This window comes from Mangifera indica, chromosome 12, assembly GCF_011075055.1.
Source record: "Mangifera indica cultivar Alphonso chromosome 12, CATAS_Mindica_2.1, whole genome shotgun sequence".
NCBI classification, from domain to species: domain Eukaryota; kingdom Viridiplantae; phylum Streptophyta; class Magnoliopsida; order Sapindales; family Anacardiaceae; genus Mangifera; species Mangifera indica.
Window position 1 is genome coordinate 979,808 of NC_058148.1, and position 72,089 is coordinate 1,051,896.

At 31.1% G+C, this 72,089-nt stretch overlaps 1 protein-coding gene across 11 annotated transcripts; it reads right to left on the minus strand.

Annotated features, from left to right (window-relative positions):
- Positions 1-1,013: 1,013 nt before the first annotated feature.
- Positions 1,014-55,043, minus strand: LOC123192193. 11 transcript variants are annotated; one of them, XM_044604657.1, is made up of 6 exons: positions 54,869-55,043; positions 54,764-54,805; positions 54,431-54,562; positions 52,791-52,927; positions 52,615-52,702; positions 1,014-1,291 (listed from the first exon to the last, which is right to left on the minus strand). In XM_044604657.1, the coding sequence occupies exons 1-5, from the start codon at positions 54,931-54,933 to the stop codon at positions 52,650-52,652; spliced, it is 429 nt and encodes a 142-aa protein (XP_044460592.1). In that variant the 5' UTR covers positions 54,934-55,043; the 3' UTR covers positions 1,014-1,291; positions 52,615-52,649. The 11 variants fall into 11 exon arrangements, 6 of the variants coding, with proteins under 6 accessions (XP_044460592.1, XP_044460594.1, XP_044460591.1 ...); XR_006496833.1 differs by lacking the exon at positions 1,014-1,291 and adding an exon at positions 53,040-53,109 and having other exon boundaries at positions 52,346-52,702; XR_006496837.1 differs by lacking the exon at positions 1,014-1,291 and adding an exon at positions 53,040-53,109 and having other exon boundaries at positions 52,394-52,702; positions 54,383-54,562; positions 54,747-54,805; positions 54,869-55,037.
- Between the last annotated feature and the right edge of the window lie 17,046 nt (positions 55,044-72,089).

Here is a 72,089-nt window from a genome sequence, read left to right on the forward strand (position 1 = left end):
GACATAAACCCTAATCAAAGTGGTTCCTAATAAAAAATATCAATGATGCACCAAGAGATTCTTACCATTGAGCTGTGTGCAGTGTGTATTATACCAAGCTTAGTGTAGTACAGATTTGTCACCAAACTATATACAATGTGACTTGCCATCAAGTTGTGTGTAGCATGATGTAACCATCAAGTTGAGTACGATGTGATAGTGAAAGCAACATGGTTAGTCTGTGTAACCTCAACCCTAAGCCCTGTTGATATGTGTACAGGGTACATCGTATAGTTGACATTACGTATGTCACATGCTTTTACCAGATGTTGGAAACGTCATTTTACATCATTGGACATGAGTAATCGGGGATTACGTTCATAATGAAAACTGACACAAGGTGTCAAGGCAGTCGGATTGGCATTTGGGATGTTGGGAAAACATATATAACATCACATCATTGATAATTATAAGACACTTGGGATATGTTTTATTGTATTATGTTATGTGCTTAACTACTTACTGAGTGTGTTTCATTTATCTTGTTCTATTGTGATGTCAGAGGCATATTTATGGAGCACTAAGGTGACAACAGAGGCAGTGGTTTAGCTCAAGACATTGCATAATGATAGGGGCATTTTTGTCATTCTTTATGATTGGATTTTACAAATGTATTAGGATTTATTTATGCTAATTTGCTTGACGATTTAACTTATCTATTCGATTTATTGAATAATAATTACACTTTTGAGATTGTGGTTATTTATGTTGAGTACCATGCATTTATTTGTTATTTATTGTAATTATTATTAAAAGTTAAAATTAACACATTACTTCAAGTACATATTCTAGGTAAGAATATGTAACTAGAGAGGGGCATTACATTACCTTTATAGTTACCCTAGTTACAATTACATGTTGAATAATGTCAAACCATACTAATAATTGTACAAGACGTTTGGTGACCTCAAGTTTAAAGAAAACATGTACCCGTGAGTTAGAGGACTTATTCTATAGACACTAAACCAATCATCCATTTGGAAATCATCTTGTCAGGTCTGTCCAATATATTAACACGTTTATAACGTACACCCATATGTTGTACTAAGCTGTTAGCTAACAACTTTGAAATGTGAGAATTGTCGCCACCTATTGATGAGGTCACTCAACACTATAATAATTCTAACATTATTATTTGTACCATTGGTTATGATAATATTGAGATTAAGAACACTATTAAAATGACTATCTAATGTATGCATAGGATTTCCATAAATCTTATCATACAAAATGATGTGGCATAAAGATTGACTTCATTGTTTATCACTAGGGCTGGATTCGAGCCGAGCCGAGCTCGGCTCGCAGCCAGCTCGGGCTCGGCTCGGCTTTTTAAGGGCCGGCTCGAGTTCGGCTCGGCTTTTTAAGGGCCGGCTCGAGTTCGGCTCGAGCTCGACTCGAGCCGAATTCGGCTCGGCTTTTTAAGGGCCGGCTCGAGTTCGGCTCGAGCTCGACTCGAGCCGAATTCGGCTCGGCTCGAGTTCGGCTCGGTAACGGCTCGGCTCGGCTCGTTTATTATATCGAAACGACACCGTTTTGTATATATATATGGATCAAAACGACGTCGTTTTGTATAAAAAATTTTTTTAAAAAATATACCGAGTCAACCCGAGCCAGCTCGAGCTCGGCTCGAGCTCGATCGAGCTGAGCTGAGCCCGGCTCGTTTCGGGCTCGAACCGAGCCGAGCCGAGCTCGAGCTCGAGCTGGCTCGGCTCGAATCCAGCCCTATTTATCACCATCCGAATGAAAATATTGTTTAAGCCATGCACAAATGCTACAAAAATTTAAGCCAAATGCTGAAAAGGAAAACTACAGAACAGAATAAATTAATAAATATATGAAAACCAATAGCATCTAAAAGTAATTAGTTTTCCGTAAATTGAAAAACAGCACAAACCTGCAACATCTACAAATACTTAGGTGGACCTTAACTCTACATGTAATTCGATAGTATATTGACATGGATAATGGACCTTAACCGATTTTCCGAAATCGAACATCAAACTATAACTAAAAACATAAAATTTAAGTTACAATAATCATTAAAAATACAGTACCAAAACGTCAGCATCATCTAGACCAGATTTTATCTCCGGAACCTTTTCCTTCTTCTGATCTGTAAAACTGAAGTATCAAGTAACTGATAATTGAGTTAGATATGACGAGTGTTTGAGTATGACAATACCTGTATCGGAAAGGAGAGAAGTTGAGTTGCATATTCTGGAAAGATTTGCAGAGAGCTTGCAGTATTGGCGCTCGTATCCTTCAAACACCTCACTTATGGCTCTGAAAACTCGAAACACAACCCTAGATCTTGTGAAAAAACAAATCCTAAATACGAGACTGTTTCCTTGTGGAAATTGTCTGAGCTAATTTGTTAAAAAAATAAAAATAAATATAAATGCGGTAAGTAAATATCAATTAGGTGGGTATACCTTGGTTAAATAGATTTAAAGTTGAATTTAAACCGAGTCAGGTCAGTCATGAAATCCAACTTAGTTGATTCAGATTGATTCAAATTTATCACAACTAAATCCAAATTGAATCACAAATTAAGTTTGAATTAAATCAAGTCATCCCCTGACTCGTGAGTTAAATTGAATCAAATTTTTTTTTAGTTTAAGTTCGAGTTCGATTCTATTTAAAAAATGAGTTAACCCTCTCTATTTGAACTCAGTTCGAATTTAAGCCGATAGTTCAACCTTATCAATAACAATGGACTTGTCAGTTTTTTAGTAAGAAATTTAAAAATTTTCTCGCTAAAAATATAAATTTATTTAGTTTAAATGAGAATATAACTAATTTGTCACAAAAACCATGAAAATAATATCTATAATGACAAGATATTTATTTTCTCATTATTTTTTCTTTACTAAAGACTATTTTTTTTTTTTGTATAATCCAAACTTGTCGGTGAGCATTTTCCGGGTTTGTTCATTTTATTTAGCTTTTATTTATTAGTATGTGCAATCAAAATAGTTGAGATTTCTTTTGCTAAAATGTCTCTTATTTTGTAGTATAAACCTAATGTTGCATTTTGAGTAGTGTGGAATAAAAATCAATAGCCACAGTTCAAGTCCTATTTTACTTATTATTCTGTCAATATTTGGTATCAGAGCAAGTTAATAGGGTGAGTTGTCAAGTCACCAAGAGAGCAAAAGTTTTGGGAGTCCACAAAGTGAAAATGCAGGAGAAATAAATTGAAAACACGAGAGGTAAAAAGAGTTAGATAAAGAGAAGGATGAAACTCACCAACAACAGTGTTGCTCAATAGGTTCCAATTTGAATGATACCAATTATTAGTTTTAGGTCATAAAAATGAGGACCTTATTTAGATCTCAAGATCTGTGGGATTCAGTTGAGATGGGTTTTGAAGAACTTGTTGATCCTAAATAACTTCCAAGATTAACAATAATGTAGAGGAATGAATTAAAGGAAAAGCGAAAGAAAGATGCCAAGGCTTTTTTTTTTTTCATTCAACAAGCTATGGATGATGCTTTATTTCCAAGAGTGATGGGAGCAAACACTTTAAAGAAAAAATGGGATTTGCTTTAGGAACAGTATCAATGTTCAAGTAAAGTCATAATAGTGAAATTATAGACGTTATGGCAAGAATTTGAGAATTTATTGATGAAATCCTCTAACTCCATGCAAGGTTTTTGGGTCAAAATTTCAACCATTGTGAATTAGATTAAGGCATTGGATAAGGAGTTACGTGAACAGAATGTTATAGAGAAGATTTTGAGAAGCCTTATACCTAAATTTAGTTGTGGTTACAACTATTGAACAGTCAAAGGACTTGTTCGAGTACTCATTAGTTAAATTAATGGGTTCTCTAGAATCTCATAAAGAACGGGGGAAGAGATCAACTGGGACATTGGCAGAGCAAGCCTTGTAAACAAAGGTTGAGATGCAAAAGAAATTGGAGATTTTAGAAGATGTGGTTTTGGTGGTAGGAGAGCTCGAGGATGTGGATATGCTAGTCATGGAAGAGGTCGCGATAGAGTAAATGGCCAAGAGAAAAAGGAAAGTCAAGGTACTAATAATTCTTTTCTTGTTTGTCCTCATTGTGGTAAAACTAATCACATGGAGAAGGAATGTTGGTTTAAACTAGAACATGATAAAAAATCGTTTCAATGTTACTACTATAAGAAATTTGGCTATATTGCAAAAAATTGCCCAATAAAGGAGCAAGCTAATTTCTATGAAGGAAAGGATGAATGTTTAGATAATTTATTAGTTGCATGTTTGGTTACTAATGTTGACTTGTCTTTGGAAGTGTGGTACTTAGATAATGGTTGCAACAACCATATGACTAGGAACAAGGACTATTTCGTACAGATTGATGAACATGTTAATTCAGAGGTAATAATGGGTACTAACATTATAACACCCCTTCTAGAAGTACTGCCATTTAGAGGAAGATGTCATCGACTTGGCTATTTAGAACATGCACTTAATTCAAAATGCATAATAAACTTTATAAAAGTCTTTGAATAAAACTCATATATTAACTTGCAAAAATTACTAAAATACCCTTGTCAAAAACAAATTAAAGTGTGTAAAAAATGTCCAATCATCAAAATAAAACTGAAAACCATAAATATGTATAGTCAAATACATAAATAAATCATAATAAAATAAAAGTTGGAGAAATGACATGATGTAAATGCCTCACAACTTTATGCCCGCAGACCGTTGCTCATCTTGTAGCCATCACAATGACCTATAACTATACATATGCAAGTAAGGGAATGAGTGACAAAAAAAATTAGGTTAAGATTTAGTTTTGTAGACACGAAATTTAATTTGGGTTAACTTGATAAGAGTTGAAATTAAATTGAGTAGTGTTAGGGTTTACACAAAAGTAATCTGATACAATCTGAATCGATTTGAATGTTTTAAAAAAATATTGCGTTAATAAAATTTGTTAAGAATAAATTATAGAAACGATGAAAGATAATATCAACAACAGTTGACATATATACATATTAAATATAGTTACTTATTTATAGGGATATTAATTAAAATAGGCAGCCGCATTCCCGCCTAAACCTTTTTCGGCAACAATTTTTACATTTTACCTTTTTCAGCAAATCGTTGTTTTCATTCCAAAAATACCCTTCTTCTAATTTCTCACTTTACCGTAGAATTTCCTCGATTAATTGTTTTCCTTTCACGAAAAACATTAAAATTAAATTACCGTAATATTTATAAATTAAAAAATAGATTAATATTTTATAAAATAATTTATTCTTATATATAAAAAATATTACGTTTTTCTCTAAATTATCTGTAATGAATAAAATTTATAAATTAAAAAATAGATTAATTTTTATAAAATAATTGATTGTTTATATCGAAAATGTTAAGTTTTTTTTTAAATTATCTGTAATGAATAAAATTTATAAATTAAAAAATAGAAAATGTTAAGTTTTTTCTGAAAGGGTGTGGCAATTGCAGAAAGGGTGCGACAACTTCTAAAAGCGTGCGATATTTTTTGAAAGGGTGCGAAAAGAGTGCGACAACTTCTAAAAAGGTGCAGCTATTGCGGAAAGGGTGTAGTAGTTTCTGAAAGGGTGCAAAAAGGGTGCGACAGCTTTTGTAAGGATGCAGCAGCTTCTGAAAGGGTGTAACAATTGCGAAAAAGGTGTGACAGCTTCTGAAAGGGTGCAACAATTACGAAAAGGGTGCGACAATTGTGAAAAGGGTGCGGTAGTTTCTGAAAAGGTGTGACAGTTTCTGAAAGGGTGTAAAAAGGGTGCGATAACTTCTGTAAGGGTTCGAAAAGGGTGTGACAATTATGGAAAGGGTGCAACAATTATGAAAAGGGTGCGACAGTTTCTGAAAAGGTGCGACAATTATGGAAAAGGTGCAATAGTTTCTGAAAGGGTGTGGCAGTTTCTGAAAGGGTGTGAAAAGGGTGCGACAACTTCTGTAAGGGTGTGAAAAGGGTGCAACAGCTTTTGAAAGAGTGCGACAGGCTCTAAAAAGGTGTGACAATTTCTGAAAGGGTACAGAAATTACTGAAAGGGTACGTCAACCATGAAGGGTGTGTGGAAATTGTGGCAATTGTTGAAAGGGTGCGACAATTACAAAAAGGGTGCAAAAGCTTCTGTAAGGGTGTGGAAAAGGTGCGACAACATCTGAAAGGGTGTGGAAGTTTCTGAAAGGGTACAAGAATTGCTAAAAGGGTTTGACAAGCATGGTGGGTGCATGAAAGGGTATGGCATTTTCTAAAAGGGTGTGGCATTTTCTGAAAGGGTGTGACATTTTTTGAAAGGGTGCGTGAACTGTGTGACAACTCATTGTTGGGCGCATGGCGTGTAACATTCAGTTAGAAACTTAACCCTAACTTTTTCTAATAACTTTCATATTACAAATCAAAACTTCAACCAAACATCGACAGCCAAAAACAAAACTTCAGTTAAAACCAAAATTATTCACCGTCAGAAAATCCTTGTCAGAAAACTACGACAATGTCGTTCGAGTAGTCTCAATCGTCTTAGGTGCGTATTTGTTCTTACCATTGATTCGACATTATCACATTGTATTTTTGTTAACATTGATTCGGCTTTGGCATATTGTATGAGATTTAGGTTTTCGTTTGGTTGGTTAGATGTATGTATATCGATTGGTTGTTCATTGTTTAGGGTTTGTGATTGATTTGTCGGTTTGACTATGTTGGTTCTGGATGTGATTTTGCCAGATTTATTGCATTGCGTTGGTTGATTTCACACTGTTAATACATTCACGCACCTATTCACATTTTCCCACACCCTTTCACGTATCATCGCACCCATAAGCACTTCTACGCACCTTTCACTCATCGACGCACCCCCTTAGTAGCACTTCCACGCACCCTTAGCAGTGCTTCCATGTACCCTTCACTTAGCCACGCAACCGTTAACACTTTGCAACACCCATTGACATTTTCATGCACCCTTTCACAGTTTGCCGCACCCTTTAACACTTTGCCACACCCCTTCACAGTTTGTCGCACCCGTTAACACTTTGTCGTACCCCTTCACAGTTTGTTGCACCCTTTAACATTTTGCCTCACCCCTTTGCACATCCACGCACCTCTTAACATTTTCCTGCACCCCTTTGAACTTCCACGCACCCTTTTAACTCTTGGCCGCACCTATTCACACTTTCCCACACCTCTTTGCACTTCTACACACCCCTTCACATATTTTCTCATCTATTTGCAATTTGTTGGATTATATTAGTTATATTACCTTAACCTTCCAACATTTTCCTTATTTTTTTGAACATGTTGATTGCTTCTTAGGAAAATGGAGTTAATGAACTTCTTAGAGAAAGGAGGTACAACGACAGCCATTATTTTTTTGCGAAGTTAAAAGTTAGAGGTCATGAAGAAATTGTCAAAGAAATCAGAAATGCCCTTACTAATGCCCAGAAAAAATTGTTTAAAAGATGTTGCTTCGGGCGATTTTTTAAGATGGAAACTTTGAAGCATAGCTCTAGTTTATTGCATTTTGTGCTATTTTGACAAATCAACAAAGGAGTGGTGGGAGAGGAATTGTGGTTTCGGCTTAATAGGGTGGACTGTATATTTGGTCATGTTGAATTTGCTCTAATAACAAGATTAAAATTCAGTAGGGAAATGGTTAAGAGGAAAGTTATAGGAAAATCACGATTGAAATCTCATTATTTTTCAGGTAAAAGGGTTGTTACCTATGGTGATTTAGCAGCAGTATTTAAAGAAAGAGTATGGGTAGACAATAATGAGGATGCCATTAAAATATCAGGTCTATATCTACTTCATTTTGCACTGTTAGGATCAGATAATAGAAAAACTATTCCAAAGAACATTTTAAGTATTTTTGATGATCGGGATACTTTTAACTCATATCCCTAGGGTACGCTTGTTTGGAGGATGACAGTTAAATCTTTGGGTGATGCTTTACTTAAACAATACAATGAAGTTTCTAGATTGTATCCATCAAATTCAAATGATATCCCAATATTAACTTACGGTATACGAGGATGTACTTTAGCATTTCAGGTAATATTAACCCCTTTTTAATATTTTATTAGTATATATGTTTGCTCATTTTATTTATTTACAGTATGTGCATTTTTGAATGACAGATTTGGATATATGAGATGCTTAATAATTTGGAAAGTTTTGTGGTTTGTAAATCGGTTAAGACAATCCCTCGAATGTTAAGGTGGAGAAGTTTAGAAGTTTCAAGCTGGGAAGAGATGGATCGTATTTTAAACTCTTCTGAAGTAAGTTCTTATGCATGATACATACTTTATTATTAGTTGACTTTAAACCCCTCTTAATAAACTTGATTTGAATATTTTTAGGATGTTGTCACCTCTCGTATGATTGCATCCAAAGTTGAGAGGCAATCATCGTATTACGAAGATGTTATAGATGACATTGATGATCTAGAAAAATCTGATACTACTTCTCCTGTCGTTGTAACATCCCCTCCAGACATCCTACCTGGTGTAACCTCTCCTTTAGACATCCTATGTAATGTTACATCACCTCCAGATATCCAATTTGCACTTGTAAGTTGGAGTACTCCTATTCGTAGACGACGGAGTTCATTTATAAGTAGTTATGTGCCATCAACTATGCAACAACTTGAGCGTAGTGCTTTTACATCATCGCCTCAACCGACTGAAAAAATATATACTTGTAATATTCCAAGTGCATCTACCCGAATAGATGATGATAAATTTGATAGACTTCAAGAACTTCTACAAGGGTTCATACAAAAAGTTAATGAACGACTTGGAAACATCAATGAGTGGCAAACACTACTTGAAGCACGTCAAGCATCCATAGAAGCCAAGTTGACAGAGCTTCAACATACGCACCATACAAACCCAACAAGCCTAACAGAAGTGGTATATCTTTAAACTATATTCTGACATATTACATTTTTTAATAAGTGAAAATGTTATTTTGAAAATTGATTAGTATTTTGTTTTTTATTTTCAGGATGAGCCAACAGAAGTACTGTTTGAGTATTTTGATCAGTTTGATATAGATATCCAACAAACAGTGGATGTCACAAATAAAACTCAATCAGAGCACCGTTCTATTACTCGAAGGACATTACACAGAATGATAATGAAGAAGGGTATAGCACTCCGGAGCCCATACACTGATCCTTTCGAACATCATCGTGCACGGGCAGTGTATCAGGTAACCTCCAAAGAGGATGCAGAAAATAATATGTGGGAATATTTGCAATGGTATGGAGACCTTCCAAAACTAGGTTTGGGCAACACTTATTTATATGGACCATGCGATAAAATAAAGTGGTAGAAGCTATTATGTGAAGATAACCAATGGCTACTGGATCAGGTATATTAATCTTTAAAAGGCAAAAGTTACATTTTTTTTATATTATATTATTATTTTATAATGTTTGCTCACTTGTTGTAATATTATTTTACTTTTCAGCATATCGATAGTTATCTAGTGATATTACGACATACATTTCCATCTGCTAAATGGACTTGTGTCGAAACTTCTTTTGATGGACGGTTATCGTATATAATAAAAGAACAAGAAAATTATGGGTTAGATAATTATCGATGGCCACGATTATTATTAGATCCGATTGAAGGGATAAATGATCCAGACTTACATAGAGGTTATATTTCATGGGCTAATGTTGATCGGGTTTGTATTATTTAAATTGATATTTATATATTATTTTGGTAAAGTATATTAGACAAATTTTGATTGATGGTAATGAATTTATTTTATTACAGATTTATATTCCAATCAATTATGAATCTCAATACTGGGCATGCAGTGAATTAAACCTAAATGTGTGGACTTTGACGGTGTATGACTCATCGAAAGCATTTTTTGACTCTACAGAGAAGTTCTTAGAGGCTATGAAACGTTATTTTTCTCTTCTGTCTATTATTAATGCGACCAACTAGTGGGAGTCACGGGGTCTTGAGCCAAAGTTAGAACCATAGACCATCACAAGATGCGTAGATGTACCACAACAAGGCCCTGCCTCCGGTGACTGCTGGATATTCTCATTAGATATTTTAGAGTATCTCGCCACTGGCAAGAGATTAACTTTTAGGGCAAAGAATGCTTCTGTCATGCATTGTGTGGTTGCATCAAAAATATGGAAGCATGGCGGGAATTCAATCTTTTTTTGATTTTTTGTATTATATATAAACTTATGAATATTCCTTTTTTTTTTTTGTATAGTATGTCAATTATATATATATATATATATATATATATATATATATATATATATATATATATATATATATATATATATATATATATATATTTTGTATTAATTGGTTAATATGTATTAAGTTTTAGTCGTATGCATGCATGAGTTGATTAATAACATTTCAGGTATTTGATATTGTATATTTTGATTGATATGTTGATGTGGCTGGAGTTTGGGTTGACGGATATATATATATATATATATATTGGAGTACAGTTTCTTTTGGATTTGCTATATACAGGTTAGGAATTGTTGAAAATATAGAAGAGATGCTGCCGAATTTTTTACGTAATACTGTAAATAATTGCCTAAATGATTCTGTTAATTTGTTAAATTTGTATTCCTATTATAAAATAACGATGTAATGAATTATTTCCAGGCTAAAATAACAAAAAATGAAAAAAATAGCAGGCCAAACGGTGCGGTTTATTTTCCGTTAAAGAAATAGAATTATTAATAAAACATATATACATCATATGCGCTACGGCAGTTTAATATACCTACTTTTTTTTATATGCAAAAAACATATCCGCTGAAGAAATAATATATATGAATTTATTTATATTCTTTCCGAGAAACCCATACCTACTGAAGATGTTGTAGCCTTAGTTAAGGGATTTGTACAAACTAAACATGTGTGCCTTTTTTGATGACATCTGCTATATTCAACTTGACAGATTTTTTCTCCTTCTGACGGTTTTCTATTATATTCTGATGGACGACTAGAACATCGCTGTTGCATTTGTGGTGGATTAACTATACAAATATCTTCAAGTTGCACCCATTCGAAAGGATCACCTAAAGGTTTAATAGCCTCTCGGTAAAAAACTTTCCAATATTCAGTTGAGTAATATTTATTTACCCAAGGATAACAATTTGAGAGGTTTTGAAATCTGGCAATTGTCGCAACATATATGCATGCTATCTGTGATAGTTGAAATTTTTTACAACTGCATTCTTTTGTTGTAAGATTGACTATAGCGACAGATCTACTAGAACTATACACTTCATATCTATCAATGGTTATTGGTTTGATAATCATAATAGCTGATTTGCGAATATGATTGGCTAACTTTTCTTCAGCCCATGGAGTCAGAAGATGAGTACAAGTATCTAAAAGATATTATAACATTTGAAAAATTAGAAAATACAGACATTGATGATTTGTACCTATCATATTGCGAAGAGTAACAATTTTAGGAGGTTTGTACCTACCATATTACGACAAGTATAAAACCATTTTTGTAAGGTCGAACGTAGGAATTCAATGAGCATAACCACTGGCAATTTACGTGTATGTCGTGTCAAAGCATTAAACGATTCAGCAATATTTGTGGTCATAATGTTATATCGGAAGCCAAGAAAGTAAGCACAAGCCCACCGTGCATAGTCTATCCCTTCCAAATAAGCAGCTGCAGGGGGGTTTTTAGCTTTAATCATATGCAAAGCCTCCTCAAAATCCTTTGTTCAATAAGCCTTCGCCGCTCTCCAAAATAATCTCTCTATATGTTTTGTTTGCTTATACCGAGCATGCATATTTCCTTTTATATGATGGTTACACCAGCCATGATGTACATTTGGAAACACCTCTCTCACAGAACGAGTGATGGCTTGGGGTCTATTTGAGATGATTGCTAGATTAGTGAGATCGCCAATACATTTGTGCAACGCTCGGAGAAACAAGGTCCAAGTTATCGTTTTCTCCCTTCCGCCAACTCTGAATGCAATTGGATAAATTTGATTGTTTTCGTCCTTGCCCACAGCAATAAAAAGTGTCCCCCAAAAAATGTTCCATCAATACAAATAACAGGACAACAATACTCACGGAATGCTCTAATAGAGCATCCTAAATATATGAAAATAAATTGAAATCGATTATCTAAGTTAGTTTCAATTTGTGTAATAGTACCAAGTTTTTGTTGTTGAAGGTTGTAACAAAATAGTGGTAATAATCTAAATAACTCTTCCGATGAATCTCTAATTTCGTTTAATGCTCAATTCTTTGCACGCCAAGCTTGTGCATAAGATATATCAATTTGAAACCTATCTGCCATATCTGTTATAATTTCTTTCGGCCTATACACACAATCCTTAGCAGTAAATAAGGTCTGTAAGATTTTTCCAAGTGCCCTTTTACCTGCTTGCCCGTGGTGAGGACTTATGATATCGCAAGGACAAGTATGTGCTCCTAATTTATGTAACACAAATATATCGCTATTACTTAACTTGACCCCTCCCGCTTTCCATTTGCATTGTTGATGTAAACACTTTATATCTCATCTCTTCTTATTTGAGCTCGAGACCTTGAATTGATAACCATTTTCTATTGCATCTCTATATAATGTATCTTTTAAAACTTGTTTAGATGCAAATTGGTATGTCACTTTGAATTTGTCGCCTGATGGTGCAACAGTATGAACTATAATTCCTTAATTTTCAACATCTCTGTAGGGTTTTGGAACACCAAAAAATGGATTGCAACCAACTAAACTTTTAGGTGCTATCACTAACGTACCAACCCTTGTATCATCAACAACATAATCACACATTTTCGCACTATTATAATCTCTATCACCCTTGTTATCACAACCACAATATTCATCTTCTTCTTGAAGGTTAATATCATTCCTTGGTAAATCATCTGTTTGATAACAGCCTTCAGGTGTACCCTATATGGGTTCTGGGCCTCTTTCAGCATATGCCAAGTCTTGAGAAAAAGGATTCCAACCAATATCATTCTCAATACTATCTATATTTATCTTGTTACTTCCTAGTACACTTTCTAGAACACTTTCTGGTATACTTTCTGGTACACTTTATGGTTGTGTATATATGTTATCCATGGAATGAACTTCGGTTGATGGATTTTGTTGAATCTCTTAATGAATCTCTTGATGAATCTCTCGATCCGGTTGTGAATATTGTTGGTAATTATCTCGAAATTAATTTTACTGTAAAACCACTTCAAGAAAAAAAAGAGACTTTTTGCGAGACTTACATAACTACATCATCATTCGGATATCATAATCATCTTTCAATAAATAAGGTGAATCGCTAAACTTTGTTAGATTTGGCATATAAATTTTAATTTCATTAAAACTTTGATCGATACCTAAACAATAACATACTCCTTCCTTAAATCCTTCGTAATTGATTCTTTTATTAGCTGAAAATAATTTCTGAAATCCACCAATATATTTGAGGTTATTACCTTCATCGTTGTGCCATTCTCTTCTGAATCCTAGCATAAACATCACTCCTACCATTCTTTCTAATAGATGAATTCAAGAACAAAAATGTGAGATTGAAGTTATAACACAGATTTGGAATATTAAAAATAAGTGAAGAAACAAAGAGATCTTTGTGAAATAACAATAATTTCTTTCTAGAGAAAGTAAATAATCGTAGTTTTATTAATATTACAGTAAATACTTTCATCTGCCGCAAATCTACCCTAACTAAATATTAATGAAGAATTGAATTCTCTTCTTATTAAAAATAATTATTAACTTCTTTTAAATTTTCTTAATAAAGGTTTTCATTAAAAATGATAAGTTGTGCATGCATGCACATGTCTGAACATTAGGGTTTTCACGCACCCGTTAGATTATAATGCAATGCACCCATCCATGCACCGTTGCACTTGTTGTCGCACCCGTTCAACAATTCCTGCACCTTCCAAGTGCCCACAATGCTTGTCACACCCTTTCTGCAATTTCTCGTACCCTTTCGGTAATTGTCGTACCTTTTCAGAAACTGTTGCACCTTTTTAGCAATTCCTGCACCCTTTTGACAATTCTTGCACCCATTCAGAAACTGTCACACCATTTCAGTAATTCCCACACCCTTTTGATAATTCTTGCACCCTTTCAGAAACTACCGCAACCTTTTAGAAATTGCCATACTTATTCAACAATTATTGTACCCTTTTAGCACTTGTGGCACCTTTTCAGAAACTACCGCACCCTTTCAAAAATTGCCATACCATTTCAACAATTCCCGCACCCTTTCGGCAATTTTCGCACCCTTTCAGAAACTACCGCACCCTTTCAAAAATGGTCGTACCCTTTCAACAATTCCCGCATCCTTTCGACATTTGCCACTGCACCTTTTCCACAATTTTCACATCTTCCAGGCACCCGTAATACTTGTCGCACCTTTTCACAAATTCCTGCACCCCTTTCCAAATTATCAACCATTTTAGCACCATTTCTCAAATTTCTGTAAGGTTTCCGCACCTCTTTCCAAATTATCCACCATTTCCATAGCCTTTCTCAAATTTCTGCAAGGTTTTTCGCACTCCGTTCCAAATTGTCAACCATTTTCGCAGCCTTTCTCAAATTTCTGCAAGGTTTCCGCACCCCTTTCCAAATTATCCACCATTTCTACAACCTTTCTCAAATTTCCGCAAGGTTTTCGCACCCCTTTCCAAATTAACGACCATTTCCGCACCTTTTCTCAATTTTCCGTCAGTTTTCAAAGCACCCATTCCCTTCCCGCACCCCTTTCCAAATTCTTGCATCTCTTCACTGCAACCTGTTTGAAAATAAAACGCACAGTTAAGGTATTGTTTTAAATATATCTATTATTTTCTATATATAAAAATTAATTATTGGTGCATGAAGATGAAGATGAAGAAAAAAACTAATAATTTTACTCTAGTTTTAACTTTTCTATTTTTGAAAAGTGACTCTGCCCCTCGTTCATTCTCTAGGGTTTTTTTCTTCACTCTCTGACAACCATTTTTGTCTCCAACGATCTTCTCTTTCCACCCTAACCCATTGTTGGTTGGATCTCTACATTGGTGCATGAAGATGAAGACAAATTTTTCGATGGAGAGACAAAGACGAATTCCTCCTCATCTCTTCGTCGACAAAGAGAGACGATCATCCTTGTCTCTCTTCATCAACAAAGAGATGAAGATGAAGACTTTATCAAGAGATCTTCGTCTGTTCATTGATAAAGACGAAGACGATTCATCTTCATCTTTGTACATCAATAGAGAGAGATGATCAGTGATGGTTTAGGGTGGGAAGTGAACGTTGCCAAAGACGAAGATGGTGGCCAGAGAGTGAAGAAAAAAGTCGCTTTTCAAAACTAAAAATGTTGGGATAAAAGTGAAATTATCAGTTTTTTAAACCTAAGGAGAAAATGAGATAAAATTATATATTTTTCAATGCTGCTAATGAAGTGACATGTTTTACCCCTATGACTAATAGAGAACTTTTCAGAAGTTCGACGATGGGTGAATATTTGAATTTTCAGAAAATTGCATGTATCAATTTGGCAATGAACCAAACCTTAGGTAGTTATAAGTCTTTTGGTCTATATATAAATAATAAAATTATGCATACTCATTTTGAGAGTTTAAATATACAAATGGATATATATTTAATATATATTATTATCTGATTAGGTGATTTTGAATAAAAATAAAATAATACGCAATCACATATAACACACATAAATGTATATTAATTTATGTATTGAAAGTAAATACACATGATATTGTTCATATATAAAAGTTGAAATATGAGAGCATCTTGGTTATTCGTATGCATGTTATATTATTAAATTAATACAAATAAAAAATGATACAATACAATACAAATAAAAAAATACAAACCTTAAATAAATAAAAAATTCGTAAAATATGATAAACATATCATTATGTGCTCATTCGATTGTACTATTAATTTCATAGATACAAATCAATACATTTTAAAAATATTATTTATTTTATAGATGGGGAATAATATTTTTTTTTCATAAGTGAATGACAGAATTGTTACTTAATAAATTTCAAACTTTAAAAATAAAAAAAAATACTCTTATAATACACTAGAAAAATTAGATTTTTAACACGGTGGACGATTGGACTAAGTATGATAACATCACTGATCAACCCAATCAAAAGCAACAGAAAAATCTGACTCTACCGATCCACATTTCGAAGCATAAATATGCGAATTGTACTAAAAAGATACATAAAACTGTTGACAGAATACAAGTCATACCATCACAAAATACTAGACGTCAACTCCATGTCAAAGCACTCATCAATGACAAATTGGGGAATTTCTTGCCCACGGAACAGCCACAACCCCTTGACTTTGAACGGAGGCTCAGAGCCAATCACTAGCATCTTTCCAAATGCAAACTTGCAAGCAAGATCCAGGAATCCACCAACCTTGTTCATAGTGACATTGTACTTGTAATCACATAACCATTTATAGTGAATAACCCTTGGGATCGTACATGTCTCAAAATCCTGATCATGATTTGGTATACAAAACCGAACAAATGCACAATTTGGAAAGCTAAATTGAATACATGGGAAATAATTAATTTCGAAGATTAAAGAACTAACGATTTAACATGTGACAAGTTGGAGACCAATATGAAAAAGTTATGGACTATAACTCATTGCTGGAAGGTATACAGGGTCTAAACTAAAAAATAATGATATTGGCATCAATCTCCAGCGAAGCAAAATCAATCCACTGCTCAACATGAGCCTAATGAACCAAGTAGATGAGAACCATAAGATTCATTCAAGGTTAATGTAAAGATAACAAGGCTTGGACTCACAGCATAAAACAAACAAAAGTTTCTTGCAGTATTTGTAACCTCTCCGAATCAATAGGTGTGTTACAGAAAAATGGCAAGAGTTCCCATATTTTAGAGGGCCCAGGGAATATTTTTCTCTCTTTTTATTATGCCCTGTAACACTCCTAATTAGCAATTTACACAAACCAGTCTTATCAATCGACTGGATTTTCCTAAACTTAATTACAATTAATAAAATAAGTACATAATAATAACCATTATAAAAATAATCACCCACAGAAACTTTATAACCAATTTTCATAACTAGCCATATATATATATATATATATATATATATGCATATATTCACATATACATCAAAACACATATATATATATCAATAGAAATATGGTGCCTTTTCAAATCTATATAGCTCTTTTGTCTGTCCTGAGCTTGCTTCAATCTAGTCTTGATAATCTTTATATCTTCCACCATCCTCTGGGTTAACTTAGGCCCAAGAACTTGACTCAAATCATCTCGCTCTCCTATATCATCTCAATGTAATGGAGATCTACACTTTCTTCCATAAAGAGCCTCATATGGTGCCATTTTAATGGTGGACTGGTAACTATTATTATATGCAAATTCTATCAATGGAACCATTTCATGCCAAGTCATTTTGTAATCTAAGCAACAGGCCCTCAACATATCCTCTAGTATTTGATTCACCCTTTCTGTCTGGCCGTCTGTTTGAGGATGATATGCTGTGCTAAATGCCAGCCTAGTACCCAATGCTCTTTGTAAGCTACCCAAAAAGCTGAAACAAATTTAGGGTCTCTATCTGACACAATAGTTTTGGATACACCATGTAATCTCACAATCTCCTATATATAAATCTGGGCCAGTTGATCTGAAGCAAAACTATCTTTCACTGGAATAAAATGGGTCGATTTAGTCAATCTATCTATAATCACACATAATGCATTATAACCTTTTTGTACTCGAGGTAGGCCAATGATGAAATCCATTGAAATATCTTCCCACTTCCATTCAGGAATACTAAATGGGTGAAGTAAACCCGAAGGTCTCTGATGCTCGGTTTTGACTTGTTGACATACCAAGCACTTAGCTGCATAGTCTCCAATATCTTTCTTCATACCTATCCACCAATAAGTTTTCTTTAAATCCTGGTACATCTTTACTCCCCTAGGGTGGGCAGTGTAAAGTATCATGTGCTTCACTCAAGATTTTCTTTTTTAATTCCAGATCTTGGGGAATACATACCCTGTTTCTGAACTTGAGCATGTCATCAATCATTTAAAACTCAGTTGTTTTCCCCTCACATATTTGTTGACTCATTTTCTGGCACCACAAATCTTCTACTTGCTTCTCTTTTATTTCATTGAGGAGATTAGGTTGAATTTCTAATCTGGCCACTTAACTCCTTATCACCTCAATATGTTCCCTCTGATACTCTTCCTGTAACTCAATTTGAGTAGTGAGATGAGCTATAGCAATCTTTCTACTCAAGGCATCGGCTACCACATTTGCTTTACTCGGCTGATATTTAATATCACATTCATAATCTTTGACTAGCTCTAACCATCTTCTTTGTCTCATATTCAAGTCTTTTTGAGTGAAAAAATATTTGAGACTTTTATGATCGGTGTAGATATTACATTTAACTCCATATAAATAATGCCTCCAAATTTTTAAAGCAAAAACCACTGTTGCTAACTCTAAATCATGGGTAGGGTAGCGTGTTTCATAATCTTTTAACTGTCGAGAGGCATACGCTATCACCTTACCCTTTTGCATCAGCACGGCTCCCAAGCCATTATGCGAGGCATCACAATAAATATCATAATCTACACCTTCCTCTGGTAATACTAAAATAGGAGCTATAGTCAACCGCTTTTTTAGCTTTTGGAAACTCTTTTCATAATCATCAGTCCATAGAAAAAGAGTTCCTTGTCTAGTAAGAGCTATAAGTGGCTTGGCCAACCGAGCAAAACTTTGTACAAATCTCCTGTAATAGCTGGCTAGCCCTAAAAAGCTTCTGATCTTTTTCACAATCTTTGGCCTCACCCATTCAAGTATTGTTTCCACTTTACTGGGGTCTACAACTATACCTTCCTTAGTAACCACGTGTCCCAAAAATACTACTCGATCCAACCAGAATTCACACTTAGAGAATTTGACATACAATTTCTTTTCTCTCAATCTTTGTAGCACAAATCTCAAGTGTTCGGCATGTTCTTCTTTTGATCTGGAGTATATTAAAATATCATCAATAAATACCACCAAAAATTTGTCAAGGCAATCATAAAATACTCGATTCATTAAATCTAAAAAGATTACTGGAGCATTAGTCAATCCAAAGGGCATCACCACAAATTCGTAATGCCTGTAGCGGGTCCGAAAAGTTGTCTTTGGAATATCTTGCTCTGCAATCCTCACCTGGTGATAACCTGACCTCAAGTCAATTTTGGAGAACATAGAAGCTCCTTTCAATTGATCAAATAAATCATTAATTCGAGGCAACAGGTATTTATTCTTCACTGTCAATTTATTCAACTCTCTGTAATCTATGCACATACGGAGTGACCCATCTTTCTTTTTGACAAATAGTATAGGTGCTCCCCAAGGAGAATGGCTGAGTCTAATAAAACCCTTATCTAAAAGCTCTTGCAACTGTTTCTTTAATTCTTGCAATTCAACTGGAGCCATCCGGTAAGGGGCTTTTGAAATTGGGGCTGAACTAGGTTCTAACTCTATACTGAACTTCAACTCTTTCTCTGGAGGTAAACCTGGTAGCTCATTAGAAAAAATATTTGAGAAATCTCGTACTATTGGGACACCCTGAACACCCAATCTTTGAATATCACATTCATATACCACATGAGCTAAATATCTCGTACACCCCTTCTTTAATAATTTTTGTGCTTTTACACTACTGATCATCATACTAGGCTGATGGCCCTCTCCAAAACTAAAGTGACCCCATTATCGAGTTGGAATTAAGCCTTTTTCTTTCTACAGTCAATCTCGACTCCATATCTTTCTAAGAAATTCATGCCCAAGATAACATCAAAATCGGGCATATCAAAGACAATCAAGTCTACCTTTAACTCTCTCCTATGTATCACTACCCTCTGGTCTTTTAAAATCTTATTAGTAATCACACTCCCACCATCTGGCATCTCAACTCTAATGGAATGGATAGATCTAACAGGTATTAAACCTACCCTTTCAATAACCCTTGGTGTAATAAAGAAGTTTGTAGCTCCTAAATCAATCAATGCATATAAAGAAATAGAGTGGAAAAAGAGCTGACTAGTAACTACAGATGGGTTAGCCTCTGCTTGACTATGGGTAGCTGAATAAACTCATGCATTAGTACCTCTCCCTGGTTGCATTGGCAGAATTTGGCTTTGTTGTTGTTGTATCGGGACTGGCACTTCGGTACTCTGGCAATCCTTTGCTATATGCCCTGACTGTCGACATCTATAACAAATCACCTATTTTTGCTGATACCAACATTCCCCATTATGACGTCTCCCACAAATCTGACACTGGGGAATATTTTCTTTCTTAAGTTTCTTGTCACACTTCTAGCCTTTTCTACTTGTTTTTGACTGGAATTTTCTTTTTCCCCTATTGTTTCTGAAACTGGAGTCAATTGAACTACCCCCTGATACTGTAGCAGGTGTTGAAATAGTCAATGAAGCAGGTAAAGCTGACCGACTTGGCATCACTGTCTAGGGTGCTGTCAATGATGGAGGTGTTGATATAAAAAGTGCATTCCTGGGTAGCTTATTAACATATACCTCCAACCTCAATACTCTCTCCAATGTCTCTTCATAAGTTTGAGGAGGTTGTGGTCCAGCTAGCACATGTAAGGCTATCTCTGGTCTAAGGCCTTGGAGAAATCTGTCCAACAGAAGACTAGGTGTACTCACCATACCTGGAGAAAAACTAGATAGGATATCAAAACAGGTAGAATAATCCTTTACTGAACCCTCTCCCTGCTGCAAAGAAATGAACTCTTGAACTTTGACTACTACCACATCAGCTGTTCTATATTGGGCTTCAAATGCCCTTCTAAAGTCTTGCCAGGTCATCAGATCCACATTTCTGGTTTCTTTAACTAGGTCCCACCATACGCGGGCCTCTCCCCTCATCAAGAAACTGGCATACCGAACTTTTTCTCTATCAGTCATAGGAAATAAATCCATAGTACTTTCCACCTACTTGATCCATTCATCAGCCACTAAAGGATCTTTAGTACCTTTAAATTCATGAGAGGTATGCTGATTAGGTAAGGAATAAATGGGTTCAAGTCGCCTTTGAGCTCTAATTTCTCCTCTCCCTTTATTCCTCATTTCATTTCTGATTTCTTTTATGACTTCCTCACGAATCTCACTTCTAATCTCATCTCGAATGACATCTCTTGCTATATTTTCAGGTGTGGGTCTATCTTGACTCTCGGTCAACATCTGACGAACTATATCTCTGATTTTTGCTAGCCTAAATCCTGAACCACCTAACGGGGCAAGGTTAGACGGTTCTCCTGTCTCTTTTTGAATACCCCTTCCACGACCTCGTCCTCGTCCTCGTCTTGTGGTACTCCTCATCTAATAACTGCATAAGTGTAATTACATAATATTCTATTATTTGAATACAGGTAAAGAAAACAGCTTACTGCAGTCGATTCTCGGAAGCTAATCTGTGAGACATGAGGGGCACCTGTGCAATATTATAATGCAAAAGTATAGATATATTGTATTAAATTATATTATATTGTCACACATTCTATTATATCCACCTTTAAGCGCCTAAAATCGCACTCTGATACCAAAAATGTAACCTCTCCGAATCAATAGGTGTGTTACAGAAAAATGGCAAGAGTTTCCCTATTTTAGAGGGCCCGGGGAATATTTTTCTCTCTTTTTATTATGCCCTCCCAATTAGCAATTCACACAAACCAGTCCAACTAATCGACTGGATTTTCCTCAACTAAATTACAATTAATAAAATAAGTACATAATAATAACCATTATAAAAATAATCACCCACATAAACTTTATAACCAATTTTCATAACTAGCCATATATATATATATATATATATATATATATATATATATATATATATATATATATATATATATATATATATATATATATCAATAGAAATATGGTGCTTTCCTCCCTCAGCCTCATGTCTCATTAGTGCTCCCCGGGAACCTTTGCTGCATTTCTTTACTTGTAAAATATTAAATTAAACGGAGTGAGCGACTATAGCTCAGTAAGAAAATTATACTCAACACTTAAAGTATTTCATACCAGTACTAATCTCTTCCATACTTAGCGTGTTTGGGTTATTCATATATAAAATTATTGACACGAAACACGCATTAAACACATCATAATTCACTTCTTTCACCAATTTATTCATTTTCTTACTATACAAATATGATTCATTCGTTATGATTTATGCATGTATGAGTGTCATGACTTTTCTATTTTCTGATCATACATCTTTCTCAATTCTTTATCAGCCACATAGGCTTGCATGTATGGTTCTAATGCAATTTATTTTCATAAAATATTTTCTGATTCTTTCTCTCTTTTTTTTTTTTCCAAATATTTTTATTGACCGGTCTAGACTACATATGACAGTACTTGTAGTCCCCATACAAAGTACAATTCTCTCTTACATGCATATTTTATTTTATTTTTTCTTTGCTTTCCACACAGTACAGCTAATATTTTTTTCTTTACTGTTCACACAGTACAACTAATATTTTTATTTGCTATCCATACAGTACAGCTGGTTGTCCACATAGTGCAACCGATATTTTTTTTTGCTGTCCACATAGTACAGCTCGCGTGTAAGGATTTTAAGTATGTTTTCTGCTTTCTTGTATCATATGAATCATTATAAAACTAAAAATACTTGTTTTCCATTTTTTAAAAACATGCATAACTTAGAAAATGTTTTTCCTCTTTCTTTATTTTTTCTGAATCATGCATATGCTATGATTCCTCATATATGCATGTATAACCATAATATGAAATATGCTTATTCATTGTTTTCCCTTATTCTTTTCATTCCTTATCAAACATCATATTCTTTTCTCATGCATTTATATATATCTCATACATTTAATTAATTTTAAAATATACAATGTAGACTTAGTATAAGGATTATTACACATATTATGCACATAATTAAGCAAAATTAACTTATATCACATAAAATGACATTTTTGCCCTTATGACCAAAATTTACCTTTTTACCCTTATGGCCAAAAATTATATCATGAATCCTAATGAATTTCTTTATCTTTTTAAGCATAAATCACCTTAATTCTAATACCTTACACACTTATATAAGTAAAGGTTATTTAAATAACCTAACTCAAATTTACTTCAAGTATGTAAAATATGAAATTCTTACATTTTCTTTGCCAAATAGGTGATTTAAGCTTATTCACCTTCTTTTCTTCTTCTTGGCAACCTTAATCAATCAAAAATATAATCATCCATCAAAACCTTAAATTTGATATATCTTAAAAATTAAATTTTTTTACTTTAGAACTGACCAGAATTGACAGATCTACACTTTTTATAACTGAAACATCTGGAAATTAGGTGGTTTAGCTAGGTTTTTGGATGAATTTTGATTAAGGGAAAGCTTTAGCAAAAATGGAAGGCTCTCGACTAAAAGGAAGAAGGAAATTAATAGGGATATGTTTTATAAGCCTTTTGGACCATTTTGCCCTTAATCTTTTCCATAAATGACTATTTTATCCTTAGTCAATTACCAAAAACCCTTAGCACCACCATATAATTTCAAGTAGGGCAGGATTCGAGCCGAGCCAGCTCGAGTTCGAGCTCGGCTCGGCTCGGTTCGAGCCTGAAACGAGCCGGGCTCAGCTCGGCTCGATCGAGCTCGAGCCGAGCCCGAGCTGGCTCGGGTTGGTTCGGTATATTTTTTTAAAAATTTTTTTATACAAAACGACGTCGTTTTGATTTATATATATATACAAAACGGTGTCGTTTTGATATAAAAAACGAGCCGAGCCGAGCCGAGCCGTTACCGAGCCGAACTGAAAACGAGCCGAACTTGAGCCGAGCCGAATTCGGCTCGAGTCGAGCTGGAGCCGAACTCGAGCCGGCCCTCAAAAAGCCGAGCCGAGCCCGAGCTGGCTGCGAGCCGAGCTGAGCTCGGCTCGAATCCAGCCCTAATTTCAAGTATGCCATTCAATTTTAATTCCCACTTTGTCCCTTGAATCTTTATAAAATGATCATTTTACCCCCTTTGAAAATTATTGCTCATTTAGTAGTTTTCTATAATTCTTTTGCAATTTCTTTAAACAACAAGTTATAAAATCAACTCTAGGGGTAATTTTGGAAGTAGAGTTTACTGACACACCTGAATTCGGATGTTACAGTATTCTCAGTGTTGGAGAGGGCAACTGCAAAGAATAATATAAACCATGTTTTCATTATGATCACCTTGTTTGAGTACCATAAAATGTTGAAGTGGGAGTGATGGATAGAGGTCTAACCATAACGTGCTGTGGCATTACTCTAAAATACAGGACCATCAGGTGTCTCCAACACAGGAACCTGAAAATCAAGTATCATTGCTCAAAGATTCAAACAAAATCGGGAAATTCATAGAACCCATTGTAATCTACATGTTACCTTTCCAATTGGGTTCATCTTGAGATACTCAGGGCTCTTATTTGTGACACCCATCTCAAAATTATCAACCAATTTGAATTGCACATCATTGTCTTTGAAGCAATGAGTGCCTCGTGTGTATTTTTGTTTCCCTTCATAGCATGTAAGACCTGCACAGAGAATCAAACAGGAAAAAAGATGTTTATCTTCCCTTTTCAATATGAAACTGAGGAACAAAACACACACAAAACATCGAAGTGCACAAATAATTAGTAGATAGCTCAGAATAACTTTTCTAAATGGCTTTACCTACTTTGAACTTAACTATTATTGATTTATACAATTCTTTTAACCATTGACCAACCAAATCCAATAGTATCAGGAAACAGAAACCCGTTTCCATGTATAAATATCGAAGCAAAAAATCGCAATTTTAACCCTCTAAAGAGCACATGATATAAAAGAGAAGCTCTCCAACTTATTAGTTATTTCACTACTCACTCCCATTCTAATCTGTTGGAGATAATTAAACAAGTTATGATCAAAATCTGTGAAATCCGTAAATAAAGATTTTGCGTACTAGTTTTAATTTTCGATGAAGCATCTTCGAATTCTACACGAGGTGTTGACATTAGTCTATTTCCACAATATCATTTGCCCATGTACTGATTTCCATTTGGAGACATGATCTACTGTGCATTGCATTAGCAGGAGAAGAGAGGAGAGAATTTTTTTCTAAAATAACAATTGTTTTATAAGTCAAACTCATAAAATAATAATTATCTAAAAATCTTTGTTATAATATAACTATATCAATGTATCTGAAATTACTGATAATAATAATAAACATATGATTGCTAATACTGAGATGACATAAGCGTCTATCTCTTCTTGTAGCTGCTTGTTGGACTATTAGATCTTTGTTTATCTCATTACTCACCTTTACCTACAAAACATACAAAGAAAACGTGTAAGTAAAATTCAATAAGTGGAGACATTTCAACATCCATGGCTATTAAACTATCTAATGGTAAAACTCGCATTCTGTTTGTAAGCTAACTATTGTCACACTATAACACTTTGGTGTAATCCACGAAAAATATGGTAACCTAAGTTGAAATCGGCATATTTGATGTCTTGGTGAAAACTACTATAGTACCTTACGCACATGCCAAATAGCCTATTGGACTATCTAATTGGGATACCCTGATCACATGGGAAAATATATAATAATAGCTCATTTTCTTACCACATATATTGATCGAAATTGTTGGCTAACCATCTGGAGATGACCTCTACCTTGGTTACATTTATCGTGCATCCCGCTAATCACTTAAGAAATATCTAAAAGCCATATCCTTACCATGCACACTTGAATTGTATTGGGTAGCTATGCACCTTGGCACCGGTGTATGATGTATTTCATGGGTATCCAACCATATTACTTTCACAAATATTGTCACTTAACACATAGTTGGTGACTATCTGGTTATGTGACACTGGTACCTCATCTATTCAATTTTTTGACCCAAATTCAATTCGATTTGAGTTAGTTTCATCATGCACACAGTTACGCACCTCATCTATATTCTTCTTGAATTCTTTATGCTTTATTAGCTCATTACTCTTCTTATATAACTCTCATCTTTTTATGCCCATAGTTTAGGGCTATAATCATCTTTTGACTTTATCTAAGGATACACAGTCATGTGCTTCTCAACTATGCCCATGTGCCTCCTAAACCATATATACGTGCATATGACACTCAACACACAATTGTGTATAGAGCAGATGCACACGAAAAGTTCACCTGGACACACTCTTGTGTACTTGGATCCACGTGTCTTCTGGCACACTTCATTCATTCTTGGAAAACCATATACAATTATGTCTCATACCATATGACCGTGCATTTCTCCCTGCAAAATGAGTACGAGATCCTTGGGTTTTCAAAATTTTGGAATGACACACAGACATGTATGAGGCCATAAATGGTCTTATGTCACGATTTGAAAATTGCACCCTAAGGTTTCTATGCCTTTTTTTATTATGATCTTAGTTATACACACACAGACAATACACAACGATAATCTCTAAGCATTCTAGACATATTATTTTCACTATTTTTTTAACCATACACATATACATGAAATCTCTTGACATCAAATCTAAAAACAAAGATCTTTCAAGTCAAAACATATATTCATCATAAATTTAGAAACTAAGCATGTTTCTAACTTGTTCTATTCATAATCACATCTAAATCAATCGAAATTGTGTGTTTAATAGAAAATGATGTCGTAAAGATCGTGATCAAGAAAGGGAAGCCACTCCACTGAGTTGGATTCCTACAACAAAGTCTCCTTCGCATCAAAATTACAATTCCAATGATCAATGACGACTTCTTAGGCGACCATAGACTCCTCTCTCATATTCTCTCATTTTTTAATGGTTAGGAGCAAAACGAATGTAAGAAAATTAAAGTTGATCATGTTTTATTTTTATCTTTAAGACATGATATATGGGTGTGTATAGACTATACACGATCGTTTGTCTAGTTGCATAACTAAAGCAACTTCTTGTTTTGTCGCGATCACAATCTAATTTGCTTATTGACTTCTACTGACTATACACGGCCATGTATGCCTCCATACATGGGCATGTACCCCTGAATTCATTAATCACCACATTTAAAAACTAAAAAAAGAATGAAATGCCTTTGAACTTACCTTTGTGTGCTACAACTATGTGTACAAACAAATGCTACAAACTAATCTATACAAACCGAGTTGGTAACATGTGATTAGGTAATGTGATTATTTACATTTTCTCTTACTTCAAAATCTTCCGATCAAATACTATTGTATCAAGTTGTATAAATACATTAGTAAAATTTAGTTGTACATATAGTATTACTCTTGAATAATAACAAAATGCGTTTATTCATGTCTGTTTTTTTCCTGATGTCAAAAACTATTTGAACACATTAAGTTCTGGTCTTTTGTCTTCAAGGTATATAACCACAACTTTCTCAAACAATCATTCATGAAGGTGACAAAATACAATGCAATGCCATAAGACCTTTCTTTTAATCCACCACAAACATCTGAATGGACCAACTCAAGCAAATTAGATTTCTTAGAGGGTAGATGACTCTTAAACGAGACTCTTCTTTACTTCCTAGCCAAACAATATGCACAACTATCTAGCTTTGGACTTTTCACTCTAGATAGTATATTCTTCTTTGTCAAATAGTCAAGCCCTTTTTCACTCATTTGACTAAGCCTCCAATGACATAGTTTTAAGAAATTTCCATCTTCTGTCACATTCACTGTGCCTTTAGCAATAGAAGTTTGCATCAAGTACAAATTGAAAGATTTCTTACCTTAAGCCATACCAAGAGAACCTTTGTTGAACTTTTACTAACCCTTACTAAAGGTGTTACAATAACCTTCATCATCAAGCTTACTAGTCAAAATCAAATTTAAATGAATCTTAAGCACATGTTGCACATCTCTAAGTATCAACCATGTGCCAATGCTAGTTTCTAAGTAAACATCTTATATACCAATAACATGTGCTAAGCCATCATTGCTCATTTTTAATGTGCCAAAGTCACTAGAAATATAAGATGTAAAGAATTTCTTTCGGGATGTAACATGAAAAGAAGTACCACTATCTATTATCCAAAATGGTCTTTTATGAAGCAACATTGGCCACATTCTTATCATAAACAACAATGAGATCATAGAACTCAATAGTAGTAATGTGGTCATTATTCTCTGCATTCTTTTATTCTTACCTATCATTACCTTTGTTGCTTTTGTTCGCTTTTTTCCGCTTGTAGTAAAATTTCTTAATATGCTCTTTTTTGCCACAATAATGACACTTATGATTCTTATATTATGATCTTGATTTGCTTTAGGTTTTAACTTTGGAAATCTAAGGTCTCTATTTGTTTCTCCCCATATTTTTGAAAACCAAAACATCTAACTTTGATAATGAGGAACCCTGAGACTTTCATATCACTTTCTCATTTAAAATAAGCACCTTTGACAAGTTTCATGTAAACAACCCCAACTTGGAGTTGAATTAGTAAGTGAGACAAGAAAAGTTTTCCAAGTGTTCGAAATTGTAAGTAGCCATAACCCAAGAACTTCACCATCAAACTTAATATTTATGCTAGACAATTGATCAACACTCTTTTGAAACTCATTCAAGTAATCTGCCATATAGATTTTTTCATTATATTTCAATTTCATCATTTTCTTAAGTAAGAATGGCTTGTTATTACCCTATTTTGAGACATACAACAATTCAGGTTTACTCCACAAAGAATGAGCATGTGTGTCATTGCAAATATAGTTGTAAACATTATCATCAACAAATTGCCTAATAAAACTACACATTTGTTCATGCTCAAAACCCATTTTTCATCACTCTTAGAGTAGGGCTTCTCATAAACAAATATTGAAAGATGCAACATTTTTACAAATAAAAGATCTTTCATTTTATTCATCAATATATGATAATTGGCGTCATTCAAATAGATTATCGTGTTAAAGTTCAACTCCATCATTTAATCAAGTCAATCAATCATAAATAACTAAAGCTTTGATACCACTTGTTGGGAAGAAAGCAAGCAAACTAATACGACCAAAATCAAACTATTCCCCTCTTGATTTAACTATATAATAGAATATAATTAACCAAAATATGATTCTTTCATGTGAAGAGTAGAAAAAACAATAAAAAATACAATTTAATGTGAAAACTTATTCAATGTAAAGAATAAAACCACGAGAAATCACCCAAATAAACTAATCCATTATATTTAAAATAATAGTATACAGTTTTCACCTTACAAATGGGTATACAACCCTCCAAAGCAATAACACAACTGCTAAAAATAGATAATATCACAACAAAACTCGTAAGCCTATATCTCATGTTATAAGCATCAAATAAACATCTCCGTCCAAAATATAGCACAAGATGTTTGTAAAATTTTTCAAAATTTGAGATCAATCCAACGGTAGAAAATGGAGAAAAGAATGTTTTTCTAAGAGTTGTCTAAACTAAACTACAACATACAATCAATCACATTTCAACACAGATAACAAGTCACTTGAGAAACAAAACATGATCTCTACCATTCAAAATAAAGAACAATGAATTTTCCACTATTAGTCCAAAAATCAGAGCAATCCAATAATGAGATTGAGAGAGCACGAAAATCTTCCATAGATATAAACTAAAGAACTAGGCACAACTCTCTTCTTTTATTCTCAGTATATATATATATATATATAGCCCTAATTCGTGAAGATAGTGAGCTGGAATTTTCATACAAAACAAATTTGAGTTTCCTGCATAGAAAAGGACCCAAAAGCCCAACGAATTCTTCGGTTTAAATAAGCAAAATCAAACTAAAGGTTCAACTCATTGATTTTGAGATCAATGCCTCATTAGTATCACAACACTAGATCTCATCTCGTTAGTGGTTCTTTTTCTTTGATGATTTTTTTTCTTATATGACAACTCTTCTTCTCTTACAAATGGTTAGGTCAAATGAATCGAGTTCAAACTTGAACTAATCATTTTTTATTTAGGACAAGATTGAATTGCCCCTTGATCAAATTCTGGTGAGTTAGAATCCACCTTGTTGCGTGTACAACCTGTACCATTCGTTTCCCAGGTTCCACTTGCTCAATTGTCAAAAATGGTAATCTTGAAAGTAGCTCTCTAATTTGGTTTTTTTGAAGATAAAAGATTCACAATTTGATTCCATCATCTTTAGAGGGAAAAAACAATGACGAGAAAATTCAGCAAAATAAAAATTGTCTTTTAATAAATGAAACGTTTGCAAGAGAGCTGATAAGAATTATGATGGATTCTCTCGAGATGCTCAAACAAATATAGACAAGCCATAACGCCTACCAAAAGGAAAGGGTGGTCCAGTCCAAGCAGACTCGGAATGAATCGACAGTTAAAATTGAATAAATTGATTTTGAGCTAAAATTTTAGTTTGATAATTTGATTTGAGATTAATTCATATGTTTATCTAATAATATTGTTTATCTCACCAAAAATACTTTTTCTTTTTCAATAATATTATTTATATTTTTGGCTTTCTTTTAGATATTGTATTCAAATAAATTTAAATTAGATATTGCGAATTCAATCCAAATTCAAATTGATTTCAAGCTTCACTTAGCTTGGATTAAATCCATCTCTACTTACCAGACCACACACAATACTGAAACAAACATTTATCTAAATGGCCCCTTCAGCAGGCACATCGTCATATTTTCACAACTTCTTACACTACACAGGGAGAGCCATTTATAGGCAACAATAATAGTATCACAAAGCCCATGCAACGAAAATCAAATGTTCACATGAGCGCGGCAATATGATGGAAGCTAGTGTGAAACAGAAGAAAGTGAAAATAGCAACAACATTGATTATTGGAGAGTATTTTGAGAACATGCATATGTGATGTGTTGTATAGAGGTGACCCAAAATTATTGGAGAGTATGACGCAGAAGGGAGTGAGGTAAAAGACAAGAGCTTATATAAAGGGAATAATATTCTTTTCTCCTTCTTCTTCTAATCCTTCTAGCAAAGTAAAATTTTCTCAATTATCAGTTTATTTATTTTATTTTTAATTTAAATTTATTTAATAATATAATATTACATTAATTTATTTATATTCGTTACTATTTAACTATTTGTATTTGAAATATTATTGATTAGAAAAACAGATACATTCATTTATGTAAATTAATAAAATACCAAATTTAAGTTGAGCAATATCACACCATTTTTCCTCTTCAAACACAAACATAAAAATGTGAGTAGAGGACACATATTTAATAAGAATAAAACTATGTGCATGCACTAATTTTTTAATATTTAATTGAATACTCAATTATATAACAATGTATTATATATATATATATATATATATATATATATATATATATATATATATATATATATATATATATATATATTTAATTAAATACTCAAAATTAAATTCATATAATATTACTATATAAAAATAAACATAAATACAAACAATAAAATTATATGTACCTATTTTTAGTACACAATTTGTGTACACAGATGAGATATTATCGTGTGATTGGATGTTTCTTTATCATATGATGACATATGTTTTAAAATCACCTAATTATATTATAACACATCACTGTATACAAAAAATGAGTACACATAGCATTACTCAAATACAAAACATGGATTTGTTGAAAAAGATGATCAAGAATTATTGAAAAGTTCATGTTTCCATAGGAAATAAATTATTTTACAATTACGTTTTATACAATTACTCAAATATCTACACAGACAATCTTGGCAATCTTGGCTTCTCCACGCCATGAATTTTCTGGTAAAGCCAAGCAAAGCCACCCTTAATCGTTTCAGCATTTCTAAAAATCACTAGAATAATGGACACTGAGCCCCACACTAAGAAAACAATGCATCCTCCTAAGCGCGAGAGAAGGACAGAGACAAATCCAACGGTGGAAAGAGATCCTGAGATGATGGCGATTCCATTGAAGAGTTGAGAGTGAGAGTTGTCGGTGGCGTCACAATGAAGTTTAAGTTTCATATCGACGGCGCAGGCGACGTAGTAGACGACGGTGGCCACCAGGGAAACCCACATGTTTAGGGAATGTGTTTCGAATAATGAGTGAGTGGCGCCTTGAACATGCACTTGTAAGATTGTGAGGAGCAATGGAATGAGAATGCCGAAGACGCCATGGTAGGGCACTGAGGACACAAAATCTGCTACACTGCAAGGCCAATATCCGGAAAAAGATACAATTAGGTTTACGTAACTTTTTGTATATTGTATTTTTTTAGTAGGATTAGATTCGAACTAAGCTGGCTTAAACTTAATTGTCGGATCACCTCAATTGAGCTTGAGCATTATGTGTAGTGCTATTGAGTTGAAGCTCAAATTTAAAAGTATTAGGCTCGCAAGTTTGGGCATACTCGATTTAAAATGGTTAAAACACTATCACATACCAAAACAATGTCTTTTTTTTTTTATGAGAATCCAACCAAGTTTGGCCTTGGCTTGTCCGATATATATAGTCGAGCTTGAATTTGGCTATCTTCAAGCCTAAGGTTAGATTCGAACCGAGTTAGCTCAAATTTGATTGTCAATTTGATTCAAACGAACTGAAACAAGCTTGACTTAATAAGTTGAATTTAAGCTCAAGCTTGAGCCTAAGGTATTTATATTGTCAAGCTTAAGCTTGGGGGGTTTTGGCTAGCTAAACTTGAGAGCTTGGAAAAGTTCGAATAGATTAAAGCAACACTGTTTGACCAATACACATCAAACCAATATTATTTGGATAATTTTGGCTACCAAACTATGATTTACTCGAGTTCGGTTTGATATTACAGCTAAATTTGAGTTCGACTCTCTTCAGACAGAAACAAACTGAAACAAGCTCGACTTAATAAGTCGAATTTAAGCTTGAGCTTGAGCCTAAGATATTTATATTGTCAAGCTTAAGCTTGGGGGGGTTTGGCTAGCTAAACTTGTGAGCTTAGAAAAGTTCAAATAGATTAAAACAATATTGTTTGACCAATACACAACAAACCAATATTATTTTGGATAATTTTGGCTACCAAACTGTGATTTACTCGAGTTTGGTTTGATATTATAGCTAAATTTGAATTCGACTCTCTTCAGACAGAACTGAGTTTGAATGGTTTATGAGAAACTCGTCGAGCTTGAGCTTGAACTCAACTCTTTCAAACTAAGCCGAACTCAATATGCCACAAGCTCAAGTTTAACTTGACTCAAGTCTACTCTCATTCAAGTTTAGCTAAACTTGAGTTAGTTTATACTCGAGTTCAACTTAACTCAAATCTAACAGTAAATTTTAATGGTGAAAAATAATTTAAAAAATTCCTTACATAATAGTGTGTCTATGTATAAAGGTTATGTTTCTCTCCATTATATACGTGTTGTACCTACAAAAGATTAACAACTATAATTAAAAATACAATAAAACTGTATGCATTAACCATGAGCAGTAATTTATGTACTAATAACAATGTATAATTATATGATTGAATAATTTTAAATTAAAGATTAAATAATTCTTAATTATATAATAACATGTGATTATTCGTATATAAATTAAGAATAAAATGACAAATCATATAACTTTAATGAGAATTAAATTAGTGCAATAAATATATCCATCAACAATTTCCAATATGTCAATATTATTATGTAAGGTTGTATCCAATATTATGAAACCTAGAACATAATTTGATCCAATCAAGGGGTTGGTCCAAGTTAAACTCTGTCTAATTAGTCAAATCAAACGATAGATTAATGAACTATCAAATAAAATATTCAATTCAATTTGCCATGGAGAAGGTTTTATTTGACTAGTCTAATTTTTGTGTTGTTTATATAAATAATGTAATTATTAGTCCTCAGGGTTTGGTTGAATAATATGGTGTGGATCAGGCTTCAAAACCAAGGTTGTTTCCATTATTTGCAGGGTGTGTTTGGGTAGAGTGATTAAAATGTTGTTTTGATAATCGATTTTTTATTATTAATGTTATTTTATTTTATTTATCAAATAATAAAAGATTATAAGAATTTTTTATTATCAAATTGATACAATAAATAATATAGAGTAATTTTAGTATCACATTCTCTTTGAACATTAAAAGATTATCATATTAATAATAACTTTATTATAATTTTATCGTTATTTAATAAATTAACTATCGTAATAAGAATATTTAAATAAAATAATATCATAATATTATTCATGATATTATTATTTGTAATATTTAAATAAAATATTATTATGATATTATTTTATTATTATAAATTGAATATAATAATTATTTATAGATATAAATTTATTCAAACACATTACTAATTTATATTTACTTAATTTTTAAAATAATCTATTGTTGATATCAAAAATTCCCTAAACCAAAATGTACCGATAGCAGTGGCTCGGGGATAAATGAGGCACAAATGTTACCCATCTAGAAGATAAAATGGTCGTTGGCGTCAGAACCAGACATCCATGGGTCACTAACAAATAATTGCCCTATGTAAAGTTGTAATCTTACCCTACAAACCTTTAGACTCGAGGAGCCCCACAAAATTCTGAACAATCATGGCCTACATATGGCCCATGTAATTTGGACTCTTACCGGCCCGAACATTTGGCCCATGTATTTTGGAATCTTACTACTAGCATAATTTTTTTTTTTTTTTACTAAAAACAATTTAATTATGTATACTTAGTTTTGAGTATTTAATTAAATATTTAAATAATATATTATTATATAATTAGATATTTTTGAATTAAAAATAAAATCATATTCAATCACATAATGACATATTATTTATATATCTAATTATATACTTAAAACTTAATACATATAATATTGTTGTTATTAAAAATAATAATACTCCATACATTAACAATGTGTACAAACACAAAGACAAATCTAATCGTATTATCATATAATTAAGTGATTTCAAATTAATGATAAAATAACATATACTCCTATAATTAGTACATGTAATATTGCTCATTAAAAAAAAGTATATGTCTTTGAAAATGTAAAATTTATTTTTAAAAAATAAAGAAAATAATTTATCATAATTTTTTTTCAAAGGAAAATAAATACATATTGTTAATTTATGAAATTTGAAAATAAAGGAACAAAGGTGTAAAAATAGGACTGTAAAATTCATTCTTTTTGTTAAATTTATTTTTTAAAGCTCAATCAACTTTATATTTCCTAACAAGAATATAATAATTTCAACATCCTTAGAGTATAATGTTAATACAATTTCAGCTCTCCCAAACATAATCTATCTAGTATTGTGAAGTATGCAACAACAATAAATATAAATCCGTACCGGTCATCATATATATGAGTGAGTTTTAAAAATAGAGATAAAATAACATCAAATTACATAATAATATTTTAACGTTTGTACCCATGTATATACAAATTATAAATGCATTAAGCATTAATAATAAAACATTATCTTAATGAATATATTAATGGCCAATAATTTGAAATGTTTCAAGACTATATACAAAATTAAGGTGTTCGGATGCATAAATAAATGAAGGATTAATTTCCATTATAACTTAAATAAAATTATAAAATTTCATATGTAAACTTAAAATACTTTGTCATGAGTGATAACAATAGATAATAACCTAAAAGTACTTCAAATACGACATAAGGGACTAAAACTTTGTCATGTTGACATACAAAAGAATCACAAAAGGGATTTATGAGCAAAGGAACAAAAAATTGTTGAAGAAGTTGAATTATATATATATATAATGAAAGAAGAATATAAAAATGGGCTTCTTTCATTCTATTTTCAATGTTTCATGCATGCATGCATATATAATAAGGGAAGAAGTGGAAGAAAAATGACCAACCTCTGGCGGCTGTTGTGGTGGTAGCGGTCGTGGCTACAGCTTTGAATCATGGTTACAAAAATATTCATCGTGCAAAAAATGAGAGAGAGAGGAAGAAGAGAAGATGAAAAGTAGCTAAGACTAGTTCATCTTGTCTCACAGATTTTCACTCTTTATATGAGAGAGGTTATAGACTTAGTAATATCTCTTGACTTAGAGTATGGCCTTTGTTGGTTGATGGATATAACTAATTGTTACGCATTTATTTTTGATAAAGCAATGTGCATTCATAAGTACTATTTTGTGTAATAACCATAATGTATTATTGTATGATTGAATAATTTTAAATTAAATATAAATTAACACTATATCATATAATAATGTCATTGTTAGAACTCATCATTAGTACATAGTTTTATTTTTTTCTACTAAAAAATAATAGTTAGATGATGATGTTAGATATACAAACTATTGATAACATATCATCATATAATTAAGTAATATAGAATTAGAGATAAAGTAACAACGAGTTACAAAGTGACAGATCATATTTAGTACACAAATTAGTACTCATTTTTAGTATACATAGTTTTTCTTTATGCATTTAGCGAAGACATTAAATGCTAAACATAAATGAACTATAAAAATATTTTTTAAAGTGTATCTAAGCAAATATCCCTTCATTCGTGAATTGAATGTTAAGTTTGACCATGTAAAGAATATTAAATTACCATTTAATGTAAATAAAATGAGAGAATGTTAAGTTCACATGTGAAATAGAATGTTAGGTTATCATTGACCAGATTGGAGACACTTGTGTTTTATCAATAATGTTTTTTTCCAATTGGCTTGTTCAATGGGGTTTGGGTTCTTCTTATCTAGTTGTTGTATAATATTGGAATTAAATAAATAGAGTGTTAAGTTCTCATGTGAATGAAATGTTATGTTATCACTAGACAGATATGAGATATCATTGCGTTATCACTTATATTTTAATAAGTTTGGGATTCTTTTTATCTAATTAAAATGTATGGATATAAATTTCGTGTCTCTAACTATGATACAATGTGAAGTTATCACTGAACTTAAAAATTTAAGCTCTGTGATGCTACGTCAAATGACTACTAGAACAACAAAAATTTTTTGTTTTGTAATATTATGTAAGTTATGAGATGATCTAAAAAATTAAATTATTGGATATCTAAAAAGAAGCTTTGCTCGAGAAATATAAAAATAAAAATATACATGAAAGTGTGACCTGAGTCATGGAGATGTAGATGAAAAGGAGAGAAGGGTGTGGAAATGATGGAGATGCAGGGAGGAAGAAGAAGAAGGTTTGTTGAAAGTCTTGATCGACAGAATAAGCTGTCTTCTTCTTTTACAAGACAAATACAAACAAAAGCATTTATGTCACCATTAGCACTTTTAAATTAGAGGTTCCTTTCACTTGGCCAAGGCAAATGCACTTGTTGGTGGTGGTGAACATGCTAAAATCTTTAATGTTCATAATAGATACAAAAAAAAATGTGTATTCACGATAAATTTTAGGCACCTGGGCGTGATCCTAATTTTATACTTATTGGACTTAGGCCTACTCCAATGATTATGGATTGGAGGGGTGATAAACCAAAAGTTTTTATGATCCCTAGGTTTTCAAAGCTCACACACAAGCGACAATTAATATACTCTAATTTATTTGAAATAGTAGTGTTAAATTTAATCCAAATTACTTGAATTTGAATTTAGTTTAAGTTAAGAATCAAATTTATTTTCATAATGGAGCAGAGCTTTAATCAGCTCATATCAAATTAAAAATTAAATTCTTTTTAAATTAAGTTTGAGCAAAAACTTATTGATCTCAAAATGATCTTAAACTTATTCTTTTATATTCAAATGATTTGAAAATGAGTTTTATTCAAATTTTTTTTCATATTGGAGTAAATGAATTTTTTTATATTTTTATAAAGAATAAAATTATACGTACAAATAAATTATATAAATTTATATGATAATTTAGAATTAGGTAATATAATTATTTAATTATTTTTTTACTTTAAAATCATTTAATTAAATACTATCATATCATATAAATGAATTTATATAAATTATTTATATATATAATATTATTCATTTATAAGATGCTCTTGTAGAGGCACATAAAATAAATTCAAAAATTTTGATTTTATATATATATGTAATATTATTCAATAAAATGCGATATTATGATTCGGAAATAGTAAGTATTTTATTATGGTCATGGAAATGAAATTGCCCGTGGATGAAAATGAAAAGAAGTCTACTAGTAAGAACAATGAGCAGACAACTGCAGACGATGGCAGAGTAAAAACAAAAAAGGACAGAAGACCCAAGTTGACCTCCAACGTACCAATGTCATTCTCAAGGTTTGAATAAAATACTAGCATGCCCTAAACCTTTTAAAAATAACAATTACACCCAAAAGTATATTACTTTACAGATGAAGTTGATAACCAAAAAAAATTAAAAATTAATAGAGTATTAAAACTTTTAGAAGAAGACTTGGATTCGAGTTTTTTTTACGTTTATGAAATCTTAACTTATTTAATATAATAGTTATAGATTCAATTATTATATCTTGAAATTTACTTATTTAACCAATACGAACGATATTCTTTAATTAAAAAAAAAATTGATAACACCCTCGGTCTAATTAAATACTTTTTTTAATAACTATATAAAATTTGAAAGAATCTAAAACTTTATCTTGAAATATTAGTTTTTTATTTTATTGTATAATATTAAATGATAATTTAGTATTCTATATATATTAATTATAATTTATCATACAAAGTGGGTTAATAAATATTATTATTTAAAAAATTAAATAAATAAAAATTAAAAAATATATATATAATTAGATATGAATTATTGTTAAAAAAAAATTGTTTATGTGTTTTTACCACTTCTCGAAACTTAATCCTCAAAAGGAGATATTATTATGAATCTTACGGGGACCATGGTACTTTTGATGAAGTATTAGAATTCTCATTCGCTTGGCATGTGGAGGGGGCATTGGGACCCACACATAAAAACCCAGGAGGAAAAAAACAAAGAAAATGAAAGGACGTAATTAACCTTATTTAAAAAGATTAAGAAAAAAGAGATGTACCTACCAATAATTAAGATTGTGATTAAATATGGCTGGATTCATTTACGGGTTAAAATGATATGTCATAAAAAAAAGTTTAAAAAAAATCCAAGGGTGATTAAGTGTGGCCATGGGTACGACCAAGTTAAAATAAGCTAAGCAGCTATTGTTTTAGTCAAGTTCAACTCAATTATATCTTGAGTTTAAACTTACAGAAGCAAACAATTCTTGGTGTTTAGCTAGAAGTGACTCGTGAGTGACTCAATTCGAGAATACCCTTAATGTAACCCTAACATAATTATATCATATATGATAATTAATTATTATGACCTTAAGGTTTTATGTAATGACACAAATATTTTTTATTTTTACGAAATAACAAAACCATCTTCATTATTTATGAATTGTTAATAAGTTAATTAAAAATTAGATTTTGCGCTTTAATATACTATTTATCAAAATTTCGATTATTATTTATTTTATCATATAAAACTTAATTAGTAAAAATAATTTTATTATTTTAGAAAATTTATAGAGATTTTTTATTATTTTTTTAATATCTTTAAATTAATTATTAACATCTGATAATTATTTCTATATAGAATCTGATGATATTTTAGGAATAACTAGTGAGCTTATTTTATTCAAAGTGTCTTTGTAATCTTGGGCAATGGTGTTTTCGTTTTCTAATGTGCGATGATTTTGAACACTGTTTTGAGTTAATCTATTACAGTGGTTATTTTATAAATGCTTGGTGTTAGTGTTATATGGGATCGGTCTAACATATTGTCTCTCTCCTTTGTGAGACATTTTGTAAGAGTAATTGTAAGACTCCTAAATCTTTTCAGTTTTAAGTGGTTTATTATGTGTAGATGGAACTAAAATGGGTGGTGAAGTTGCCCATAAAGCCAAAATAAAGTCTTCTTTTCAAACTTCTTCATTGAGGGTTGTTTTAGGGACCAAAACTTTAATAAAGATTAGTTTGAATTTAATTTAAATTAAAAATAATTTGTTTGAGATTAAACTCTGCTTATTTGAGTTATTAGAGAAGAAAAAGAAACACTTTGAGAAAAAAAATTTTTGATGTGATGAGAGAGTTTGAATTATTAAGCTAAGTAGAGGTAAAAATTTTTTAATTCATATTTGAATTGTTTAAATTGAACATTTATGCAAGCTTTAGCTTCTTCAATCAAATCCATTTGGGTTATCTTCCACTTTAAGTACGTACTTTGTTAAGAAATTGGCATGATTGAAAAGCTTAAAATGACCAAAATATTAAAGAAATTCCATTATGCTTCGGATGTTTAATTCAGAAGGGCCTAAAGACTTTTGATAAAAGACCTTGGAGATAAAAAGAAAAACTTAAACCAGAAAGTTTGCTTTTCAAATTTCTGATGTGAAAATGGATTAATAAAAAACTAGAAAGATGAAATCGACGAAGATGCAAAAGCTTCAAGAGTGGCTCTGCGTTTGAGGTTAGTCACTTTTACTTTAAACTGAAAACTTTTTTCTTCTTCTTTTTTTTTTTTAAATCAATTTTCAATTGCTATTATTACTGTGAGTAATAAGTATGACTATTAATTTTGCTCATATATAATTTATAATTAGATTTTATATAAAATATAAATAAATCTTTGATGGGATCAAGGTGAGAGTGAATGTTCTTAGTGTTTATAAGATATGAGTGATCAATCTTACCTGGTTAATTTGTTATTTTTGTTTTTTATAGTGAATTTTAGTTATAAGAATTATTCTTTACGTTTTTCCTTTTGCACTACATTAATTTTATATTTGTATGAAAGACTGATATGATTTTCAATTATAATTTGAACAAAAATAGAAGGACCGAGGTTATGAGTAATTTGGGTAGGATGGCTGGGATAGACAGGATCACACCTAGAAGGCTAAAATACAAGTTTTTAAACATGTAGGGGTGCTTTAAAAATTATGAAAATATAAGGGTTTTTATTGAAAATAATAATTATATATTTTAGATATATTACATTACTATTTGTCGAATATCATTGTATATTCATATATTCTAACAAATGTTGTTATAACAAATTTTGATTTTCTTATTGCAAGAATTTTCCTTTTTAAAATGGCTAAAGTAATGCTTATGATGGGTTACGGAGGACAGTGGATATCTGTAGATGACAACATAATGAAATATATTAATAAAAATCAAAAGATGTTGATAATTGAATAAGAAACTATATACAAAGAATTACTTGAGGTTTTGAGCTCTCTTTTGAAAATCTATCCATAATAAAGCGTATCCACATTACGATGAATAATAAAAACTCAATCAATAGATTATTTTATGAGATTTAAGATGGTCATGAAATTTGATGTCTCATAACATTAGTTTGAAGAATAAAACAAGCAATGTTTTTTTGTGTGACAATAAGTTGTAAGGTAAGAAGAACAAAATTTCAAGACAAACATTCTAAGGAGCAACAATCAAATGGATTTTTCCCTTTATTAAAAGATAAGCACTATTTTTCACTAATTAATACGAAAAAAATACAACCACAATGTGACCTAAAAGAAGATGAAAGGTGTAATATAAACACTATTATTAATGATGAAGATCTTAAGAATATTCTTGGTATAGAGTTTGTAGATGACTACAAAGAAATAGGTTTGTGGGCGAAAGAATAAAGTCTCAACTTAGGGTGTTTTCGATCATAGGGCAAAAATGAATGGTATTTTAGTGGAAGATCCTAAGTATGATGAAACAATTCATATTGAAACAACCTTACATGTAGTAGGTATGGATTGAATTGGGGGAGCCAAATCTAATGGAAGGCTTGAAGGTCCAAATTGTCATGGTATACCTCCAGTAAATGTTCATGTCATTGTTCTTGACTCAATTCATTGGGTTACACCTTATCTAGATCTTTTTTATGAAAGTCTTGGTGATGGTTCTACACGAGATGATTTGATTTTTAAAGTACATGATATATTTGACAATAAGGATGCATTATAATATGCATCTCAAAGACATGCACTAGGAGTCGTGCTTGATGGTTAGGGTTTCATAAACGACACTTTGAAATCATGAAATCATGTCCTTATAAATAGTTAACGTCATAAATAGTTGTTCATTAATCACATGAAGGGTTGTTCATTTTACTAACCATAAATAGGCGTTCATGACACATGAATGGTCATTCATGGTTAGGTAAAAGGCCAAACTGAGCTGATTCAATCCTATTGAATAAATATCTTGCTATGAGCAATCCCTACTTGTAACACTCACAGGTTAGTGTTTTGACCTTGCTTGCATACATTTGTGTTTAAGTAATTAGGTTGATAGAAATTGTGATGCATAATCGTTTGGGGGGAGGGTGGCACACGCTTGTTTATGTCATGGCAAGGGGCAAAATGGTCTTTTCTCATGAAAGCTATGTAATTTGGTTAAGTTTAGAAGATATGCACAACTATGTATGAACAAAATTGCTCATGCATAGTCAGTGTATTTGAATATTTAGACAAATGATAGTTTCATAAGAATTTTGAAAACTGTCATTATGGTATAATGATATATATAACCTTGTATGAATAGTATAAGTCTATGTATCACTAAATATAGTGAAAATAAAAACAAATCTAGACATGTTTTGGCTCACATTTACATCATATTCTTAGAAAATTGAGAGTCGTAAGAGTGAGCAGAAAGAGGTTTTAGCCAAGAGAAGTCATCAGAGGTTTGTTGGGAGAAGTCTTTTCCATGTGAAGATCTTGTGAACATTGGAAGAGAGGTAAGTAGGGTTTCACCTTCATTTTTTATGATCATACATAATTAAAATTGGGTTGGTAATTTATGTGATTTATTATCATTAATATGATAATGCTATATTGAGATTTTAGTTGATGAACATGATTAATTGTTGATTATTATGGCTAAAGGCTTGTAAATATGTTAATTGAGTGGTTAGTGTTTTACTGCTAGGGTTTGATTATTTGAAGGTTAAGGTTTCATTATATAAAGTTGAATTTAAAGTGGTGTAAACTAATTGATATTCCAGTAGGAGTATCGGCTTAACAACATGCTTGGTGCTATAATATTGTATGTGAATGAAACCAAATTGAAACTTGCTTGATTGGGAGGACTACGGCTAATTCTCGGTAGTGTGCATTGCTTGGTATGATTTTGTGTTAAAGGGATTTATGAGCATAGGAACAAAAAATTATTGAAAAAGTTGAATTATATATATATATAAAGAAAGAAGAATATAAAAATGGGCTTCTTTCATTCTATTTTCAGTGTTTCATGCATCCATGCATATATAATAAGGAAAGAAGTGGAAGAAAAATGACCAACCTCTGGCGGCCGTTGTGGTGGTAGCGGTCGTGGCAGCAACTTTGAATCATGGTTACAAAAATATTCATCGTGCAAACAATGAGAGAGAGAGGAAGAAGAGAAGATGAAAAGTAGCTAAGACTAGTTCATCTTGTCTCAAAGATTTTCACTCTTTATATAAGAGAGGTTATAGACTTGGTCATATTTCTTGACTTAGAGTATGGCCTTTGTTTATTGATGGATATAACTTATTGTTACGCATTTATTTTTGATAAAACAATGTGCATTCATGAGTACTATTTTGTGTAATAACGATAGCGTGTTATTATATGATTAGATAATTTTGAATTAAACATAAATTAACACTATATCATATAATAATATGTCATTGTTAGAACTCATTATTAGTACACAGTTTCATTTTTTTTCATTTCAAAAATAATAATTAGATCATGATGTTAGATATATAAACTATTGATAAAATATTATCATATAATTAAGTAATATAAAATTAGGGATAAAGTAACAACATGTTATAAAGTGACAGATTATATTTAGTACATAAATTAATACTCATTTTTAGTCTATATAGTTTTTTTCTATGTATTTAGCAAAGACATTTAAATGCTAAACATATGTATTCTTAGGCTACCAATAATGAACTACAAAAATAACTTTTAAAGTGTATCTAAGCAAATATCCCTTCATCCGCGAATTGAAAATTAAGTTTGAGCATGAAAAGAATATCAAATTACCAGTTAACATAGACAAAATGAGAAAATATTACGTTCACATGTGAATAAAATGTTATATTACCATTGATCAAATTGAAGACATTTGTGTCTTAGCAATAATATTTTAGTCCAATTGGTATGTTCAATGGGATTTGGGTTCTTCTTATCTAGTTGAAGTATAATATTGAAATTTTAGGCTTATAACTTTGATGCAATATTGAGTTATCACTTAATCTAAAAGTTTAACTCTCACCTGTTTGATCCATTTATCTAGTGGTGTAACGAAGCCAAAATTCAAACTTACAAAGGTCAAGGATTGAATAATAGTGAAGAAATAATAAAATTTAGAATTGGTTGATGTTGCATTTTATTTTATTTTTTATATTTTACATATATTACAATAAAAATTTTCAAACCTAAGGGGGCCAGCTAACTCCTTACCCTTTGCTATTGCATTTTACTTTATTTAGTACTTTGAAGTATACAATTTATTTAGAATTAATTTTCTATCTCTAATTTATTATATAAAATTACAAATAATTTAACAATTCATATATTTATTTTAATTATAAATTTTTTAGATAAACTTGGTTAAAAAATATTAATATTTTCATAATTCAAAAAAATTGAAATGAATATAGAATTAGATAAACAAAATGTTAAGTTCACACGTAAATAGAATGTTATGTTATCACTGAACAGATATGAGATGTTACTGTCTTATCATTTATATTTTAATAAGTTTGAGAATCTTTTTATTTATTTAAAGTGCATAGATATAAATTCCATGTCTCTAACTACAATACAATGTAAAGTTATCAGTTAACTTAAAATTTTAAGCTCTTTGACGTTATGTCAAATGACTATTAGAGCACAAAATCTTCAAGTTTTGTAATATCATGTAAGGTATGAAATGATCCAAAAAAGGTTAAATTATTGGCTATCCAAAAAGTATCTTTGTTCAAGAAATGTAAAAATAAAAATAAAAATATACATGAAAGTGTGACGGGTCATGGAGAGGTAGATGAAGAGGAGAGAAGAGCGTGAAAATGATGGAGATGCAGGGCAGGGAGGAAGGAGAAGAAGGTTGGTTGAAAAGTCATAATGGACATGATGAATGAAATAGCTATCTTCTTTCACAGGACAAATATAAGGAAAAGCATTTGTGTCCCCATCTGCACTTTAAATTACACGTTCCATTCACTTGGGCAAGGCAAAAGCACTTGTTGTTGTTGGTGGCGGTGGTGGTGAACATGCTAAAATCTTAATGTTCATGTGAATTTTTGGGATTTTAACCACTTGGGTCTGATCTAGTTTTACACTTATTGGACTTAGGCCCACTCCAAAGATTATGGATTGGAGGGTGATTGACCAAAATTTGTTATCAACCCTAAGTTTTCAAATTGACAAAGAAGCGACAATTAATGTATTCTAATTTATTCAAAAAACAGTAGGGTTAGATTTAATTCAAATTTGAATTTAATTTAAGCTAAGAGTCAGGTTTATTTTCATAATTGAGCAGAGCTTTAATTAGTTCAAATCAAATTAAAAATTTAAATTTTTTAAAACTAAATTTGAGTTATAATTTTCCGATCTCAAAATAAACTTAAATTGACTCTTTTATATTCAAATAATTTGAAAATGAGTTTTGTTTAAGTTTGACCCATATTAAATCCAACATTTCAAAATATAAGAGTAAATAAACCCTGTTGGGTTTTTATAAAGAGTAAAATTATATGTATAAATAAATTATAAAAACTTATATGATAGTTTATAATTAGACAATATGATTCTTTATTTTTTTAAAACTTTAAAAACATTTATCAAATGCTATTATATTATCTTGTATAAATAAATTTATATAATTTATTTATATATATAATATTATTTATTTATAAGATGCTCTTGCAGAGGTACATATAATAAATTCAAAAATTTTGTTTTTATATATATATGTAATATTATTCAATAAACTGCAATATTATGATTTGGAAATAGTAAGTATTTTATTATGATTCATGGCAATGAAATTGTCATGGATGAAAATGAAAAGAAGTCTACTATCAAGAACAATGAACAGACAACTGCAATCACTTCACCAGAAGCTGGCAGGCAGAGTAAGAGCAAAAAAGGCAGAAGACCCAAGATTGACCTTGAACAAAGGAACGTCATTCTCGAGGTTTGAATAAAATTAAGCATGCCCTAAACCTTTTAAAAATAATAATTACACCCAAAAGTATATTACTTTACAAATAAAGTTGATAACAAAAAATAAAAAAATAATAGAGTATTAAAACTTTTAAAATAAGACTTGAATTCGAGTTTTTTTTACGTTTATGAAATCTTAATTTATTTGATATAATAATTATAGGTTCGATTATTATATCTCGAAATTTACTTATTTAACTGATATGAACGATATTATTCGATTAACCAAAAAAATTGATAACACTCTCTGTCTAATTATATACTTTTTTTTAATAACTATATAAAATTTGAAAGAATCTAAAACTTTATTTGAAATATTAGTTTTTTATTTTATTGTATAATATTAAATGATAATTTACTATTCTATATATATATTAATTATAATTTACCATACAAAGCCGGTTAATAAATATTATTATTTAAAAAATTAAAAAACTAAAAATTAAAAAATATATATATAATTAGATATGAATTATTGTTAAAAAAAAAAAAATTTTATGTGTTTTTACCACTTTTCGAAACTTAATCCTTAAGGGTGCGTTTGGTTAAAGGTTTTTAAGATTACCTTGGTAATCTATCTTTTATTCTCTTGTTTGGTTTGTCAGTAATAAAATATTATAGTAATCTTCTATTACCAATGCTGACGTGACAGGTAATATAGGTGGTAATCTGATTACCACCTTCACCTTAGGTATTTAAAGATTACTGAGATAATCTTAAGTTTATTATAATTATATTATTATTTATTAATTTTTTGAGATAAAAATAAATTTATTTTTAATTAATATGATAAATAATATAAAAAATATTTAAAAATAATTATATTTACAAGTATTTAAGTAAAATATTTTACTAGTAATTTTTTATTATCTTTAATCAAACACAATAATTATTTATACTTATCAAATTTTATCAAACATAGTAATTATTTATACCCAATAATTTTCTAAATAATCTATCTTCAAGATAATCTTTCTATTTTAGTAATCAAATATTACCCAAATCAAACGTCCCCTCAAAAGAAATTGTTATGAATCTGACGAGGACCTTCTACTTTTGATGAAGTAATAGACTTCTCTTTCGCTTTGCATGTGAAGGGGGCATTGGGACCCACCAGGAAGGAAAAAACAAAGAAAATGAAAGGACGTAATTAGCCTTATTTAAAAAGATTAAGAAAAAAGAGATCTACCAATAATTAAGATTGTGATCAACCCAGGCTGGATTCATTTACGGGTCAAAATGATATGTCCAAATTAAACCAAGTTAAAATAAGCTAAGCAGCTATTGTTTTAGTCAAGTTCAATTCTATGATATTTAGGTATAACTTGAGTCTAAGCTTACAGAAACAAACAATTCTTGGCTTAAGCTAGACTTGGCCACGGTTTATAAACCGTTGGTTTCGGTTTGAAACTATCGATTCATAGTTCGAAAATATAAAGACCCTAAACCAAAACCGTAACAGGACGGTTCGTCCACGATTCGGAACCACTGGTTTCGGTTCATGACCCTGGTTCGGAACCGATGGTTTCGATTTGAAACTGATATTGAACCGTCAATTCTAATACGTGATTTTGATTTAATTTTTAAATTATTAATTACAATAATTGAAAATTAAAATGAAGGCTTTGACTTAATTTTTCAATTAAGCTTCCTACGTATCTTCTTGGGGTTTAGAAGAATCAAAATCTACGTAATTCTCTTACCTTTGCATATCTAATAGCTGACAGTACCCCCTTACCTTATCATTCACATCCACTATCTTGAGTATTATTTCTCGTCGTCATCGAACTATCTGTAGTTAAATCAAGCGATTCTTCATTGAAGTCCACTTTCATTTTTTGTTGGCATAATTCGGCTCTTGTCCAATCGTCCACGCATACTTGAGCTTCAATAGATTCGGGAGCCAAACTTGATCGTCTCTCACCCAATATATTACCCCCTTGACTAAAAGTTTGTTCTACTGCGACAGTTGATACTGGTGCTGCTAGAACTTGTTTAGCAATAGCTGCTAATATTGGAAAAGTTGATGCGTGTCGACTCCACCATTCTAAAACTGAAAAGTCTTTACCTATATTGCTGTCACCAAACTCAAAAATAGTAGTTAAATAAATATCAAGCTCCAAGGTGGAGCCTAATGTTCCTCTTGGTCTTTTGCCCCTTTGCATCATAATACGCTCACCATAACTCATATTTTGGGTTGATAATGGGGCAATAGGTGATAGAGAGGAAGAAGAACCCCCATAAATTAATGCATATTCAACATAAATTTCTTTAATTAAATTCATAATATTAGTTATAGTTAATGGAATATTAACTTCATCTAATTGCAAACATTCATAATATAATGTAAAATAATCTGTGACACCATCTAATTTAAATCTAGGATCAAAAAAACATGCAACAAGAAAAAGTTCTGGAATTATTTTATAGTAATTTAACCATTTTGTTTTCATTAAAGAAACAGCTTCTTGTAGAATAATATCTTGTTCGACTTCTTGTAAAGCTTCAATAATATTAACAGCTTCATTTAAAAACAAATGAGAAGTGAGATAATAAACCCCACTTAAAGTATATGTTACATTATTAAAATTTCTTAATACATTTAAAATTTTTTTACAAATATCCCAATGTTGGGGATATAATATAATTTGTGACACATTTTGTGAAATAAATGAGCATAATAAATCATTATAATCAAATAACTCGTTGAGTAATTCATATGTTGAATTCTAACGAGTCGGCACGTCTTTAAGAAATCTTTTTGGTCTTTTATTATTTTGTTTACAAAATTTACCTCATTCTTTCATAGTTTGGGGATGTGTCCATAAATATGAAATTGTTATTTTTATTGATCTAATAAAATTATTAAGATAATGTAAACCATCTTGTACACATAAATTTAATACATGACATGTACATCTAATATGAAAAAATCTACCACCTAAATTAGGTTTACAAATATCAATTAAATAATTTATTAAGGCAGTATTTGAACGTGCATTATCAAATGAAATTGAAAAAATTTTATAAAGTAATTTATATTCTTCTAATATTTCTTTAATTATTCTATAAATATTATCAACCGTATGTCGTTCATCAAACACCCTAAATGATAAAATTCTTTTTTGCAATAGAAAATCGTCATCTATCCAATGACAAGTTATACCCATATAAGAGTAAACTTGCCAATGGTCACTCCAAATATCACTACATAGAGATACACGTCCATTAAAATTTGTAAAAAATTGAATTAACTTTTTTTTTGTTTTTTATATAAACTAAATAATGTTCTTTTTAATGTATTTCTTGGAATAGTTTTATGTGCAGGATTTAATGCAGTTTTACAATAATTATTAAAACCTAAATTTTAACTAAAACTAAAAGCTAAATGATCTGTGGCTACCATTTTTGTAAATTCTTCTTTACTTTTATTATCACTATACATAAATAAAGATTTGTGTGTAGAACCATACCCGGTTATTTGTGTTTGACCTCAGTTTTGCCCCATTTTTTCGGATACTTTGACCCCAAGTGTCTTTTGAATGTCTCGTATCCACCTCCTTGTTTGAATTTGTAAATTTGCCTACAATAATTGCAAGCTACATCAAAATTACCATCTTCCTTTTGTATTTTCTTGAAATGAATTTTGAAAATATCGGATGTAGGAATTTTTTGAGATTGTTGTTTCATCTCCATCTGTTGTTGATGTTGTTGTTGCTCCACCTCTTCATATTGGTTTTCACTTTCTTATGAATGAAAATCATCTATAAATTGATTTTCATTCACATTTGATATATGTGAATATTGACCAAATCTCCTATTACCGGAAGAATTTCCACTACTTGTCATTTTTTGATAATAAATAAAATTAATTATATAAATAAATTATATGATTAATTATAAAAGGTAATAAAAAAATAATAAATAAAATTAATTATAGAAATAAATTCTATAATTAATTATGAATTGTATAAAAAAAATTGAAATTGAAATTAATAAAAAATTAAGAAAGAATTTAATTAAATTTAAGAAAATTTGATTGAATTGAAAGATTGAGAGAATATTAAGAGTTTAAAGAATGAGAATGAGAGTTTGAAGGATTGAGTGAGAGAGTAGAGAGATTGAGATTTGAGATAATAGAATTTGAAGGGGTATATATAGAAAAAAACTTTTTTAAAAAAAATTAAAAATAGAGGGGGTAAATTGAAATTCTGAAAATTGCAGGGGACCGTTTCTCTGAAAATTGCAAGGGACCGTTGGTCCCCTGCAATTTTTCCTTCAAAGCCAACGATTCCCTGCGCAGGGAACCGTTGGCTTTTTAAATAAAATTTTAAAAAAATTCAAATTTTTTTCGGTTCAGTACAGTAAACCGCCGGTTCATAAACCGGTGTGAACCGACGGTTTCACAATTTCAATTTATGTGAACCGGAACCAAAACCGTGGTTCTACGGTTCAATCCAGTTTCGGTTTCGGTATGATTCACGGGCCAAACCGGCCCGTGGCCAGGTCTAGCTTAAGCTTTAATTTGGAGTTGGTGCAATTGACTCAAATTTAGTTTAAAAAGTTATATTTAAATTTTATAATTTATATATTCATCAATTATTCTTTATATTCAAGATAGAGAACAAAATTTTAAGTGATAAATTTGAATTTTAAAAGGTTAATTGATATCTTGCTTAAGTTAAACTGTGAGCTCACTAAACCGATCAATAATAAATTTAAACTCAATTCAACAATAATTGAGTTTAGCTATGAGTAACTTGTAAGTGACTCGACTCGATTATACCCTTAATATAACCCTAACATAATTATATCAGAAGTGATAATTAATTATTATGACCTTAAGGTTTTATGTAATGACACAAATATTTTTGAATTTTACAAATTAACAAAACCATCCTGATTATTTATGAATTGTTAATAAGTTCATTAAAAATTATATTTTGCGCATTAATATACTATTTATCAAAATTTCGATTATTATTTATTTTATCATATAAAACTTAATTAGTAAAACTAATTTTATTATTTTAGAAAATATAAAGAGATTTTTTATTTTTTAATATCTTTAAATTAATTATTAACACCTAATAATTATTTCTATATAGAATCCAATGATATTTTAGGAATAACTAGTGAGCTTATTTTATTCAAAGTGTCTTTGTAATCTTGGGCAAAATAGTCATGGTTTCCATTTCCAATTGCCTTTGTTAAGGTCTTTCCTTTTATGTTTCTTCATTTTCATCCATCATAAAGGTAAAATACTAATTTCCATTCTTATTCATAAACATTGCTAACCTTCCAAGCCCTCTTTCTAATTTTTCCCAATTATACGCAAGAGTGTTCTCTCTTCTAAGTCATACTCATGCGCGCACTTATCAACATCTTTTGATTTTCATCAATATATCTCATTATATTGTTATCTGTGCGTATCCACTGTCCTTCAGAACCCATCATAAGCATTACTTTAGCCATTTTAAAAAGGAAAATTCTGGCAATTAGAAAATCAAAATTTGTTATAACAACATTTGTTGAAAATATATGAATATACAATGATATTCGACGAATAATAATGTAATATATCTGCCAATATTCTAAATGTTAAAATATAATTTGTAAATATCACTAAAAACCCTTATATTTTCATAACTTTTAAATCACCCTTACATGTTTAAAAACTTGCATTTTAGCCTTCTAGGTGTGATCCTGTCTACCCCAGTCATCCTGCAAAGATTACTCATAGCCTTGGTCCTTCTATTTTTGTTCAAATTATAATTGAAAATCATAACAATCTTTCGTACAAATGTAGAATTAATGTAGTAAAAAAGAAAAAAAGTTTAAGAATAATTCTTATAACTAAAATTCACTATAAAAAACAAAATTAACAAATTAATCAGGTAAGAATGATCACCCTTATCTTATAAACACCAAGAACATTCACTCTCACCTTGAACCTATCAAAGATTTATTTATATTTTATGTAAAATCTAATTATAAATTATATATGAACAAAATTAACAGTCATACTTATTACTCGGATGCCAAAATGTTGTAATTAGTTTGCTTAAGCCGCTACTTGATGCCAATATTGTTTAAGCCGTTAACAAAATGATGTGGCATCAATGGGTGGCAACAAAATGATGTGGCATCCTAACAAAACGATGTACCATGCATTTATTTGTTGGGTACGATGAGATTGCTTCATAACGTATGCATAGATTGACTTCATTGTTCATCACCATCCTAACGAAAATATTGTTTAAGCCATGCACAAATGCTCCAAAAATTTAAGCCAAATACTGAAAAGGAAAACTACAGAACAGAACAAATAAATAAATATATGAAAACCAATAACATCTAAAAGTAATTAGTTTTCAGTAAATTGAAAAACAGCACAAACCTGCAACATCTACAAATACTCCACGCCAGTAGCCTTTATGTTTAGCCTTGCACAAGAAAAATAGAGAGCTCCAAAAAGAACATGAAATCCTCCAATAATCCCAACTATAATTCTGATAATGGGCTTCTTTAAACCCCCTAAAAGAATAGGAGATTACCCGAGCAGTTAGCTGGTCTAGACAATTTATATGCTGTATTTTGAGAGATCATTCCCTACATTATGAAGCAAATTAATATCAAACCAAATTACCTGAATCATTATTCCTAGATTCACGGGGTGGGGAAGATTTTTATCACAATTCAAATGGTTTCCCATGAAACTAAAATAAGCCAACAAAATTAAGTTTAGTTCTGATGACAAAGAGTGAGACTGAAAGCCTAAAAACAAGCATATCAAATAAATGAAAAGTTCACAGCATCTCATACCATGAAAGAGTTGTTAAAAATTAAAATATTACAAATAATTGTTGTCCTTACTAGTACTTAGGAATTTGGAATAAATGTGCAGGAATTTGACCGCTAAGATTATTGGAATCATGCTGACTTCAAAAAGAAGTTCAACTATGGAACCAAAAACTTAGAAAAAAATTATTTATACTTAATGCAGGCGTCTGTTGCTCTCTGGAATCACTTACATATTGATCAAGTTTGAAAGACTTATAAGTGACTCAAGGATAGTGCCATTGATGTTGTTTTGACCCAAAGTTCTGATTATATGTAAAAAACAATCAAGGTATCATGAGAAATTTATGAAAAACATAAAGATATATAATATACCTCAAGGTGAGAAAAAAAAAAGGTATAGATGGAACAACTTGCAAGAACTGAAGGTATTTTTAGATTACAAAGTGAATGTGGTATTTGACCAGTTAAATGATTATTTTCCATTTCCAGGCTGTTTAAACTTGAAAGATTTCCAAACTCTTCAGGCTGTTTATATCTTGATCACACATATATAGACACCCACCGATACACTGGAACCAGGCAATGACAACTACAATATTTATAATCAACTATGAAGTCAGTAAATGATGGCAAGTTTGCATCGCATTGATGTAACTAGCATGTGTATATCGATGTGTAGGTAGAAAAATATTGGAAGTGCATACAAACATAAGGGTAAATTTAATAAAGAGAGCAAAAATCATCATTTTCCTTCATAATATTATTTGGAAGAGCATGAAAAAAATGGTCCTAAAATAAATTAACCACAAAACCATGAGTGATCTAGATACAAATAATAATTTGCCCAAAAAAATGAAAGTTACTTGCTACTCAAATTCCTCTCAGATTTTCTGAATTCAAACTACAATACCTATCACCACTATGATATAGATCAACAAAATAAAAATCCAGAAATCAGATCATGATTTTTGTCCCTTGGTTTAAATGGAAATAAATGCTCCAATAAATAAAATCTAAGCCTATAAAAATTTGTGAGGCTCAAAAGTGATCCCTTAATTCATGCAAAAACAATTAGATTTGGAACTTCTTCTTAAACCTATGCAAATCATAATGGCAAACTCAACAACCAAACACTCAGAGGATTAGTTTTCATGACTCAAATATCTCAATTAGAAATCCTATGATTACCTTATCCTAATAAATTCCAGACTGTTCTGCATATGTTCTAATAATTACCAGATGACTATGCGGTTGTTCGTTGGCTTGCTCATAAGAACGGGGCTGTTGTGATCCCAGGAGGCGCATGTGGTTGTCCTAGGCATTAGAGAATCTCCTTTGGCGGCTTGGTAGAAGCTGATTATAAATTGGCTGCCAATAGGCAGAGGACAGGATTAGAATAACTCGTGAAAGACGGCATGGTTCCGTAACTCTACATGTAATTCGTAGTATATTGAAATGGATAATGGACCTTAACCCATTTTCCGAAATCAAACATCAAATTATAACTAAAAACATAAAATTTAAGTTACAGTAATCATTAAAAATACAGTACCAAAACGTCAGCATCACCTAGACCAAATTTTATATCCGCAACCTTTTCCTTCTTCTGATCTGTAAAATTGAAGTATCAAGTAACTGATGATTGAGTAAGTTATGACAAGCGTTTGACAATACCTGTATCGGAAAGGAGAGAAGTTGAGTTGCATATTCTGGAAAGATTTGCAGAGAGCTTGCAGCATTGGCGCTCGTATCCTTCGAACACCTCACTCATGGCTCTGAAAACACGAAACACAACCCTAGAACTTGTAAAAAAACAAATCCTAAATACGAGACTGTTTCTTTGTGTAAATTGTCTAAGCTAATTTGTTAAAAAAATAAAAATAAATACAAATACGGTAAGTAAATATCAATTGGGTGGGTAGACCTTTACTTACATAGATTTACAGTTGAATTTGAGCGAGCCAGTTTAGTTTTGAAAGTCAATTCAGTTGATTCAGTTTGGTTCAAATTTATTATAATTAAATTTGAATTGAGTCACAAATCAAGTTTGAATTGAATCAAATCATCCTCTGGCTCATGAGTTAAATCGAATTAAATTTTTTTTAGTTCAAGTTCAAGTTCGATTCTATTTAAAAAATAAGCTAACATTTTGTATTTGAACTCAGCGCAAATTTAAGTCGACGGTTCAACCTTATCAATAACAATAGACTTGTAAGTTTTTTAATAAGAAATTAAAAAGTTTCTCACTAAAAATATAAATTTATTTAGTTTAAATAAGAAATAAATAATTTATCAAAAAAATCATGAAAATAATATCTATAATGACAAGATATTTATTTTCTCATTATTTTTTCCTTACTAAAGACTATTTTTTTAAGTATATTCCAAACCAAGGTTTTCAAAATCGAACCGGAATAAAAACCATTTTAAGTATTAGTTTTGATCGAATCAATTGGACTATTTGAATCGGTCGGTTGAACCGGAATTACAGTTTTCTATAAAAACCTAAAAATATTATGTCTAATTAGTAATTACATATACTTTACACAATAAATTTTATATTGTGCATACTTTTCAGTTTTCACAATTAACAAAGTATATGCATTATTGAACATAAATCTAATAAGTAATAGCAACTAACTTTGCATCAAAACAAAACATATGCATTAAACAAATCCAATTCTACAAACACATACACTATTAATTATTGAATAATCAAACAAATCAGAAATCTAATATATACATTAAATAAAATATAAAATCAACCAACCAACATAACCATTATTAAACAAATAATATTTAATTCAACATTTAACAAAACATATTAAAAACATTATTTGTTTAACATAAAGTTTAATAAACAAATAATTGGTCATTCTTCATTATCACTAATGATAAAAGATTTTGTTATCGCTTCCGTTGCACCCTCTATCAATTGTTCATCTTCTATACCATCTTCTTCAATAGTATTATCTACAAAATTTATAATTAAATATTTTATTTTCTTTTAACCTAAAAAATCAATCATTTATATAAGTGTGTAAATATTTGTGTAAGTACTAAAAAAAGTTTTTACCTAGAAAATTATATGACAAATCATAATTTGTTGGATCATTATTAATGGGAATAGATCCCTCTCCATAAAACATTTGATCCAATTCATCTGCATTAAGTTCACCAAACTCCTCTTCCTCGTTTACTATCCAAAAGTCAGTTTTATCGATACTTTTATAATCAATTGGATCAAAATTTGATTTCTTATAACATACCCTAAATAGCCAAAATGATAAAAAGTAAATAATTAAAAGATTAAAGAGTATTATACCAATAACCATTAAGTATGGCACAATCACATGTAAAGTTGTAAAAAATCATTAAACATGATAAAATAGTTTAAATAAAAATATTTATAAATGTAATAAAGCATAATTGATAATTGTGTTACCTATTTTGCAACCGTAAGTTATAATGAATAAAAACAAGATCATTTACACGTTAATGCTCCAATCTATTTCTCTTCTTAGTATGTATGCAATTAAAAACTGTGATACCCTTAGGCGAATCTCACATCGACAAAGCATGGGAGAGATGCTGGGTCTGTGTGTGCTCTGTCTTTGGATCCCACATTGGTTAGTGGTGGGAGAATTGTATTGGTTAAATAGTCTGTGAGCTCCTTAACTGTTAAGACGCGTTTTGGGTTGCGAAGCCCAGAAGCAAACCCATGATGGACTGTGTGTCCAAAGTGGACAATATCTTAACAGTGGGCCAGGTTTCCTCTTGAACGATGGTGGGGCAAACCTCAGCGAGGACGCTGAGTCCCGTAAGGGGGGGTGTATGTGATACCCTTAGGCGAATCTCACATCGACAAAGCACGGGAGAGATGCTGGGTCTGTGTGTGCTCTGTCTTTGGATCCCACATTGGTTAGTGGTGGGAGAATTGTATTGGTTAAATAGTCTGTGAGCTCCTTAACTGTTAAGACGCGTTTTGGGTTGCAAAGCCCAGAAGCAAACCCATGATGGACTGTGTGTCCAAAGTGGACAATATCTTAACAGTGGGCCAGGTTATTGGACCTGGGGTGTTACAAAAACATTCCAATTATGCTCACAGCCTGAAGATATTGAAGTATGACTAAGAATTTTAATTGCAAACTTCTGTAAATTGGAAGTATTGTACCCATATGTTATCTACTATTCATCTAATACAAAATAACACGTAAATAATTATATAATAGAATTTTACAAATTTGAAAAAAAATCGATACATAAGAAGCATATAAATTAAATTCATATCAGGTCGTATGATTTTGCATATTTCAATAGCAAGTTGACATGAAAAACTTCCCTCACAATCACGAAACATTATGTTCTCTTCTACTAACTTCGCCTTACTAACATTAAATATACATATTTTACTCTCAACAACATCCAGAATACCCAGTAATACCTCTGGGTTTGTATAAAAAGATTCACGATCATACTGAAATGCAGGATTCAAGTAATACGCAACTGCATGAATACCTCGACGCAATGTCCTATCCCACCTCAACTTTATTATTTGAGTATAAGACTTATAGAATTTCTTTTTATTCTTAAACAATTTTTTTATCCCCAGCCTAGCTCTATAAATTTCATCATAGACATATCTTAATTAAGGTCTTTCATCTTAGTCTACAATACGAAACAAACGTATCAATGGTCCCACAACTTTTACAATTATACCCATTTTGTTCCAAAAATCATTATTCAGAATTATGGTCACAACCTCTTTACCTTGATTACTCTTTACATATCTAGAATCAATAAAAAATTTGTCAATGACCATTGCTTGTAAGTCATGCTTATGCTAAAAAAGATTTTGTAATGCGATGAAAGTCGTAGCAAATCGGGTTGCACCAAGCCGTATAATTTCTCTCCAACCTTTTCTTTTCCTTAACCAAGCGATTAATAATGTATGATTATAAATAAACTTTAAGACAAGAGATGCATATTTGGAAATTCTGACAATATGATCCATTTCACTAATATCCTTAAAATCAAATTAATATAGTGTGTTGCACAAGGTGACCAAGTAATATTTTGATATTTTTCAGATAATAATCTTCCAGCTATTTTATAGTTAGCTTCATTATCAGTCACAAAATGGACAATATTTTTAGGCCCAACCCATAACACTATTTCCTCAAACAACCCAAATAATGTGTTTGCCCCCTTTACAACATCATATGCATCTATTGATTTGATAAAACAAATCCCTTTTGGACAATACACTAAGAAATTTATCAATGACCTACTAGAAATGTCTGTCTAACCATCAGTCATAAGTGTACAACCAACATCTTCCTATTTTTTTTCTATAACTATCAACAAGTAATTGAACTTCATTTTTTGAATGGTTTAACAAATTCACCCGTGTTTCATAATATGTTGGCTGCTTATATCTAGACCCAATTGCAATTATGACATCTAACATAGGTTGAAAATAAATAGAATTTAGTGCATTAAGAGGGATGCAAACATCATATAAGAACCTCACAACAACCATGTTAGCTCTCCATTTGGCTTCTTTTCCAGCCAAAACACTCCGTATTGAAGATTGAGACCCACTAGTAGTCCTTGGAGCAAAAAAATCACCAACACCAATTGGACTTTTTCTTTTTGAATCATTTGTCGTTCTATTTTCTTTTCTAAAAGATCCAATATTACCTTCATTTATGTTCATTGGAGGAGACAACCCTTCGAATTCTTCATGTGCAATATCACCCTCAAATTAAGATACACTAGCACCAAAAGGAGTTGCATGCCTACGAAAATCTTGTCTTTCTTTATTTTTTGCAGCAATCTCACTAATGCATTTATCATTTGATATCTAACATCATGAGGAACTTTAGTGCATGGACCAACATCAGCTTTCTTTCCGACCAAATGTTGTTTCAATCTATATATACCACCTCCTCTAGTTGTCTTACCACAATATAAATAATTCAAGATTTTCCTTCCATTCTCATCAATATTCTTAGAAATATGTGCCCAAGCAATATCATGTTTTACTCGACATGGTGTCGAAGAAGCTCCAGCCTCGGATGATGATATACTTCTACTTTATCTATCTGTTAGACACAATAACAAACCACCATGAAAATATATATACATATACACACACACAGACATAGAGTATTATGAATAGAAAACTTTTATAATTCGCATCTGTCATGTTTGAAATGCGAAACATAATTTCTATATGTATGCAAATAAATGTATATATCTTTATTACAATAACATAATTAGGTTTTAAAAGTATAACTTTTAATTTTTAAATTAAATAACAACAATATTCGTAATGTAAAAGTTGGAGACTCAAAAACTCATAATCAAGTTTATTATTCAACATACATAACTTTATACATTCATAATAAACAACAATATTCATAATTTGATTAATCACTACTCTAGCTTGCGATAAGAAAATTGTTATATATTGGTTTATTATATATATATAGGGTGCCATAGAATACCAATATTCAACTTTCAAATTTTTAGAAATTAATTACATTATGAATAAAGTACATCCAGACATATAACATAGATTCATAATAAAATTATAAATTAATAATAACATATTAAATACACAATAACAATAAGTTAATTTTAAATTAACAATAACAAATTCACTTATTATTAAGCATTAAAAGCCAAAACATATTTAATTACAAAAACAAATAAACATGATGATTATTTTGTTGGCTTGTTGTGCATCAACTAACCAAAAGAAAACAAAAGCTTATTGTTACACGTTTTGACAAAAGAATACAAATATAAAGTGCCTATTGTTGCAACAATTTAAAATAAATATAAACAATCTACTTTTACTTTTCCATAACACACTTTTCTAGCTATCAGTTTATACATTCAAGCGAAAAAAATTTAAATCAAAATTACACAACCTTATAATGACTAGCCTGCCGTCAGTATTGTTGAAGTACAATCGTTGGTAACTTAGCACGAAAATTTGTCATCATCAATTGTCGTCTCAGCTTGCGATATTGTCGACAACAGCATCAAATACAGAGATTAATATTTGTTGTTGTCTAGACCTTTGATCGAAACTAATATTTAGCAGTGTCCGTGTCGTTGTCAACTGTTGTCATTGTCAGCAAACGTCTTCCAACTATCGTCGACAAAAGATCAACTGTTGGGATGAAGTTAGAACAAGTCGTCGGTAGCCAAAACTTCACAGCATGGAAGAAGAAAAAAAAGAAAGAAGAAAACTGTTCACTTTAAAATAAAATACTGAATAGTGAATCGCTAAATCGGGTTTGACCGTAAACTAGCGGTTCAGCTGTAGTTCAACCCGATTTTTACTCTAAAAAGATTTTATCCATTATATAAACCGTCTACAGTACCGGGTCACGGTTAAACTAGTCAAACCAGCCGGTCCGGTTTAGTTTTTCAATTATTGATCCAGACTTGTCAGTGAGCATTTTTTGAGTTTGTTCATTTTATTAGTATGTGCAGTCAAAATAGTTGAGATTTCTTTTGCTAAAATGTCTCTTATTTGTAAGGCCCATTAGGCTATATAACCTAAACCTAATGTTGCATTTTGAGTAGTTTGGAATAAAAATCAATAGCCACAGTTCAAGTCCTATTTTACTCTTATACTTTCAATATTTGGTATCAAAGCAAGTTAGTGAGGTGAGTTGTCAAGTCACCAAGAGAGAAAAAGTTGTGTGAATCCACAAAGTGAAAATGCAAGAGAAATAGATTGAAAACACGAGAGGTAAAAAGAGTTAGAAAAAGAGAAGGATGGAACTCACCAACAACAACGTTGCTCAATAGATTCCAATTCTGAACGATACCAATTATTAGTTTTAGATCATGAAAATGAGGACCTTATTTAGATCTCAAGATCTGTAGGATTCAGTAGAGATGGGTTTTGAAGAACTTGTTGATGATCTTGAACAACTTCTAAGATTAATAATAATGTAGAGGAATGAATTAAAGGAAAAGCAAAAGAAAGATGTCAAGGCTTTTTTTTTTTTTCATTCAACAAGCTATGGATGATACTCTATTTCCAAGAGTGATAGGAGCAAACACTTTAAAGAAAGCATGAGATTTGTTTTAGGAACAGTAACAATGTTCAAGTAAGGTCATAATAGTGAAATTATAGATGTTATGGCGAGAATTTGAGAATTTATTGATGAAATCCTCTAACTCCGTGCAAGGTTTTTGGGTCAAAATTTCAACCATTGTGAATTAGATTAAGGCATTGGATAAGGAGTTACCTGAACAAAATATTGTAGAGAAGGTTTTTAGAAGCCTTCCACCTAAATTTGGTTATGTGGTTACAACTATTGAAGAGTCAAAGGACTTGTCTAAGTACTCATTAGTTAAATTAATGGGTTCTCTAAAATCTTATAAAGAATGACTGAAGAGATCAGCTAGGGCATTGGTGGAGCAAACCTTGTAGACAAAGATTGAGATGCAAAAGAAATTGGAGACTTTAGAAGAAGCGGTTTTGGTGGTAGGAAAACTCGAAGATGTGGATATGCTAGTCGTGGAAGAGGTTGCGATAGAGTAAATGGCCAAGAGAAAAAGGAAAGTCAAGGTACCACTAATTCTTTTCTTGTTTGTCCTCACTATAGTAAAACTAATCACATTGAGAAAGATTGTTGGTTTAAACCAGAACATGATAAAAAATCGGTTCAATGTTACAACTATAAGAAATTTGGTTGTATTGCAAAAAATTGCCCAATAAAGGAGCAAGTTAATTTCTATGAAGGAAAAAATGAATGTTTAGATAATTTATTTGTTGCATGTTTGGTTACTAATGTTGACTTGTCTTTTGAAGTGTGGTATTTAGATAATGGTTACAGGAACCGTATGATTAGGAGCAAGGACTATTTCGTCCAGATTGATGAACATGTTAATTCAAAGGTAATAATGGGTAATAACACTATAACACCTCTTCTAGAAGTATTACCCTTCAGAGGAAGATGTTACCAACTTGGCTATTTAAAACATGCACTTAATTCAAAACACATAATAAACTTCATAAAAATCTTTGAATAAAACTCATATATTAACTTGCAAAAAATACTAAAATACCCTTGTCAAAAACAAATCGAAAGTGTGCAAAAGATGTCCAATCATCAAAATAAAATTGAAAACCATATGTATGTATAGTTGGAGAAATGAAATGATGTAAATGCCTCACAACTTTATGCCCAGGGACCATTGCTTGTCTCATAGCTATCACAATGACCTATAACTATACATATGAAAGTAAGGAAATGAGTGACAAAATGCTCAGTAAGTAGGACACTCTACTGTTACTTATTACTCAAATCCCTAAAATGCCCTTAGTCTTGACCCTTACTATCTTTGTCATCCAAAGTTGGCGTTAAACTCCTATATGAATGATGATAGGTCCTGTATATTGCCTTTGTGCTAATACTATACTTTAGGGTATCTAGGTTGTATGTCATAACTCTCAAATCAAACAATATTTCATTTGGTCATTAAGGAACCACTCTCTAGATTCTTATCTGGCGTGACCACACTAAACTTAGTGAAAACATCTGAACTTGAAAGTCAAAACTTAAACTGTGTACAAGGTTGATTGATATGGATCGAACACAAGAATTTGACACTTTGGTTGTGTGAGCTATCTTTCTTTCCTACTACACCAAAACTATATCTCAATTAGACTCTATTACAAATAAGCACCCTCTTGTAGACATGTCATATTGATGGTGGTGTAGGGAATGTGTGTTCATGGTGCCTTCTCATAACAATCTTATGATATCAGTATGCATGCATCTCGAGCTTTTACTTGACTTAGCTCGATCTCACTTTTACCTAAAAATATATCATGTGTCATACTATAACATAACTCTTAGGCATGTGGGGTACTACAGCATACTCAGGATGACCCTTAAATCTCTAGTCTAGTTCATTTTCTCTTTCCTTAATTTAAATACACGGGTGTGTGTCTCACTTTACTTATACACAACCATACCCTTATCTTGGCCTTGTTCTCTGTGTTAATTTTTCTATACACATTGGCATGTGCTCTTACTTACCTAGATGTGTGCCATTTCAAATATTTATAATACTTTCCTTTTTCATTCTTTTCTCAACTGCACTACTTCTCAAGGTAAAGTAGGCCTTTTAAAGGTAGGTTTAAACCCACCCTTAAATTAAAAATTCCTAAAGGAAAATTATTTAGACCCACCTTCAAATTGGATAAAATAAAGATAAGTTCCTTAAATCCACCCTTAATTGTAAATAGGTTTTGACAAAATAAATTTAAAAATATGTTATAAGGTTTACTCTCAAATGGGCCTGAAATTAAAATTTAGGGTTGTCTTGATGCAAAATAAAACTTTAAACCTAGTGTAGAATGAAATTAAACTATCACTCAAATATCACAATTGTATACAAAACCAAAAACTTATGTCAATTGAAATTAAGAAAGCTAATTTCAGAAAGGGGATTTCTTTTTTCAGATCTTTAACTTGATTTCGAAAATTATACCTTATGATTTTGTTTTCAAAAATAGGGTTTTAATCTTTTGAAAAATGTTGTTAAACTAAGTAATTAATATTCAAATATTCAAATCTTTAAATATATTATTCTAATTTTATTTTTTGAACGATACATCGTGACACATGCAGATTTTTAATCTAGATTATTAGGTTTTGATTTAATGACTAGATTTTGAGTTATAAAATTTGAAGATTGAGTACTTAATTTGAAAATTTTAATCAATATTTACGTAAAACTTTTTGTATTTTATTTGTATTAGAATTGTTATTGAACTCTAAATTTGTGTGGAGTATTTTTGTGAATTATGACTAATATAAACGCTTTTGATTATATTATATTTAGGTTCATCGTTAGATCCCCATGGTTTTTTTTTTTTTTTTTTTTGTTCTCTTTACATTTCTTTTACATTATTTCCTTGACTCAAGGATTTGTGCTTTTATTATTTAAATTTTCACTACTTGATTGATAAACAATAACATAGTCATGGAGGTAGGGTAGAATCTAAACTGAGTTAGCTCGGTCTCAAAATTTACCTAAGCTCAATTTAGTTTTGTTTAAATTTATTTAATTTGAATTCAAGTTGAAAGATTTAACTCATTTTAAACTGAGTCAAACTCGAGCTAAGACATGTTTAGCTCGACTCAATCTGAGTTCGATTTGAATTTGTAATTTGAATTGATGGTTTAAAGTCATAGCTTAGATTGACTGGAATAAATTGTTTTGCTATTATTTGGGCCAAATGACTTCATTTTACCAATGAGCCACAAATTGAACTCCTTTATTTGAGCCATAAATTTGAGTGGAACTCGAGATAAATCATGTTTTATTTAAGCTAAATTTGAACCACCATTAATGTTGGTTCGACAAACTCAAATCAAACTCAAATTAAACTATCTTTTGTTTAAGTACAACTCGAGCCAAAGGGTGTTCAAGGTCAAGGAGACATAACGAAAATGGTCTAGTTGATAATCCACAGGAGGTACAAGACTTAGGAATAGCTACCCCGGCCTCCCAACTACGTTTAAATGGAAAAATCAAAGCTAAATTACCTCGGGCCACTTTTAATTGAAAATAGGCTTTGACCAAAAAATTCAAGTATATGTTATAAGATTCATCCTCAAATGGGCTTGAAACTAAAATTAAGAGTTTTTTTGATGCAAAATAAAACTTTAAACCTAGTGTAGAATTGAAGTAAACTATCACTTAAACAACACATTTGTATAAAAACCCAAGCCTGAAAGATCGAATGTCATAAGAGAGGGGTGAATTAGGTTATCTAAAACAATCTTTACCAAATTAAAGAATTAAACTAATTTATTTAATTTAAAGAATATTGACTGTTTTAATGTAATTTATGAGAATGACAAGAGATATTTTGAATAATCAACACAATCATAATAACATAACATAAAATATAAGTTTGAGGGATAAGAAAATCAAACACATGATATATAGTGGTTTGGTAACAACCCGACCTATGTCTACTCCTCCAAGCTATTTCCCTTTGAGTATTCCACTAATCCTTAGTTGACAAAATTTCAACCAAGCTTTTCTTCACAACAAAAATAGCTTCCAAGGTGCTATTAACCTTTACAAGTATTAGAACTCAATTTCTCTCATTAAAAATTTTCTAATCTCTTCAAGGGTGAACATCATTTTTTTATAGTGTGAATTTTTATATGAATTCAAAATATAATCTCTCTTAAATAGTGTATATAAAAATTTAAGCTTATTACAATCCAATACAAATGAAATCAAAAAGTGTGTAAGCAAGAGTTTTGAATAGAGAAAATAATTTGCAAGTGAATAATTCAAAATTGATTTGCTCTCAAATATATGAAAGTTCTTAGTGGCAAAAGTCTATCCCAAGTTAATTTGATTGAGTTTATATAAGGAAAAATGAGGAAAGTTATCGTTGTGTACAAAAATTAGTCGTTTCAATTTTCTAAAAAATAAAAAATTTGATCGATTGAATGCAATTCACTCAACTAGATGTGATGTGAAACTTCTGTGGTATTTACGTGGCACTAGTCGTTAGAAAATTTAAAACAAAATTTGGTCAACCAGATTGAATTCGGCTAACCAAATTTTTGAAAGCTAAAATGAATGGCTTTTGGATAATTCGAAAGTTATCATCGAAGAATTTGACTGGTCAAATTCAGTCAACCAAATTTTATTACATTTTACCCCTTGAATTTTTGAAAATTTTATTTACTCCCATAAACTTTGAAAAGTGACAATTTAACCTATTTTTGAAAATCCTTTCAAAACCAACTTTAAGGTATGAAAAAGTAATTAACAAAACTTCATCATTTTAAAAGAGCTAATAAACTTTGATAAAAATTTAGTTTAACCCAATAAGTTTGAAAAATAACATTTTAACCCAAAATATGAAAGATATGTGAATAAGTTTTTGAGTGAGCTTTCATATATAAATAAATATTCTAATAAAAAATACTACAAAATTACAAACATATCTACCTAAACTTGAGTTTTTCTTCAAATCTTTAAGAATTATTCACTTGAACCTTGTCTTTAATTTCCATCTTGATACTCTTTTAAGTGTATTAGATAAATTCTTGTAATCTAAACTTATACTCAAGTAAAGTCAGTAGTCAATATAATTAGAAACATATTAGTTTGTTATTATCAAAACAAGAGTATAATGACTCTTTTAGTCAACAAAGCCCATGCCAATTGAAATCAAGAAAGCTACAACAACAGGGTTTTAATCTTTCAAAAAATGATGTTAAACTAAATAATTGATATTATAATATTCAAATCCTTAAATATAATGTTCTAACTTAATTTTTTGATCAATACATAGCAACACGTGTGGATTTTTAATCTAGACAATTAGGTTTTTATCTAATGACTAGATTTGAAGTTATAAAATTTGAAGATCGATTACTTACCTGGAAAATTTAATTAATATTTTTGTAAACCTTTATGTATTTTATTTGTATTAGAATTTTTATTGAGCTCTAAATTTGTGTGGAATCTTTTTTGTGGATTATGACTAATATAAACACTTGTGATTTTATTAGATTTAAGTCGATTGTTAGATCCTTGTAGTTTTCTTTCTTGTTCTCTTTACATTTCTCTTTCATTACTTCCTTTACTCAAGGATATGTGCTTTTTATTATTTAATTTTTCACTACTTGATTGATAAATAATGGAAAAATCATGGAGGTGGGGTAAAACCTAAACCAAACTAGCTCGGTCTCAAAATTTGCATTAGCTCAATTTAGCTTGGATTGAATTTGTTTAATTTGAATTTTAGCTAAAAGATTTTACTAATTTTTAAATCAAGCTAAACTTAAACTGGGAGATGTTCAACTTGAATTCATAGTTCAAATCAATGGTTTGAATTCATGACTTGGTTTAACTCAAATTTATAGCTTAAATTGGTGATTCAAATTCGTAGTTTGGATCAACTTGAATTCATGGCTCAAATAAATGGTTTTGTCCATTATCTAGGCAAAGCAATATCATTTTGCTAATGAGCCATGAATTGAACTCACTTATTCGAGCTATAAATTTGAGTCAAACTCAAATTGAATTATTTTTTATTCGAGCTAAAGTTGAGCTATCATTAATATTGGTTCGAAAAACTTAGGTTGAATGTAAACTAAATTATCTTTTATTCAAGCCAAACTCAAGTTAAGGGGTGTTCAAACTCGATTCAGTTTGTATCCACCCCCAAATGAAACCCCACTTTTCCAAGAAAAATTTTGGGTTTGTCATAGTGTTTATATACTATTATTCTTCGCTAAGTTACAAAATTGATATACTTCTTGCTAAGATATTTTCATAAATTGATTGTTATGAGTTTTACAAGATCAATATGAGGAGGTCAAGGAGACTTAACAAAAATGGTCTAGCCAATAACCGAGAAGAGGCACAAGACTCGGGAACAACTACCTTAGCCTCTTAGCAAGGTGTAAATGTAGTCAATGTGAGGAATTTGATTAAATAGTTGTTGAGGAGTAAGGTAGTTGTAACACCTTACCCTAAAAGTTTTGTCCCTCGGGTTAAAGTGCTTCTAAATCTAAGTCATACATATTTTATATTTATAAATACACATGCACAAATTTCAAGTCTTTATTAATCATAATATAGCAATATCAAATTAACAAATCCAATCCCAAGCATCAAACCAAAATAAAATCATCATCCATATGTGTACTAATATAATCCATAACGTATCCAAATCATAATCATAGTCATAAAATCAATGGAAATTCTATGAGTCCATTTGTAGCATGTCGCTCCATCACTGACCAATCACCTCATTGTCGTCATCTCTATATCTCTTACCTACAAAATCAAAAGGAAGAGAGTGAGTAAAACACACTCAATATGACAACATCCTGAAATATGTGAGGACAACACATTTCGAGCAAATATTGTATTAACTCAAAAATATTTTTAATTATGTATTGTAGAAGCCCTGAAAATTGTACTAACATCATTCCAACTTGAAAGCTCAACGATCCTCCATTTCAATATGCGAGGGACTTTGTCTCCAGTATTAAAATCAACAAAATCTCCTAGATTATATAAGGTTTCGTACATCCATAACTGCATACAAGAAAAAGTTTATTAAGTTAAAAATTTATAAAGTATGGATATAAGTGAACTATACATAATAAAATCCATATATAAAGTTACCTGAAATGCTATTAGATATCTCATCGGTGCATAATTCATCAAGGGGATGTCATCCGTGAATAGTGCATGTTTGAGGGCAGCGTACTCATTTCTCTTCTACATTGCTCAGCTCATTGAATCGGTTGTCATAAGCCATACCAAGTCTTCCAAGTCATTAACCAGATGAAGGATGCAGTTCGAGACCACTTTCCTATTATTTGCTCCCATCATACCAAAATAGAGAAGATAGAGCTCAACCAATTTTACAACATCCTCATCTTTGTCCCCCAATAACTTGAAGTGAAAGCTTATAGTAAATCTTTATAAGTAATTGTTATTGCCCCAAGGAAGTTCCTCTTTCTTAGCCAAGATGCCCCCAATGCGTAAAATACCAATTTACCCATCTACTTCATACATAACACCAAATTTTGGCAAATATCAATCTAACCCCCTAATTTCAAGAAAATTTTTATGAAATATTTAATTCACAAAATTTTGGCGAATATCAATTCAACCCCATTAGTTTCAAGAAAATTTCTATGAAGTATTGAATTCACGAAATTGAATTAACAGATAAATAAAATTTTGGATTAAGATTTGTATAAATATCTCGATATTATGAATAGATTTTCTTCAAATTGAACTCGAAAACATGAACTTATTTACTCCCAATCGAACTTACAGTATCATATATTGAGTGAAAAGCCAAATCTAAATAGTGTGAAGAAAGCATGAAGGGTGATGGTTTATATAGAAGGCATGAAAAGTATTTTTGGTATTTAAAAAAAAAGGGTATTTTTGCTTAAGTAGTTTGAATTATGGATATTTTCACTTTAGTCCTTCAAAAGTGGGCATTTTTCTTTGAGCACATAAGTTTTGGACATTTAATTTAATTTTCTTTTTTTTATTGTCAGTGCTTTTAATAAAATAAATTAAAAATTTGGCTAATTTTATAAGAAAATATAAAATTTTAATTATTTCAATTAAAAATTTAAAAATTGAATCTATTTAATAGAAAAAATAAAATACAATCTTTTTTATATAAAAATAATAATTTTATACATTCAAGTATTATTATTCTTTTAATAAATATCAATTTATAAATCAATGTGGTTAACTTTAACTTTAGTATTTATTATAGAAGTGCCATTATTACAATCAACATTAATGTCAACCGTGTTGTCGAAAATTTTTTAATTGAAGAAGCCTTGTCGTTGACAGCGTGATTCACTCGAGTTGGTAAATAGTAACATACAAGCATCTTGTCTGCACTCATCTCCCAACAATATCCTTCTCTATTGGGTTTATAAATTTTGTTTTCTTGTTCTTTTGCAGTTTATTTTCTTAGTCACGCCTCAAGCTTCTGCACTTACACGTAGTTCCAATTTCAGATATTACATCTCATGAATATTAAACCTACGAGATAAATAATTGAGGATGGGTTTGCAGCCAAGGGTATAATCAAGACAATCTTAGCAGTGCATGCCTCGAGCTTTGACTTAATTATCTTAAGGAGAGATCGAGCTTGTCAAACTAGTAATATCTTGATTTGAGCTCTACAATAGAATGAAACAAGATTGAAGTGAAAGCTTCTATTTGTTGTAGTAATTCAGTGTAAATGGTGAAAAGAGATTAATACGCATAATGTTGTTTGGTTCATGTGTTTCATTTCATTGATTGAATGTTGAATTGGATTAGAATAGGAGTGAGTAGTGAAATAACTAATAAGTTGGAGAGCTTCTCTTTTATATCATGTGCTCTTTAGAGGGTTAAAATTGCGATTTTTTGCTTTGATATTTATACATGGAAACGGTTTTTTTTTTCCTGATACTGTTGGATTTGGTTGGTCAATGGTTAAAAGAATTGTATAGATCAATAATAGTTAAGTTCGAAGTAGGTAAAGCCATTTAGAAATGTTATTCTGAGCTATCTACTAATTATTTGTGCACTTAGATGTTGTGTGTGTGTTTTGTTCCTCAGTTTCACATTGAAAAGGGAAAATAAACATCTTTTTCCTATTTGATTCTCTGTGCAGGTCTTACATGCTATGAAGGGAAACAAAGATACATACGAGGCACTCATTGCTTCAGAGTACAATGATGTGCAATTCAAATTGGTTGATAATTTTGAGAGGGTGTCACAAATAAGAGCCCTGAGTATCTCAAGATGAACCCAATTAGGAAGGTAACATGTAGATTACAATGGGTTCTGTGAATTTCCTGATTTTGTTTGAATCTTTGAGCAATGATACTTGATTTTTAGGTTCCTGTGTTGGAGACACCTGATGGTCCTATATTTTAGAGTAATGCCATAGCACGTTATGGTTAGACCTCTATCCATCACTCCCACTTCAACATTTTATGGTACTCAAACAAGGTGATCATAATGAAAACATGGTTTATATTATTCTTTGCAGTTGCCCTCTCCAACACTGACAATACTGTAAGAGACTTTTGTTAGTTTTATGCTGTGAGTCTGAGCCTTGTTATCTTTACCTTAACCTTGAATGAATCTCATGGTTCTCGTCTACTTGGTTCATTAGGCTCATGTTGAGCAGTGGATTGATTATGCCAATTGATAAAACCATTAATTGCTACTATTTTGATTTATAATTCCTTTGTGTTGTGTGGAAATTTGATTTAATCTAATGGAATTACTTATCCTTTTGCATTTAGGAAGCTTTGAGCAATTTTGGAATAAGTTGGGCCAAAAAGAGGAAAAACTGGAGCAGATATATTAAACTGGAAATTTCGTAATGCAGACTAGGCGTGGGCACGTGAAAGATGAGAGTAGAATCCGGAAAGCAGATCTGAACGTCCAGATCTGTTGCAAGAGTCCATAAAATATTAAGATTTGCTTCCAAGGAAAGGGATAATCACCAGCTGGAAAAGAGGATTAATTGAGCTAGATAAGGAAGGATATTTTAGGAAGAAGGATATATATTAAAGATACATATCTTTTCCTTTCTTTTTGGGAAGATATGTATCACTTTGCTTGATTGGATTAGGAGATTAGGATTAGTTTCAATTTCCAGATTTTTAGTAGGAAGAAAATATATATACTCTTATTTTTATTTGAGAATGATGAACCATTGTACTTAGAGAATTAGAGAGAAAAACATGGTCTACAGTGGTTAAATAATTTATCTTGGTTGAAGGGATCTGAAACCATGGAACTACAATGATTGTGAGATTTATTTTTGTTCTTTAATGCATCTTTTTATTTATTCGAGTATTGATTATCTTTCTGAATTATTTGTTTATGATTATGTTGGTTGATTTCTAAGGCGCGCGATTAGTTTATCAATTAATATAATCTACGGCTAGTTTAGGTGCTAAATCCGTAATTGTTCAATCCATCTAATCGAAGTGGCAACTAAGTTTATCGTTTGCTGCGTCAGAAGCGATAATCCTAGGGAAATAATCAACTAGATTAAATGCAACGTCGTACATTTGTGTTGTCTTGCTTCGTTGGTCTTTCTAATTCGTAATGCTATTGTTTAATTAAATTCGAGATCGTATCCGAATTATTAATCAATAAGGGTTAATTGGAATACATGTTTTTGGTTAACTAATCGTAAGGAATGACAGGTTAATTCAATACCACAACGAATATTCGATTAATTAATTTGATATTTTTGTTTTCGATGATCAATCGTAGTTCCAATGATGGATGTGACCGAAGACCAAGGTTTGTT

Coding starts and splice junctions, on each gene's coding strand:
- LOC123192193 (XM_044604657.1), bottom strand. CDS start 54,933: ATGCTGCAAGCTCTCTGCAAATCTTTCCAGAATATGCAACTCAACTTC. Junction 54,563..54,763: donor GGATATAAAATTTGGTCTAG/GTGATGCTGACG, acceptor GCCTATTGGCAG/CCAATTTATAATCAGCTTCT. Junction 52,703..52,790: donor AGTATTTGTAGATGTTGCAG/GTTTGTGCTGTT, acceptor TCTGTTCTGTAG/TTTTCCTTTTCAGTATTTGG.